Source organism: Mustela lutreola, chromosome 8 (assembly GCF_030435805.1).
Source record: "Mustela lutreola isolate mMusLut2 chromosome 8, mMusLut2.pri, whole genome shotgun sequence".
Classification (NCBI taxonomy): Eukaryota; Metazoa; Chordata; class Mammalia; order Carnivora; family Mustelidae; genus Mustela; species Mustela lutreola.
Genome location: NC_081297.1, coordinates 62,587,181 through 62,656,693, shown reverse-complemented (window position 1 = coordinate 62,656,693; position 69,513 = coordinate 62,587,181). Strand labels below are relative to the sequence as shown.

Here is a 69,513-nt window from a genome sequence, read left to right as displayed (position 1 = left end):
CCTCAGTCCCATCCAGCCATGACATTCTCTTGCTCACCTTTTTGAGGGTCACAAAATCATTCTCAGCAGCTGTGCGCTTGTTGATTTCATCCTCATACCTGTAGGGACCCGGGGACAAAGCTGTTAGATTAGTTCTACTTTGTTTACTTTTTTCTTTTCCTTTTCCTACTGGACTCATCCCAAATCCTCCACTCCCTGAGTATGAAATACTCCCTCACTCTCCAAATGGAAACTGTGATGTCCCAAATAACGATGCATTTCTATAAATTAACTCCCAAACGTGTGAAGAAAACATGAACTCTAAAGCCCTCAATGTCTTCCTCACAAAGAATTGGCACACACAAATTATCACCGCAAACGCAAGGGGGATATGAGTGGCCTCCTAGAGGAAAGAGCGGATGGCTACTATCGCTATTTACTCAGCATTTACTCGGCCACCTACTTCTTCTTAAAATCCTCAACAAGATCCTGCATGTTGTTCAGCTCTGAATCTTGGGATGTTCGTTCTGCAGAGAGCGTATCCACGTATTTCTTCAGCTTGGCAATGTACGCTTGAAAGATGGGCTCCAGGTTGGTGGTGCGGGTGCTCACATCCAGCTGCTGCAGCAGCTCCCACTTGGTCTGCAGCACCTGGTTCTGCTGCTCCAGGAACCGCACCTGCAGGGACCAGAGGAAGAGTGCAGGAGCTCTGGAATGCCCCTCCCACCAGCAGGCCTCATTTGCCAGAGACAGCCCTGACCCTGCTTCAGGACATAAGGAAGTTTACGTGACTTGGTGCTCACAAGATGGATGCTGGATCCAGCCCGAACTCCCTATCTCCGCAGACTCCTAATGTTACATCTGGTACTTTCCAATGCAGAGAACTCCTTTTCCTAGTACACCGCCCACTATCTTATTTGCAGCTGCTCCCAAGACTCCAGGCCATTTCCCTCTCCCATTCTGGTTGAATTCCCGGCAAGTCCCAGAAAGTCTTGGGCAAACCAAAAATAGGCATCCACTGGCACTGCTCCTGAAGGTGCTAAGTGTGAGAGCACCACAGGGCAGGGCTCCTCGGGCTGATTTTTAAGAGCCTCATAAATTTCTTAGGCAAGTCCATCTGCCTTGAAACAGGATAAGATCCTGGAATGCTCAAAAGTGACACCCACAAAGATGCTACAGGTCACAAAACTGAGAATGCTTCTCTTGAAGGCAGGAATTTCATTCGTCCCCAAGCAGGTTCAGCTTTCCAGAACTTAAGAGAGTGATAACTTCCAGGGAAGGAAAGACTATCTCAGAAGATGTCTTGCCAACTTCTTCCAATACCTGCTGCCACTTGGCCTGACTCCTCAGTCCATTACTTGTCTAGATCAGTTTTCCCATGATTTTCAGTATTTTCCAACAATCTTACTTATTTAGGCTGAAACAATAAAGCCAAAGGCATCCATAATTCCTAACTGCAGACTATTTCAGAAGACACAGCTCAGGAAGACAGCATCTTTCCCATTTGGGAGATAAGCCATGCTAGCTGGACTACATCAAGGGCTCCTAAAAGAAATGAATCTCTGCTGTTTACTTTCCAGTGAGCAGTGGAAGTAGGGCATCCTGAGCATCAGACCGAGCCAGCTTCTCATGACTCACCTTGTCAATGAAAGAAGCAAATTTGTTGTTGAGCGTTTTGATCTGTTCCCGCTCCTGAGACTTGACATTCTGGATCTCTGGGTCAATTTTCACATTGAGAGGCTGCAGGAGGCTCTGGTTGATGGAGACTTCGTGGATGCCTCCACCAGGGAATCCTCCAGGCCCAACACCACCAGGACCCCCAAAACCTCCAAAGCCACCACCTCCAAAGCGTCCTCCGCCAAAGCCGCCTCCACCGAAGCCACTGCCTCCGCCAAAGCCGCCTCCACCGAAGCCGCTGCCACCACCGAAGCCGCTGCCGCCTCCGAAGCCGCCTCCACCGAAGCCAATGCCGCCTCCAAAGCCACCTCCTCTGCCACCAAATCCACCACCGGAGCCAAAGCTTCCACCTCCTCCAGCCACACTAATGGAGATGCTCTTGGTGCCTCCAAGGCCAACAAGACTCCGACTGCCAAAGCTGCCGCCATAGCCCCCTCCGCCACCACCATGGCGGCTCAAGCAGGAGAAGCTAGAGGCCGATCTCCGGCTCCCACCGGAGACAACAGCTGAACCGCTGCTAAAACCCCGGAATCCTCCTCCTCCTCCTCCTCTTCGAGATTTGCACGAGATCTGACAGCTCATGATGCCTCTGCCCAGCGAGGAAAATTGAGGTTTCCGAGATGAGTTAAGGCTGGAGACTATGCTCTGCTGTCGGGAGACTGTCAGGGTCCCCTTTTATACCTGCCGACTAGGTGTTGGTGTGCATGGGTGTGGACACACTTTATGCATGGGTTTGGTCTGCCTGGAAGCTACGCCTGGTTAGTGATTATCAAGAATAGCCATTAAAAATCTACTAATCAGCTCCATCCCAAAACTTGCTTTGACTGCAAACTTCTCCTGTTTATCTGGGCATCTGTCATGCAATTCGATTTTTGTGAAATCATCAAAAGAGGAGATCAGGACGTGGGTTTCTCAATCTGAAAAATAGACCTTCTGCAGAATGCTGTTCCCTGCTCTGGACCAACCCAAAGGAGGGCAACTACCACCGGGCCTGTGCCGGCTTGCCACCCGATGAGGCTGATGAAAGAGGTGACAGGTTTATTAACTTCATGGGGCCCCTCAGTAGCAGCTTCAGAGTCCTTGCTTCTCTCCCTCTGCTCCAGGAAGAATGTCTACAAGTGCTTTCGTGGAGTACAAATGTCACGTGGGCAAGTATTCATACTCTTACAGAAAGAAGTTGGCTAGGATGCTTCAGAAGGGTTATCATTTTTCAAAGTATCTTAAGTCCTTCCACCCTACTACACCAGGAGCCAGTCACTAAAAAGAGGAGAATTTTCTTTCTTGCAACAAAAGTCTTTCCAGCTATCAACTCTGTCATTTTTCGATTTGAAAACCCAGAGGATGAGGGACTTAGGAAAAACTTCTCTATTCCCAGGTCTGTCTGACTCTGGGTACTCAAAAGAGGTTGCCATCAAAGGCTTTCCATAACTCTGAGGTCCAAGGGTATATTGATGTAACTAGTCACTAATCGTGGATTATCGGGTGATTCTGCTGAACATCCAGGAAGTCTGACTTCTCAAGATTACCAGGGATGGATGAGTATCAGAAAACACATTGAGTCTCCAAATGCAGAGAGCTTCCACACCTAAACTCAATCACAGTCCTTCCTTTGCCTGTGTAGCCAGGCACATGCGTCCTGGACTGGAACTTAAAGGTCAGATGGTCTAACTGTGAATTGCAGTTAGTGATTTCCTGGCTTTGTGACTTTAAATTCAATGTTGAGGCTCTGTACTCTTAGCTATAAAATGGGAAACTCACACCAAGTTTTCTGAAAACCATGACATGATACAAATGTTAGGTATCACTATTATTTTGGGTGAAACAAACTATCTCCTCCTTTCTGGTGCTAAGGGCATGCATTCCATGTAGGCCCGTGAGTTACAAAACCAGAATTTCTCAGGGCCCAGGAGAAAGAGAGCATAACATAATATAACATAACATAACATAAAAAACTTAAATTTTGGGGGTGGGCGGTTGGGTGAGCCTGATGATGGGTATTATGGAGGGCACGTATTACATAGAACACTGGGTGTCGTTCATAAACAATGCATTCTGGAACACTGAAAAGAAATTTTTTAAAAATAAATTTTTTTTTAAAAAGAGCATACTGCATGATACTTTATTAAAGATACATACATCACAAGACCAAAAAAACCATAAATTTTGAGTTTAAGTCTCAATTTCACTGTATCTTAGTTAAATGACCATGGATCATTCAAAATGCTCTTTGAGCCTGAATTTCCTCATTTCCAAAAGCGAATGAGAAGAAGAATATGGCTAGTGCAAAAACAGAACAGAGCCTATATGCATGTGCTAAATGCAGCTCCTAGTTAGTAGCAGAAACTCGGAAAGTGTCATTTTCCTTCCCATATCCCCTCCCCTCAATCTCCAATCCTGTGTCTTAGCAACAAGGCCAGAGCAGGAATGAGGGTGAAGAACAGGGAGCTACCGGTTCCTGTTACTTGCTTTGCAGTAAGAGAACGCTGAACGAAGCAAGCCCATATGCCACTTTGGTTTTTTACCCCAATCTGGCTTATATAATCATAATCATGCCAATAAATCCTGAGGCTGAAAGATTTGGAAAGAACCTCAATCCAAAGTCAAATGTGTCCTTATCTGTGGCTATCTGAACAACGCCCTAATTGTCCATTACTCCACCATGACTGTGCCCAGGCCATGCCAGCCTCAGGATTGTCTTAGTCCCTCTGTGAAGGAAAGGAATGGACATTTATCGAGCATCTATTATGCCCCAGGCTTGTGCCAGGCAGACAATCTGCATGTGTTCCTGCTCTGTGATTCTGCTTTTACTCCGAGTCTCCCTTCCCATTCTCTCTACTGGATACCTTCCCTTTCTAGACCTATTTCCAGTTTTTGAAAGTCAAGTTGAGAAAGGAGAGTCCTCCTCTTCCCTTGACTTTGATGTCATATACCATTTTACTTCCATACTTTTCATACCTTTTACATAATGTCCATGTGCGTAAATATTAGACAGCATTTTATTTCCATTATTTCTAAACTTCACCTTTTATATCACCTCAGTGTGCTCATCCAAATAACATGTCCCACATTCTCTCTAAGGCAGTGCAATGGAAGTGAAGACTCAGTTCTGGCTGTGACTTAGCAGCTGACTTCAACTGTGATCCTCAACGCCTTCACCTATAAAATGGGAACATTTGCTCTGGATCCTGACTATAACACAAGGATGTTGACCTGTTAGTATAATGAGCTTTAAGCTTTGCTATCTCTGATAACAGAAGAGGGATCATCCTGCAGGACAAAATCCTTCTTTCAACATGCTGCTGGCAAGCATAGACCCCTAAATGCTTCCCCTCATAAGTTTTCAAAAGCCTCTAACCTGGCCAGTGGAACAGAAAGGCAAGCCGCCAGTGTGAAGGGAACCATTCAGCCAGTAAGAAATACACATGTATGCTGAGGGCAGACTCTCCTAGCAGGACTGAATGCCCCTCCCGCCCCTGCCACCTCCACCCTCCACACACTCCCTTGGACCTCTCTCACAGCCTGCCATGTCCTCCTTATGCGGCAAGGAGCCACATCCCTGGACGTGAGCTAAGGTCACATTCATCTTTATCCCAAACCTCCAACCACTCAGCACAGAGCAGGTGCTCAGAGAATAAGTCTAGGATCCAATAATCATGCTTAGGGTTTGGGATTGGGAATTAGCAGCCTTCCCTGACACTGGAATGTGATGCGACCAATGCTTGAGTCTTCACCTGTTCCTCAAGGATTCCACCTGGACCTTGTCTCAGGCTTCTGACTCAGCCCGGTCAGGGAGGGGCTCCCCTCCACAGACCAGCAAGGTGAGTCTCTCCTTCCAAGGACTCAAGTATCACTGAACCAAGCTGCTGAAACCAAGTGGTTAGATTTCAAACACAAAACATAAAAAACAAACCCTCCTCTTCCAGCCCCAGGTGCTGATTTCAGGGTGCTCTAAGGACTAACAGCCAGGCAGAACCCAATAGTTTCAAAATGTTCAGAAAGCACACAAGCTGGAAATAAGGCATCCACAGGCCAGCTTACAGCAGAGATCTGTAAAGGCAGCAGATGTCCTATCCCATCCTCACACTGGTTGCTAAGTGGGGAGTACTCCACCAGAGGGTCTAGATGATGTTCCAAAGCCTGGTGGCTCTGGGACCAAAGGTATTTAGGACAGGAGGCTTAGAGGCTCCTAGCGGGAGCCACCCACTCAGTATCTCCTCGGGGACAAGTCATTGTCAATGATTATCTTAACTCTGCTCGCTCATTTCCCTAGTCCCAGGGTCATCCATTCAGCCTTAACTGCTCCTTTCCTATCTGATGTGTCCTTTTTGGTTGTTGTTGTTTTTTAATTTGACTCTTTTTTTTTTTTTTTTTTTTTTTTTTTTTTGGCCATGAACCCCATGACTGTTGATTTGAAGGTTTGAAGGTGTCCCAGTCAAACTGATTGTAAGAAGCCAGGCTTGTAGACAGCCAGGCTCCCACACCATGAAATGCCCAACACTCTACATTGTGGACCCATTTTGGAAAGCAACAGAAACAGAAAGGATAAGGGCAGGGACACTGCCCAGGACACAGCAGGGCCTCACAGCATGCTGCTTGAACTCCAGCACTCCAACAATCACGAAATGAAACTTCCAGCCTAGTGCCTGGCACACAGTGGACACTCAACAATGTCACTTCCTTTCCCACTGCTGTGGCCATAGAGGTCACATGTAATTCTCATTTTCTATTTGGGAACTTCCTAATTCCCAGGAGACCTGCACCAGACAGTGGGAAGTTACCCCCTCCCTGCTCCATTCTCCACGGGGTCAGAGCCTGGGGCAGGGCACACGGTCAGTGCCCAGGGCAGTGCACGGGGGTCGGTGCCCAGCTGCATGAACTCAGTGCTGTTGTGGCCACCTACACCTTATGGGGGCCAATGTCTGGATGCTTCCAAGCTGTCTGGTTAGTGATACCACTCTGGCACTTCTGCCTGTGTGTTCTCACCTGCAACACGTCTTCAATCACAACACAGAGAGCGGGAAAATGGGTCTTCATGGAAAGTTCTTGCTGTTCCCAGCCCCACCTCCCGTTTGGGACTGTTTCCCAGGCCACGTTTTCCTCCCACGCTGGCACCAATGTTCTTACTCTTGCCAGTTAACCATATAGCCACCCCAGTATGGAAGGACAGACAGCCATCAGATAGTCCATCCCGCCCTGGTTGTGATTTCAGGAATGTGGGGGCGTCACAGATACACCACTCAGGCCTTCCTCACAGTCCAGAGTCCTCCAGGCTTCCCCAGACTTAATGCTGTCTCCCTCTTCCCTACCCTTCACTCTCTGGGTGCCTTCCCGCTAATCTAGTATTACCCTGCTGCCATCCGCCCTCAGCGCCTCTACCTAGACATCTGCCAGTTCTTCAGCAGTGCCCTTGCACGGAGCTGTCAGCCCACACCTGTCCTCCCACCTCCAGCCCCCGCCTCACCCCTCCCCATTATTAAAGCTGCCCCCTCCCGCATGTGACCCCTTTTATTTCTTTCAAGGCTTCCCATGTTGGCCTGGCAGGAGGAGGCAGGTGAAGAAATCCTCCTCCTCAAAAAATGAGAGAGAGAAATGCATGAAAACAAAGGGAATTGTGGAAGACCAAACAAATCACCTCTTATTTCAAGAGATTCCTGCTCCTCAGTGTAGCAACAAAACTCTTCAAGACGCCTCAAACCTATGGCTCTGGGATGCCTCATTTGGAAGGAATGGCCAAAGGGCTTGCTTCTGGATGACCTTCTTGACACAGGAATTTTTAGTAAGGAAAAAAAAAAAAAGATAACTGTTCAAAATTCTTAGGCCACCTTTTTTTTTTTCCACAGCAGAAACCATGGGTCTTCCAAACTCTTCTTTAAGAACCTTTTGGGTTAAAGCCTCTGCCTTCAGCTCAGGTCATGATCTCAGGGTCCTGGGATCAAGCCCCACATGGGGCTCTCTGCTCAGCGGGGAGCCTGCCTCCTCCTCTCTCTCTATGCCTGCCTCTCTGCCTACTTGTGATCTCTGTCTGTCAAATAAATAAATAAAAATCTTTAAAAAAAAAAAAAAAGAACTTTTAAAACTTAAGAAAAGCAAGTGAAATCATTGCTAATTCAACTGTAAATGTCTAATAGGATGAATAAAGCCATTCTTTTATTTTAAGACTTTTACTTATTTATTTTTTTGAGAGAGAGAGCGAGCATGAAAAGGAGTGGCAGAGGGTAAGATAGGAAAGGGAGAAGCAGACTCTGCTGATCAGGGAGCCCGATACAGGGTTTGGACCCAGGATCCCAGGATCACGACCTGAACTGAAGGCAGACGCTTAACCAACCGAACCACCCAGGCGCCCTAATATAACCATTCTTTCTAGATGTGTTACACTCGTGATGCGAGCTATAGTTGTATGAGCCATGGGTGCTCTTCAAAGCCGGTCAGGTAGTCAAAGCAGTATATTTGTTTCTATTTAGCAGTACTTTTATGAGGGAAGCTTTGTGACAAACTGGAAAGAGCCTGTTGGGTTGTACATGTTAAGTTCCTCTGCCTAAAAGTGACTGTGACCATGGCATCTGACCCCTCTTGCCAGGCTTCCCCTTTCTCACCTGCAGACTGAGTGGTGGAAACCAAGAGGACTGGGAAGAACGTTGGAAGTGGAGCCAGAGGATCTGCATTCTCTTTGCAGTCCTGTGACCGACTGACTCTAGAACCTAGAGGCAGCCCTTGACTCTCTGAGCCTTGATCTTCTCATCTGCAAAATAGAGACATTGAAAAACAGACCTGGAAGGATCCTTTCAGTTCAGAAGTCAGCCCGTGCTTCAAATGGACATGGAGAGGTAAAGCCCTGTGAGTTGAGGCAAAACTCTGGGAGAACCTGGAGAACAAAATGTGCAGACCCAGACCTTTCATTGATCTTCTCACTGAAAATAGGGCAATGGCAGGAGGGGAGGAGGAGAGGGAAGCTGGAGAGGAAGGAGAAGGTCAAACAGGTATGGCTTCAGCTGGTGAAGGAGAGCTTTGTCAGCAGGCAGGAGCAGAGCTGCCCCTGTAGGCTTGGGGAGTTGGGATCTGAGAGATGCGATTTCATTCTGTCTTGAGCATCACCCCTTCCCAGAAGCTCCTCCAGAGTTTATATCTCTGTTTTTCAAAGATGCCTAAAAATAGAGTTGCTAACAAATATTTGTGTCTTTGAAGTAGCATTTCACCACCTCCAAATGCCAAGCACAGCAGCTAAAGCCTAGGTCTGCTGCTTCTCCTTCCATTCCCTGTCCTGGGCATCAGAATTCACCAACAGCCCCGGGAGCAGCAGAGAATTTAGCCTCTCCTTCCAGGACCCCCCATTAGCTAGTCACAAATAAGAGAAGTCCATCTGTCTGAGATTTGGAGCCCTTGGAATGTGAAAGCTCCAGGGTCTCTCTCCTCCCTTGGGTGGAAATACCTTTGCCGTTTCCAGCATTTGTCTAACTGCCGACTGGGTTTGCAGGCTTCAGTGTTGTATCTCTTCCACACACAGCAAAAGCCAGAAATGGGAATGTCACAGGACCTGTCAACAAAGATGCCAGGGGGCAGAGGTGGCAGAGGAGAATCTATATGGACCCCACCTTCCCCACCAGGCCCCCAAATCAGCATTTCAGCTGCCCCCTAGACACCAGAGGGTAATACACTGACTGTTTCCCAGGCCCCGTCTTGCAGGGAAGCTCTCAGACAGCCATGCCCTCTGGTCAAGTCCTGTCCTCCAATGACCCATTACTCTGTTCATGGGTTTGGCTCACTGTCTATACAACTGAAGTCCCCATGGGGCCAGGATAATGCCCATACTTCTCTATGTGGGCTTAGCTCCATGCTGTTCACTATTAAGCAGAAGCAATGCTCTGGCAAGAATGAAAGATGAAAATGACATTGTGGTAGGGCTGTCTAGGTGAGCCTATGACACTTCCCGTTGCCCTATGCCATGTGGGTGCTCACCAAGCACACATCCTCCCATCCGTAGACAGCAGAAAGGAGGGTAGGAGCCACCAGGCGAGGCTTCCTTGGGAGCAGGAGACACAGTAGCTGGAGGCACTGACCCTCGGAGGGGAAGGGGGTGGGGTGTCTGCCTGGTTTGGCCTCTTGGCAGGATCTCAATGTCTCCCATCTGCACTTTGTTTGGGAGATGCTTTCTCATTCCTCACTCTATTCCCCAGGGTATAGTACCAGACAAGGAAACTGAGGCATGGAAGGGTTTGCTGTAAGGACACAGGCTTTGTGCTCAGAACACATGCTGTTGTTCATCACAGGGATTCCCAGTGTCACTCCAGACACCAGAGGGCCAATAGTCTGGAATGAACATCCTCCGGGCTCCTCTCCACCCATCCCACTTCCCCAAGGAAAGGCTGCTCTGAATCCCTCTTTGCTGGAAAGCTTTTCAGATTGACCCCAGGAGTGCCCCCCCACCCCACAGCACTGCACTCCCATGCCCTGTTGCACCTGTGCCTTGTTCCCCTCACTTATTTATGGCACCCTTTCTCAAGTGGTAGCCTCTCTCAGCACAGACTCCCAAGCTGGGTTCTTAAGCATGGGTCTGTGGTGCTATCCATACAGAGACCATGACGGGGGTCTGGGCAGTTCTTACAAAGCTGTGTTCTTACAAGATGCTTGTATGGGGCTGTGCCGTTTCACTGAGGAGACAGGGTAAAGCTCTTCCTGAGTCTCTGCAGGGCCCATGACCCAAATATGTTGACACACCACTGTCCTCAATTGATCTAACTTCCTGTGTTTCTGTGCCAGGCCTTGACTCCCAGAACTGGACTCGGCACCATGTTGTCTCAAATGTGCTGACTAACTCGTCTCTCTCAGGCCACTGCTTCACAGTGGCACAGGGGAGGCGAGAGAAGAGGACTTTTCCAGGCTTTCTGTCCACACTCAAGGGGGTTGAGACAGTGGGCAGGGAGCAAGGAGGAGGATCGGATGTGCATGTGGGCCGAGGAGGTTGGGGGGGAGAGAAGGTGTATGATAGATCATCAGACAGAGATACAGATTTAGGGGGAGGAGTCAAGATGGCGGAGAAGATCATCAGACAGAGTGCGAGAAAGAGGAGTGGTCTCCTCCCTCCTCCCAGAGAATGGGTGAGTCACCAGCTAGAAGGAACAGGACAAATATTAGCCTCCTTCTCCTCCCTTCTCAAGAGTGTGAATTCAGCTCACAACCCCTGTGGTGTGTTACTGCAGGAGACAGCAGGGAAGGGCCAAGGGTCTCGCTGAGAACAAGTTTCAGAGGCCCCTCGAGCTGCTGTCTTTGGGCACAGAGGTGCTGACAGAGCAGTGCTCCGGAGGCAGTGCTCCGGGGCGAGTGGGAAATAGGAGTAAATGAAGCACACAGGTGGGGAAGTTGCCACCTATGCTGTATCGGGGCCACCAACCCCCCCCAGAAGAATGGGTCTCAGCACTTGTGGGGAGGCTGGGAATTAGAGAGTGTCCTGAGGCCTGGAGGGCCATCTGGGGGCAGACAGGGGGGTGGCCGTGACTTCATGGGTGAGTCCCCCTGGGAGGAATGGCAGGGCAGCAAAAAAACAGGCACTGAGGAGCCTGTCCTGCTGCTAATCTCAATGCTGTTGAAAGAAGTGCCTGGCTGTCTACACAGTATTTTAATAGCTCCCACACCCTTGGGGTTTGATGTCTTACTCACCAGCTGTCCTCCTCCCGTATTTTCCACTTCTCTGCTTCCCTAGAGCAGCAGCTGGGAGATTGAGTTGAGCATGACCCCCAGGATACCCTGAACCTTCCTAACCCTTGCTCCTGAAGAAAGTTCCCTCAGCCCCAGTCCCCAAACAGACCCCAGCTTGGGTCCGGTGTCCTGGCTCTCCTAGGAGCAAACTGCTTCCCAGACAGCAACCTGGAGAACCTCACAGTCCCGCACTCAGGCTACTTAGATGGCCCTGGAAAAGCAGGCTTTCACTTTGCCTTAAAGTTCAGACAACCACCTGCCAGTGGGGAGCAGTCTCCATCAGCTTCTCCCAAGAGCCAGGGACAGGAATAATGCTAGGCAGTGAAGGGGAGGGATTTAAGTTATACTACTGCTGAGGCTGGGAGGTGTCCTCACTGGGGTTTTAGCAACAGCACTTGGCTCTCTGCTTGACACTGGGGAAAGCAGCCTCCTCTGTGCCCAGGCAGACCAGGGGCCCTTCAAAGAGCATAGGGAACAATGCTCCTTTTCAACCATTGTGAGGCTCCTGGTAGGGAAACAGCATGAGAGGGAACTCCTGAGACTGGGTCCAAGGTCAAGCTGCCCTGTTCTAACTGGGTCATAGAAACTTGGGCTTCCAAAATGGGGCCTTTGGGAGCCCCTCCTATCCCTTCGGTCTTCTCCTCTCTCTCTGACTCCATGGAAAAAGTGACCATGGTCTCCGAACAAAAAAAGATTCTGAGCAGGGTGCCTGGGTGGCTCAGTAAGTTAAGCGTCTGTCTTCAGCTTGGATCATGATCCTGGGGTCCTGGGATGGAGCACCATGTTGGGCTCCCTGCTCAGTGGGGAGTCTGCTTTTCTCCCTCCCTGTCTCCCCCTGCTTGTGCTCTCTGTCAAATAAATAAAAACCCTAAAAAAAAAAAAAAAAAAAAAAAGGAAGGAAGAAAGAAAGAGAGAGAGAGAGAGGAAGGAAGGAAGGAAAGAGGGAGGGAAAAGAAAGGATTCTGAGGGACTCTGTGTTCAGGGGGAGAAAAGCCATGGTGATAAGTGACCCCCATGGAGTGCTGTGTAACACATAAAGGCTACATCACACGCTGGTTATGGACATGGATATGTGTCACACACCTTCAGTGAATCCCAGCCCCACCACTTATCAGCTCTGTGACTTTAAGAGGGTTACCTTCCCTTTAGTGGCCCCTATTTCCTCATCTGTAAAGAGGGCAAGATGGTGGTCTTTACTTCAGAGAGTTGACATGAAAATAAATGGAATAATGTATGTGGCACTTAGCACAATTTCCAGCAGGAAGCACATGTTTCTGCTTTCCCATTGCCCACAGCAGTTCACAGATGTCTAGAAATGTCAACACTGTGGTGAAATAAAATAAATAAAATAAAAGTAACATCACCACCCAACCCTGCTCTCAAGACCACCACCCAGTCCCCTGCTCCTTATGCTCCTGTCCCTTCTCCAGCTGGATCCCCACTGGCAGTCAGCTCAGCCCCACTCAGGTATTAACCAGCCACTCATTGCAGAGCTAGAGGTATCAGTTCTAGGAAATGAAACCACCCCGTGGATGAGTACTTCTTTTAAAGGAAGATTCTTGAATGCTCCAAGACCCATAAGAACAAAGCCATAGGGAAGAATGAGAGACAAGACTACACCGTGGTCCCCAAGGAAGCAGCCTTCTCCAGGCACTCCAGGCTGCCCACTGGCCCCACTTCTCACTCAAGAGCTTTCTCCAGGACGAAGGACTGTAGTAGTGATGCGCCCTCCCTGTAGCAGATCAGATTGCCCTCACAGATGTCACTTCACTTTCATAATCTCCTGAAGTAAGCAGGGCAGGTACTGTTATGCCCACTTCACACGTAAGCAAACTGGGCCTCTAAGGTAGTAAGAGAGTTGCCTGCGGTCACCAGGTGAGTAATGTGGCAGACTTGGAACTTGTACCAAGTCCAAGCAGGCTCCACATCCCTCTGTGAGCCCCACGTCTGCTCACTGCACCCTCTTCTGCCTAATGCCTGCTCCCCACACAGAGACTGGAGGAGAGTTCTCTGCCCCTCTGAAAGGCTCTCCACTCTGCTCCAGTATCTGGATTAACAGCTCAGAAACAGGTTAAAAACCACCCCAACTGATACCTTCATTTGTGAGAAGAAGCAAGCTCAGTGACTTGTCAAGGTCCCGTGACAGAGGAAGAACCCACCCCACAAGCCCTGCCTCAGACCCACCTACCCCTGACAGCACGGAATTTCCAGCCAGAAAACGCCTCAGGTAAACCAGCTGTGAGGGCTCAATAGATACCACAATCAATGCTCAATTACCCACAATGAAGGAAAATAGGAAGTAAATAGGAGTTTCATCCTTTCCAGGATGTTAAATCTTTCATGGTAACACTTCCCCCAGGCTGTTAAGGCATCAAACCACCTCCTCCTTCCTATCCACACCTCTATGGATGGCCCAGGAAGAGGCTAATCGGTTGGGTCCAGGGGCAAGATCATCCAACCCTCACTCCATCAGACATTCAATAAAAACAAGCTGGTGATCGTCCTGCCACAGGATGCACTGCATTTCTCGCCCTGGTCCTGCCAGGGACAGTCCTCCCTGTGGTAGCACGTGGTAGGTCACAAGTACCAATGAGGAGGCATGAGGCTCCTACTACAGAGCCTTGCCTCAAAGGCTGATGTCCTCACCATGGAAACCTTGTTTATGCATTATCAAGCCAAGAGAGAGGATTACAGAGGAGAAGGCAACCAAAACTTGGCACTTCCCCTGGAGCCCAGAGGAGTTTCTCCAATCCCAAGCACACCCCAGCAGTGAGCACACTGTGAGTGAAGACACTCAAATGTTAACCTGCTGGTGTTGATCAGGAATGCTTTCAACAGCAAGAATGTCTCGAGCTTTCTTCAGGGACACTGAGGTAGCACACTGTCTTCTGCTTGCCTAGAATGTTCTTCCAGTTCCACCAGGTATAGAACAAAAGGGAATCAACTGTGCTGACAACAGGAAAAATGTTAAGGTTGGTAATAAAAGGGACTAATCAACTACCCTGTTGCATACAGAGCAGGAACGAGGAGAATAGAAATGCATAGGTTGTTGGTCCAGAAAGCTAAGCCAGAGACCCGCCCATCCCCACACCCCTTCTCATCTTCCAAATAACTGAGGTTAATTAAGGACACCTGGATGTACCTAGAGGAGGGGCAAGATGGCCTCACTGCAGTCCTTGCCTATGCACACCCCACCATGAACAACCCATGCCCAAGGATGGAATTCTGGCATTTTCTCAACTAAACAAACAAAAATATTCCCCAAATCACCTACCTGATCAGTTCAAACCAAGATCTCACTTTTATACTTTCTTAAATAACGAGTCGAAATATTCTGGAATTTGAATCTGAGACTTGGGGAGAAGAAGAGAGGAAGAAGAATATGGAGGATTTGGGGAAATTATGGGGGAAGGAAGAAGGAGGTCTCAAGGTTAGAAGTGGTTCCATTCATAGCTGACTCTCTCTTGAAGTACCCCTGCCTCAGGAAAGGCCAGTCTACTCATGTATCTCTAGCAGAAATTAACTTGTCATCTCATCTTTCACAGGGTGTCACTGCCAAGTGAGAGCAGGCCTCAATCTCTCCCTTCAACAATGGCTTGGTCCATCTTCAGTGAAAGTGACCGTCATGCCCACCCTTGGTCATCTTTGATCTCCTTTCAAGTCCTTCCTTTGCCTCAGTTCTTGCCCCTGAGTTCACACTAGCTTTTCAGGGAGTCCCTCAAACTTTTCCAAATGCTCAGGATTGAATACCACACTGTGGCGGTGGGGCGGGGGGGTGGGGGGGTTGGAGTTCGCTCAAATTACATGATCTTCACCTTCACTACCCCTTGAGAACGACTACCTTGCCGTAACTGATCTAGGTCCCATCAAGGTGTGTAAACGAGCCTTTACACCAGCAGAGGACACTCTATACTGCTTAGACAGAACTAACAGAGCCTATTGACAGATCGGAAACTGGGCGTGGTGATGAGGGAAGGGTGGGAATAACCCAAGGTGAACCTGGGAAGGTCATAAGTTGACTAAGACGGCTCCATTTTTCTGATAATGGGTGACGGGGAGTGCCACCTTCCCTCCAGCAGATATGGGAGGGGCAACACAGTGACACAGAGCATCCCAGAGCAGCTCGGGTATCCATCCTTCCAACAAACACCAAAACTTGCTGGTGCCACCCAAATGTCTTGTGGGCATCTTTACCCTCCCTTTCATCTGGCACAAGATGCCTGCAAACTACGACTCCAGCAACTTTATAGACCATTTCTCTGGCCTCCTGCTCTAGCCAGCCTATTAGCCATGTCCTCTTCCCAAGGGATGGGGCCAGTAGTGTCCACTTCAACCCTTTCACCTGCCTGAGTCCTGCTCATGTCTAGGCTCTTCTCAATGTGTCGCTCCACCAGGAACCTTCTGCTCACACTTGACCTCTCTTCCTGGCTGTTTCTTGGACTGCGCTCCTTCTCTCTTGGTTTCCATGACATCACACTCTCATTTCTACTATCCTCCCCAACTGTACTGATTTCTCTTTCTTTTCTGTCCTTAGGAAAATGGTCTCAGGAATTTGTTCTTGATTCTTCTCGTTCTCTTCCTTTTTCTTTTAAGGGAGTAAGTTTCTTTAATTGTAAATGAAACAAACTAATGGAAATAGTCACACAAATCAGGATCTATCTCTGAGATGGAGATATAGCTTTTCCACAACGTCTCCCACTCCATGGGTGCATCACACACACACACACACACACACAGAACAACTGAAAATATATACCTCATATTCTCCAATGGGTGTTCTAAAAATGTCCCAGTTTCCAAGTGTCCTAAAGCAACAGTAATGGCAGCAGCTCTTTCTGCCTACTGGTCCTGTCCTTGTGCTTTAATAAAACTACCTTTTAGCACCAAAAAAAAAAGAAAGAAAGAAAGCAACAGTATTGCCCTAGAAATCTTTCGGAAATATGCTGAGTCATTTTTATGCTGGTCGCTGTGATTGGGGGTGGGGTGCAGCTATTGACACTTAGTGAGCATGACCCAGATTATGCTAGACTTCCTGAACAACTTTTGAATGCCCCACCACTTATAATGGCCCAGCCCAGAACCCAGCTCCATGTCACATACACACACAAAGTGGTTTTACTCAGTTTTCTATTCTCAACAACAGAGTGTTGGAAAATGCAACAGCTGTGTAAATCAAAAGAAGACTATATTTCCTTTTCATGAGAAAGCTTACAGGAATTTTCACCTTTTAGGAAAATTGTGTTGGTCAATGACAAAGTTGCTCACAGTATTTAGATTGCGAGCACAGCAGACCTGCGTCAACCTGCGTTTATAGCTGACTGCACAAATAGAGATTCCATCTGTCGGTGCAAACATCTAATGCTTCATTATGTGTTCTAACACAGTCCTGTCTGAGAAGTTACGGAGTGAAATATAGATGATATGATTACCAGTATTTTCCCTTTTGTGTCTCCTTTATATTGCAGTTAAGGCACTGTGTTGATTTGTTTTAATTATATGTGATTGCAAGATTTACCATCTATTCTTTTCTTTTCCTGACAGTAAAAGCATATTGTTTTAATCTTTGTTATAAAACAGAGACTGATACCTTTAGAATAACTGACCTAAAGAAAGAATTTTCCTTTGCAAAGTAAACTCTTATCAATGTCCATAAAGCCCCTGTTAAAATATCCACAGACGTGTTTGATAGAGCCAAGTAGTTGAATGAGACTTCCTCATAGTCCCTCCTAGGGACCGACATTCTAATGAAGACTGTCCTGGGAGGTTATAGTTCCTAAAATTCCATGCAAAGCCATAAGCTCTGGCTCAAGATCATCTTTAGAATTTTCTCTCCCAAGGGCTAAGGCTAGTGAAGACCTTCCCCCAAGGGAGGGAGTGAAGATGGCAGAACTGAGCTAAGCTAAACTAGGAGCTGAGAGGTTGCAGGCAGAGCTGCTGGGTTCTGCTTTTTTCTCCCCCACAGGCACTAAATGATTGTCTGAGGCCTGGAATTGTAGGAGAAGAGGCACTCAGTGTGGGAGAAAGGGAGAAGGTGGGATGGTCATTCTTCTTCAGAGTTGGATGAATCTCAGAATTCTATTAGAGATATGGCCATGTTAAAGCCAAACAGTTATAAAAAGAAACTTTGGCCAGTTTAGAACTTTGGAAGAGTGACCTTCCACAGTGAACTGATGTCTGTGACACTGTGACCATTCAAGGAAGAAGAATGACCCAAAAGGAATTCCAAGGGTCGATGGAATGATTCTGTCCCTCCAGCTGAAATATTAGGAGTGAGACACATGGATCCAGACCCAGGGAAAGGAGCTGGGTGCAGGCAACTTAAGGTAAGGGCAAAAGGCTAAAACTGGCTCATAGACTGTGGCATGTGGGCGGAAGCCACAGCCAAATTCCAAAAGGTTCATCTGTTGAAGAATGTGCGGTTCTGGTGAGGGTTGGGGGAAGGCCGGGGTGGTAGTACCTCTGAGAAAAGAGAATAAATATTTAAGTATATTTTTACTCGCATGTGCATATGCACATACCTTTGGAAGGATTTACAAGAAACTACAGTAGCTCCAGACAAAGGGAACTCGGTGGTAGGGGATAGAAGAATTTTTATCATATGGTTTTACTTATAGATTTCCATCCTTCTGAATACTTCAATAAGTACCTAGCATCAAATTTGCACTGGACTTACCCAAGGATGAAATATGGGGGTCTAAGGGAAGCCTGGGTGGCTCAGTAGGTTAAGCGTCTGCCTTTGGCTCAGGTCACGATCTCAGGCTCTTGGGATCCAGTCCTTCCTTGATACTGCTTCTCCCTCTGCCTGATGCTTCCACTCTTTGTGTACCTCTTTGTGTACTCTCTTTCTGAGAAGGAAGGAAGGAAGGAAGGAAGGAAGGAAGGAAGGAAGGAAGGAAGGAAGGGAGGGAGGGAGGGAGGAAGGAAGGAAGGAAGGAAGGAAGGAAGGAAGGAAGGAGAAATATAGGAGTCTAAGATTTTGAGAGGTCATCACTAGATCTGGGGGAACTCCACTGTCTTGGCTGGAGAGCCCCTGAAGAATTACATCTAGCCTCATGGACTTTAAATTTTCTCCTTTTTAGCAAGTTCCTCCCATATCTGTTTTTCTTTCCCACTGTGTTTTCTTGGCAATTCTCCCTGTACCCCTTCTTCCTGAGTTATCTCATAGTTTAACTTTCAGATTTTGATGAAGTTCAGTTTATACTGCTAGCCCCAACAATTACATGGAAAGAGTAGAGGCACCTCAAAAAACCTAACTCATCATTTCTCCACACTAGCCTTCTTGCTACATTATGTTATTGCCCAAACCAGAAACACAGAGAATTCCTCAACTCTACCCTTTGTGTCACCCATTCCCAACCCACATACCAATCCATCACCAAGTCCTAATAATTTGAATCCTAACTACCTGTGGAATGCAGATCCACATGCTCATTTCAGGCCACCCACCCACCTCTAAGGACCTGAACTTAAGGTGTGAGATTTTGCTGTCTTTTGCCTATACCTTTGCGATCATTCCCTATCAAGTCTTCCTACTCCATTATGGTCCCTTCCAATCTGGTCTGAGTGATTCCTTTAAAACACCCATCTGACCATGCCAGTCTCCTATTAAATTCCTTCACTGGCTCCTTCTCACCTATAATAGCTGTTTCAGCCCCTAAACACTTGGGGGAAAAAAGTGTTTCCATAAGCAGATCTCTCATAGGCAGACCAGATTTCTTATAGGATATTCAGGTACAAGACAAACTGTGGTTCATGCTCAACTTTTACTCCACCAGCAAAACAACCCTTTTGTCCTCTACTATCCCAGTATATAGTAGGTTGCAATAAACCTATAGATCCAAAACCCCACCTTAGAACTTCTGACCAACAAACTAGAGTCCAGAATCCTTTGATGCCTACAAGGAAGGTCCTTTCTGAGTGGATCTAATGAATTCTTCACCCGTATTTCTTGTCACTAACTTCATGCTCCTTCAGATGATCAAACACTTCATGTAATTTCATTCTTCCATGTCATTACCCATATTATTTCTTCTGTCTGGAGTGTCCTTCTCTGCCTTGTCTGCCCAACAAACTCCTGTTTATCTACTAAAACCCTGTTGTGCATCCCTTCAGTATGTACCATTTCTAGATCTTCTATGTGTTTTTATCATCGCATGTTTTGGGTGCATTGTAACAGCACATTTGCATACAACCCATCACCCAAGCCCTCTGAGCTCTTTAACAGCAAGAGCCGTGTCTTGCTCATCATAGTATCCCTGAACTTATGAACTTGTCCCTGATACATAGTATGAGTGCAGAACTGTATGTTGCACAGAATGGAAGCCCAGATCTTTCCTCTGCTATCTCTCTAGTACTAATGCATTTTCACACATATTATTCAATTTAGTTTTTCATTATATACTGACCTACACATGGTTTTCATTTAGTCCTGTGACCTGACAGGTTTTATTAAGTCTTGCTGTAAATTGTAGGATCTGTGTTTCATGTCTGAACTTACTAAGAAAATCCAAGTCCAAACAAGGTCAACAAGGGTTTCTCTGATGTGAAATGTAACTGAGGAAAGTTATAATGTAAGAAAGAAGTGAGAAAATGCGTGCCCGAGTACTAGAACATTCTCATTGGTTCGTTCACACAGTAGTATTCTAAGCAGCAGTATTCTAGTATCTAGTGCCCCAGAATTCTTCTCTCCCATGGAGGAAAGTAAACCATCTACTTCAAGTCCACTCAAATCCCATTGTTCTAAATCAACAAGCACCAAGCCACCTATTCTGACTAACTCAGTTTCCTAAGTGTCTTGTTAACAGGATGGGGAGCTCTGGTATTTCAGTCACTGAATATATCACTAACTAGTACATGGACATTATGGTTTACACATCCATTGCTTATGTGTTTGGTTCACAAATATTAGTCCACTAGGAGGAAACTCAAATTGGGTACATTAACAAAATCAATTCAACATCCCTACCAAGCTGTCACTGGGTCACAGTGACCCTGCCAAGGCACTTATTTCCTTAGTGCCCTCAGCAGCCAGCTGTCCTCTACTTCTCTGTCACTCTCTTTTCATTCCATTTAACCACTTCTACATAACATATTCACAATTCACAAAACATTTCACATTATGTATCCTATCTTCTTGATGTCCAGAAACAAATTGTCTCATCCTCATTTAACCTACAAGACAAGGGAAGTTCAGAATGGCCAACTGATTTGTCCAAGGAGCCACACATCCAGTGAGCTGTGGATTATTTTCTTTAGCCCACCCCTTAAATACCACAGTAGCTTAAACACAGTTTCTCTGAATTGAAGACTGTTCTTTTTCACATCAGTTCAGACAGGACTGGAGACGAGAGATATAGATCACCAGGTTGTATTTACATTATACTCTTGTTGACATATACTCTCTTTATTCCCCTCAATTCTGCTTGACACTGGAGCTAGGAAGACTTTTGTTAACTGGAAGTTAATAGAATTGATCTCTAGGAAAGTTGACTTTTTCATGATCATAGAACCCCTTAGAAGCTGATGTTCATTGGTCTTTAGAGCAAGCATCTACTGAGCTATCTAGAGAGCAACAAGATATGTTATGGTAGCCAGATCAGCAGCAGCAACATTACAATCAAAATGGCACTCGCTGTGTGCTTATAACTTGTAAATGGGGTAGTAAGATCCAAACCCAAGCAAATCTGAGTCCAAATGCCCATGCTTCTGATCACTATGCCTTCCTGTTGAATTACTTCACAAGTACGAGCTATATGTGTACAACTGAACTTCTTAAATTGAACAGATCTTTAGGTAGGTATCTGAAAGAGAAGAAATTGATATCTAGCTATTCATTACCACTTTTGGTTCTTGGACTCCCTAGCCAAAGTCTGCATTCTGGCTGTAGCAGCTGTTGATCCTGTGTTATCCACACCCCTCTCATCACCAACTATTCCACATAACAATTACTCTTTCACACTATACTTTCCTTTCTTCTCAATACCAAACTCCTCCTTCCCAAACTGCCTGTTCACTGTCCTTTCCAAAAAACACTTCTCAGATTAATACCTCGGTCTCTCCATTTCTCTATGACATCTGCACACTCTGGGAAAGAGTGTGTTGTATTTAACTATCAAATGCTTAAAGATGAATGGTATCTGACCAGCGTCCCCATCTTGCCCATCATTTTCATATGTCCCAACTCCCCCATATGCCATATGGCTCTAAGGTCTTCTTTCCCTCCCACAAAGCACCACACAGGACAGAGAGTGCCATCAACAAAGGAGATTGAGACTCGTAGAGAATTTCAAAATGCAGTTTATTGCAGCAATACAAGGAAGGGGGGAGTTTAAGACCTCTCCACAAAAGACAATCAACTTGCTCACACCTTATATACAAAACCAAAGCAGCACAGAGCTTGCTCCAAGAACTAGGATACTAAGGAGTGTCCAGGGCATGTGCTCCATGTACAACAAAGAAGCTATGGTTCTAACCATCCCTCATCTGGCTGACTTAAGGAGATGCTTTGAAATGTAATGTGTGTAGTGGTCATTGCTAGACTGTTTCTTGGGTAAAGCACAAAGCAGGGTCACAGCCAGAGGGACTGAGATTGCCACTGATCTAAAAACTTATTTGGGAAGCAGAGAAGAAAGGAAAGAGCTGGGGAACTAGGGTGAACTAGGGTGTAACTAATGATAGCTCTTTTCTCCAGTGAGGTTGGGGCAACTGCCCTTGGTCTTGCCAAGCATATTTGGTAGTGATGGAGAGGGAGAGCTAACATGTTAGAGGACACCTCTTTATCTGACAGCTCTGGAATAGCTGGTGGAAACAAACTTCACGCTGGAACTGCCACTAGAGGTCTTGGTACCCCCAGAGCTGGATCCCCGGCCTCCGGAGCTCCCACCGCCAGAACCCCAGCTGCCGCCTCTGTGGCCTCCACTGCTGCTACCGGAGCCGTAGCCTCCGCCGCCGCCGCCTCCAGAACCATAGCTGCCGCCGCCACCACCTCCAGAGCCGTAACTGCTACCTCCAGAACCATAGCCGCCACCGCTGCCGCCGCCGCCGCCGGAGCCGAAGCCACCGCCTCCTCGGCTGCTACCTCCACTGATGGTGGTGTGGCTGGTGTTCACAGCTGCAAGGGGACAGTCAGTTATCGTCAGCCCCACTCCCTCTCCAGCCCAGCAAAACCTTCACATGCCCCTGAGAAAGCAGCTGGTACTTACACACGCTCACGTTCGGGGTACACTCTCCGGACATCCTGTAGGAGGAAAAAGAGCAAGTCTCCCATGATTCCTTAGCCGCACAAACCCTCTCAGCAGGGGCAGAGACTCTCCCCATTTGGGACTCCTACTACCCACTTGATCTGAAACCCAATCCAGTGCCCTCGGGATCCCAAACTGCTGCCATTTTCTCAGCGTGAACACAAACAGGAAGAAATCACCATAGAAAATAGACAAGAGTCTTGCAGAGAGTGCAAATTAACAGTGCCATTGACCTTCAGGCCAGATGACGTCTGAACCCTCCTAGATGGAGAATAAATTATTCCTTCTCAAAGCACTTCATACAGATGCTCTAGCCCTCCAAACAAGGTTGGGGTCCCAAAATGAGGCCTCATCTTTCCTCCTGAACCCAGTATCTTTCCTCTCCCCACACCCAAGACAAGCTGCAGTCCCTCGGCTGCATGCTGGATGGCAGTCAGCCTACAAGGGAAGAAGCACCATAAGAAATGGCCAAAGTGCCCAGGGTTCTGTCCTCACCTGCTTTCCTCTCCTTCCAGAAGGGTTCTGTAGGTGGCGATCTCCATATCCAAGGCCAGTTTGGTGTTCATCAGCTCTTGGTAGTCACGCAGCAGGCGGGCCATGTCCTCCTTGGCCTTCTGCAGGGCGTCCTCCAGCTCGGCCAGCTTACCCTGGGCATCTTTAAGGGCATTCTCACCACGCTGCTCGGCATCGCTGATGGACTGCTGCAGCGCAGAGATCTGAGAGAGGAGAAGCTCACATGTCACTCACTCTCTTATCACCTAATACCACCCTGGGCACCTCAGTGAGGCTGGTACTCTCAGTCCAACAGAATCACAACAGTTTTAAGTCCACTTATGGCTCTAGATAACACATCACTGCCTCTGGATAGCTAGTCACTGAGTTGACTTCCATAAAAGTCCTTAAAGGGAATACAGAGCAGCCTCTCCTGGCCCTGGCTTGAGGCTTCTCCACCCTTTCTCCCTTTTTCTAAATGTCTACCCCGAAACCTCCTGATCACCTTTCCTCTCATTCACCAAGTCTTTGCCTCATGGGCTAGATCACTCATGACCATCACATCCATTTCTCTGCTAGGTCATTTTCACAAGCTTCCCTAAAGAGAACCCAGCATGAAGCCTGAATTGTGAAGACCAGAATAATCACCAAAGGCTTGGAACGGACTATAAGATTCTACACTAGAAAAGTGTCCTCCAGTTACCTGAGCCTCCCTCCCCAATGCCATATAGATATAGCTGAAGGAGGGAACAAATACCTGCTTCTTGACACTATCAATTTCAGATCGCAGTCTCTGGGCCACCCGATTCAGCTCTGAAATCTCCATCTTTGTACTCTTCAGATTGTCCCCATGTTTGCCAGCAGTTATCTGGAGCTCTTCATACTAAAGATGGTAGATCAAGTCAATTAGATGTGGCAGCATATACCATGGCTCACACAGAGAAATATAAGAGAAGACACAGGACAGCAAGACAAGACATTTCAGGAAAACTGGCTAGACATTCGGCTCATTCACCTTGGTCTGGTACAGGGCCTCAGCCTCAGCCTTGCTCTTCTGGGCAATCTCCTCATACTGCGCTTTGACCTCAGCGATGATACTGTCCAGGTCCAGGCTGCGGTTGTTGTCCATGGACAGGATGACATTTGTTTCACTGATTTGAGTCTGCATCTGGGACAACTCCTGCAAGACACAACAGCTCAATGACTTAGAATGTTAAAACAAAACACAGCTTAGACAGAGGGAGGAGGAGTCAGGAAATGGAAGATATATCTTTGTTCTTCTGGATAGTGATGGGCACAGGTTCAGAGGCTCTACATTTGGGTAAATGTGGTCAAAAACAAAGGACTTACTGCCTGGTAGAGTGCAGTGAGGAAATCAATTTCCTGCTGCAAGTTGTCAACTTTGGCCTGAAGGTCCACCTTAGTCATATAAGCAGCATCCACATCCTAGAGGAACAATGGACATCACAAAATCATGTTTTTCCCAGGATGAGTCCCTCTCACCAGCTGTGAGGGGCTTTTCCAGTAGAACAAACATTTGGAGTCTCCTACACATCTTTCTACACTAGGCAGATCACAATCCCTAGACTGCCCCACCCCTTGGAATCACAATCACAGGACAGCTCATCTGAGCTGCTAAGAACTTGCCTCCCCACCTTCTCTGTGAAGGGCTGAGAGAACTGGAGAAGCAAAGGGCCTGGAAAAGCCTAGGTCCATGATAATGCGGGGGGGGGGGACCTCTATTCATCTATTCATCAGGCCCCCACCAGGTTCTCCACATCATGACCTCCTTCTACTTAGTAATTGGAGACCCTTTTCTATTCTTTATTTCAGATGTGAGGTCCATCCCACAGATTTGCTCACCTTCTTGATGGTCACAAATTCATTTTCTGCATTTGTCCGCTTGTTGATCTCATCCTCATACCTGCAAGGAAATCAGAGGGATTTGGATATTTGGAGAAGGTGAGATCTGAAGTTCAGCCTCCCCAACTGAGATTGGCATCACCTGTCATTGCCTCCTGTAGCCTAGGACAGCTTGGTCACCCTGTCCTTTGGAGCAACCAAACTTCTAAGCTATTTCCTACTTCTGAGAAGAGGAAGAATTCTAAAAATGCTAAATTAATTGGTCTCTAACCTAAGAAAATATATCACTGCATACTCTCTTAGCTTAAGACTCGTAGTCTTAACTTGCCACTTTCTGGAAGGATTGCTTGGTCAGTCTTCCTTACTTGTTCCGGTAATCTTCCACCAGGTCTTGCATGTTCTTCAATTCTGAATCCATCCGAGATTGGTCACTCTTCAGTTGGTCCACTCTCCTTCTAAGATTGTTGATGTAGGACTCAAAGTAGGGCTCTAAGTTGTGGGTCCGAGTGGAGGTGTCTACCTGCTGCAGCAGCTCCCATTTTGTTTGCAGCACCTGGTTCTGCTGCTCCAGGAACCGCACCTGAGAACACGAGCCCCCGTTACCAACTGGTGTAGAAATGGAGTCCGCCGGCCACTGAGAGCCATAGGCAACCACAGTGAGACCCATGCCTTGTTTGAAAAGAACTTGTTTTTTCAAGTCCTGTTTTCCTGGCCATGGCAGTGAAATAGGAAGAAAATCAAGTTCGCATCATTTTTTGGTACAACATCTAACTCGCTGTGAATTCACAGAAGCTTTAATTTCCCTGAGAAGGGTAATTACTATACTGTCACAGCTGGAACTTTTGAAAGGAGTAACTAGACAGATACCAGACAGCAAACCCCTGTATAAAATTACTGCAATTATACTTGAAATAGATACATGATATTTAAGAGATTTGCCTTTCCACTTTTTTTAGGTAGATTGCCACAAACATTGGTACGCATTCCATAAATATTCACACTTTCAGAGGGATGTTGGGGAAATCCAAAATGGAATTTGAAATCTATTGTGGATAACTTTGAGTTGACATGATTGATGATTAAGCAAAAAATAAGAAATGGTTTACATATTTTTCCAGAGGTATACTCAGAATATCAGTATTTTGAAAAACTGCTACGAATGTAACATTTTTAGAGGGCTGAGCTCCCTGACTAAAAGCAAAAGATGTTTGGTGCTACTTACTACATCCTTTCTGCTACAATATCACAGTGCACTCTATTCACCCTCAACTCCCTTTAGGAAGACTTTTCCAGAGCTCCCATTTGCCCCCTAGAAAGCTGAGTTAGCCCCATTTCTATTTCCTTCATTCACCATATGTTAAGTAAGCCCCAATTCAGCTCAAGAACTGAATGAGAAGACTTCAAGGTGATGTCATATTGACCCACAGACTTCTTTGTTCAAGAGAGAGTTTAGTCATTAGAATCATTCACAAGAATACTTCTAATGTATCTCCTAGAAGACAATTCTACGAAATCCCCAAACAGAAACTTGAGGCTAAACCCCAAGGGATCTGAAATGGACCAAGAGCAGTCTTCCCCATGCACTGAGGAGATAAACTCACCTTGTCAATGAAGGAGGCAAACTGGTTGTTGAGTGACTTGATTTGCTCCCTTTCTTGAGTCTTTACTTTTTGGATCTCGGGGTCAATCTCCACATTAAGGGGTTGCAGAAGGCTCTGGTTGATGGTGACTTCCTGTATGCCACCAGGGGGGCAAACAGGCCCAAAACTACCTCCACCAAAACCACCTCCACCAAAACCACCACCCCCAAAGCCACTACCCCCAAAGCCACCACCCCCAAAGCCACCACCCCCAAAGCCACCACCACCATAACCACTACCAAAGCCACCACTTCCAAAGCCACCACCACCAAAGCCACCACCACCATAACCACTCCCAAAGCCACCACGTCCACCTCCTCTGGCCACACTTATGGAGATACTTTTACTGCCACCAAGGTTGACAAGGCTGCGACTTCCAAAACCACCACCGCCACCACCGCCTCCACATCTTCCCCCTGAAAATCTCCCGCCACCTCCCCCACTGTGGCGCACAGAGCTGCTAGTGCTCCTGCGTTGGAAGCTGACCACTCCGGCAGAGCCAGAGCTAAAGCCCCCTCCGCTCCGGAACCCGGACCTAGAACTGAAGTGTCGACTCATGCTGCCTTGGAGAGAGTTGGAGCAAAGTCGGGAAAGGAAAGGAGCTCACACTCCTCTACCCCAAGCACAGAGACTGTCCCTTATATACCGGGAGCACATCTGGGCTTGGTCCTCGAGTCAGCGGGACGCAGAGCCTGTCAAGGGTTTGGCTTGCCTGCAGCCATACAAGATTTTTACGAGCCTCAACAATACGATAAACACTACACACCTAGCTCCCAGGATAGCTCTCAAAATTGCTGTGCGTGCAAGATCAATCGTGTGGTAATCATTTTATCAGACAAAATCTCCCTTTAAGTGCTGTGACCTTGGGAAAACAGGACCCTGCATCTGCCACCTGGTGCTTCTTGGTAGGATTTCATAACCTCCTGTCACAGAGATATGTATATTCCTGTTCTTGCCTTTGCCCTTGTAAGCTGCGAAGTGCACTGTCCCCTCAAGCCTGGCAGGTGCAACTCCTCACGCTCAAATCGGCAGAGGAACTCTCTGGCCCATATCTATGATGACTCTCTAGAGCCCAGAGCTCACCAAGTCATATGTCTGAACCCCAAATAAGAGCTTTAATAAGTGAAAAACTCAAACAACTTATTTCTATTACATGGGCTTTAGTATTATAGGAAGAGACACTAGCAGAGAACAGGATGGATGGGCAGGTGTTCTAGAAGGGCCAGACGGAAAGACATGCTCTTTCTGAGTTTGCCAGTTGTTCTTTTTCCTCAGACACAAGCTGGGGCAGGAGACAGAGACACCAGCAAAGGAAATTGGTGCAAACAGAGGGCACAAAGATGCCCATGGAAAAGCTTAGAGAGCTGGGAGGTAACCAGTAGAACCTATTCCATACATTTTGTAAAGCCAAGGGGTAGAGGTGAGGCTTCACAGGGGCTTAGGGAACAACAATGGGTGATGTGGAGAGATGACTGTAGACTTGGAAGAGAGGACAACGATGTGCGTCTGGAAAGCCTGATCCGAGAAGTGAACGCTGTTTCTGGACAATTGTAATGGCCATAGTAACAGGCACGATACTAGCTAAGATGTGTGAAAAAACAAGCACAGTACCAGACCCTGTTCTACAGCTTTTACATGTATTCACCTATTTCATTTTTACAACTCTGAGACAGATGCTATTATGCTGCCCGGTTTTAACATGGGGAAACTGAGGCACTGAAGCTCAAGTTTACAAAGGCAGTAAAAGGGCATGGAGGGGACTTGAACTGAGGATGTTGAGTGACAGTGTGCAGAATCTTCTAACCAGCAGTGTTGTATGACACCACGCGATGATTTTGGGGTGTGCTGGCTGCTGCATGTAAAGCCAGATGACACAGCCAGCTCCCCACCTCAGAGAGCTTCAAAGGCAAGAGGCCCGTTCCATCCCTTCAAATCCTTAGTCCCAGGCATATGCAAGCACTTGCAAAGCACCTCAACTCACTCACAGAAGGGGAGATCACAGGCACAGAGTTCAGTGGGGAGGTTTCACTTCTATCCAAGTGCAAGAGTGTCCAACTGCATACTCCCAGAGGAGTACCCCTTGATCAATCTTAATGAACAGAAGTGAGTGGGGTTGAGACGGGGAACGACCTGAACCCCACATAGACTTCCATTCTGCGAGTCTTTAGAAGTCCAGCCTACTGCCCACCCTTGCACATGAACACAGAACTGAAGAGTCGGTGAGAAGCCAGCGTTAAGTCCAGCCGGCTCTGCGCAACTCTGAGTGGTAAATCACAGGCCTGTGCAGAAGGTCCTCACTGTGGAATATAAACCTGGGGAGAAGGGGGGGGGGGGGTCCTGCGAAGACCCTCCAGCCAGGGCCCTGTGTTCCTAAAGCAACACAGCTACATGTCAGTCCTCCCCAGCCCGTACCTCACTGCTGAGTCTTGTCCCTCCTCTTTTCCCAGTTTTTGCGCACACCGGTCTCCAGAAGGTGCCCTTCACTTCTCCACTGATCCCCCTCTGCGCCCCATCTTTGTGACTCTGTAGTCTGGGACTCGGTCCTAACACTAACATCCGTGGGCTGCTAAACCAGCCATGTGTCTGAAGAATGAGTAATTCAGATCCTGTTCCCAACTAGGAGTAATGGGACCTGGGACGGTCTTGGCATGGTAATGACTGTTGCCTAACCATCTCCTGACAGGCAATCAAAATTCTTTTTGTTAAGCATACTCCCCTGGGAGACACGTCGCCCTGCACATTGATTCCTTCCAGCAGTTTGGAGGGGTGTGCGCCTGGATATGCAAGCGTGTGTGTGAGTGAGTGTGTGTGTGTGTGTGTGTGTGTGTACATGTGTGTGTTTATTCTCTCAACTTTGCCAGCCAACAACAGATCTCTCAGGGGCCCGTGCTCCCATCCCCAAACTGAGAAACTGACACTGGAAGAAAAGAGGTGGACAGGCATTTGCTAGACAATTGACAGAGCTGCAAAACTGACTGTAGGGGGTACCGTGAGGAGGGAAAGTTGGAGGGAAAAGAAGAAATGAGAAGGCATAAACATCACCATCAGCGGACACTTGTGCACTTCACCTGACCGAGGAAATACACCAACACCACCCCACGGGAGCGGCGAGAATGAAGCAGTCAAACTGTTTGGACCCATTTTACAAAGTGGAGAACCGAGGTGCAGGGAGGTGAGGGGACTTGCTTAGACACTCCAGCCCAGAAAACACACATCTGGGACTAGAACCCTGGTTCCCTGGTTTCAGTTCAAGTGTTCTTCTAAACCTGAGAAGGGGCACAAGGACGGGCAAGTGGAACGGCGTCCAGCAATCACAGCATGTTCCCATCTTCAGGGACTCAAAGACCACACCATCTAAGCCACCAATCAAACAAGGTTCCTTGCCCTCCCTTTGCCCTGAGAAGGCAGACTCAAAGAGGTCAAAAAATGTGTCTAAGTCGTGTAGTTCGTTCCTGGGAATTGTCCAGTTTCTGAATTAAACTTCTATTCTGTTCCCACCACTCACTTTTTTGGGACCCCAGCAGGACTGGAAGCCGCCATGTCACCAGCCGGTCCAGCTCGTCCTTCCCTGCCATGTCCCCAGGACTGTGGTGAACATGTGGAGATATTAAAAAGTAGACATGGGAGAAAGGTGTGAGCCACTCACCCTTCTTCTGGCTTTCTTGCAGGCCCTACATTTAAAGAGAGCATGAAAAAGGAGAGAGGCACCCATACCCACAGACACCGACTACATGCTAGGAGCCATAGCTCATCTAAAGATCACCCAAGGTCCTCACAGTGGTCACTAAGATTAGCTTCATTTTAAAGAAAAGGCAGCTTAGGTCCATGGAGGCTTAAAGACATGCACCCAAGCTGACAAGCCAAGCCTGTCAAAGTGTGAGAACATGCCTGCCACCATCCCAAAGATCTCCTCATGTCATGCCCCCCCCACAGCCTACAGCTTTCTTGCCACCCCCTCGCAGAGCCTCACACCTTGACCTTTCCACTCCTGTGCTTTGTCCAAACCAATCAACTCTCTTCCCTCTTCCTTTGCTCCTCTCCATCTGTCAAACCCACTCACACTCTTCTCCCCCCAGTGGGCCATGCAGCCTGTCAGTGACCCACTTCAAACTTCTACTCGTAGGCAAGCTCTGGGGCACCCACAATCTCAATTGCTGAGCATTTGGACCTGAATCAGAATTTGTCCATCAGGCCTTGAGAGCAAATGTCTCCATCTCCCCTGCTCTGCCAGGCAGTGGACAAAGCCCACTGTTCCAGGAGTTTTCCTTGATTAAAAGCACTCGGCTTCTCCATTGGTTTCTTTTTCTCAGCTCAGTTGCTGCCAGATTCAAGTGCATAGTCACATGTGTATGTATGTGTGTTTGCTAGTCCCTCCATTGTTCTGGAAGGCTTTGAAAGCAAAACTAAGTCCTCTGGGTTTTTGGGTGCCCTCCTCACACCCCCACTTGCTCCAGCCTCCCACGCAATCCCCTCACTTGAAAGGTACCCCATCCATGCTGGATATCAGAGTGCCAGAGCACCTCCAATCTCGAGGACACACACACACCCTGGAACTGATCACTGGGATGAAGCTGCCACAGGTAGGCTGTGGCCATGGGCAGGGCCAGGGGTGGTGATGTTTTGATAGCTTTTTGCAGGGACTAAGAAAAAAGTTGAAGAAAGACATGCAATGACAAGTCACCCAGCCCCACGGGACTCCACCAGGGACGTAAGAGAAGGAAATTTCAGGGGAGTGGGGAAAGCTGAAGGCTGGGGGGCATGAAGGAGAGCCACAGACAATGGGGAGGCGGGGTGAGATGTGGAAAGCTGGCAGCCAGCAGAGGAGGGGCCGAGGCTTTTTAGGCAGGAAGGAGAGGTGCTCAACTGGGGCAGCCTGCTCAGGACAGACAGCAGGGAAGGAGGCCCCCAGTGGCTTGCTAGCAGTGCTGGAGCAGAATAAAGACCAGGAAGGAGGAAGCCAAGATGGGCACATAGGAGAGGAGAGGTGGAGGTTGTCTGAGCCAAGGAGTTAGCCAGAGACCTGCTCCTGACTGCACATCTCTAGCTGTGTGACTCTGGGTAGGTCCCTTGCCCTCTCTGAGCCTGAGTTTCCTCATCTAAAAGAGGGACTGCATCTACCTTAGAGGGAAACCGAAGTGTAGGAGATGCTAGATAGAGAGAGCAGGAAGGATTCTCTCTCACTATTGCATTTGGAAGGCTCCAGAGATGATATAACTATCAGGAAAAGCTTTGAAACAAGCCCCTGTTTCACTGGAAACTCAAAAGACCCAGAAAGGCAGCTTATGTTCTTGCGATGAAGTCATCTTGTGGGTAAAAGCCTTGGGGGAGGAGGCTGTTAAGTCTATAACAGGGAAGCTAGGGGCCCAACACACACAGGATGGAATGCTGAGTGCACCTGCACCCGAAGGGGGCTAGGCAGCTGGGAATTACTGTCACTGTGGAATATTTGCTCTGTAGGGTGGGGACAAATCCCATGGCTGAGCATGCCCGAACAGGTATGGAAGCCAGAACACACCCTGGGAGCCCCCAGAAGCCTTTCCAGCCCGGCACTGGGACATTCAGAACCAGTCTTCCATGCTCAAGTACCTCCCAGCATCCCAAGTTCCCAGCTCAGTCTTCAACAGAGTGTTGACCAACCTGAAGACACAGTTTCCTGGACTGATTGGAAAGCTGATAAAACCAGGGCAGCAGGTCCAACCAAATGATGGGAGTTACACCGAGCTTGAAGAGGGCCTATTGGAGCACATGGCTCATAATTGGAAGATGCATTCTGGGCCAAAGGTCCAGCAATGGAGGGAGAAGCAACGTTCTTCACAGGCTTCCTGATATCGAGGACTCTCTCAGCCCAGAAACGTACACCTTGTCCAAGGTCAGACAGAGTTAGAATTTTATTGAGCCAATGCTTGCTCCTCCTGTCATTGGTTCCTAGACTATAATCTATGTAGATGAGAAGCTGGTGGAATTAAATTTAGATTCTCAGAGTGCCCTGCCCTGTTCCAGACTCTCAGCGTGAGAAGCAGCTGGCAAACTCTCCCTGGGAGTGGCCTCCTGCCCTCTTCTGTGTTCCCTCTGGCCCGCCCCTCTGGTTCTTAGTGGTTAGGCTTGCTTGACTCTCCCTCTGAGTATCAGCGCTGTGGGAATAGCACTACCCAGGAGCAGGGATGGAATGCTTCCTGGTCCCTGGAAGGACCACAGGTGTTCCCCCCAGGCCTCCCCCAGGGCCCATGAGAATCATAGAGATACCACATGTGGATGCATTTTGTACATGGTTAGAGGGCTATGGAATGGCTGCTTGTTGTCACTGGGGTGAGCTACAGTGAGAGGTATTTGCTCCTAATGGGATCTCATTGCCTCTAACAAGAGTATTGTTTATACCAGGAAGCCTCCTCTGGCATCTTTTAGTGCTAGCCCCCTTGCTCAGGCCCAGAACATGACACTGAGGCTTTCCTTGGAGTCTCCTTGGACTTCCTTGGCTAACTCCTCTCTCCTTGCCCTACATTTCTCATGCCCTGACCCTATGGAATCTCTGTTCAAATATTCTAGGATTCAGGCACATGGTTCCCTCCATCTGTCCCATAGTTCTCCATCATTGAGAAGGTCAAAGTTTCTGAAGAGAAAGAGCAGGGCCATGTGTTTTGGAACAATCCCAGTTACTGCCCAGAAGGAGAAAGGTGGGTGAGATGACCTCTGATCCACCTTGCTGTGTGTTTTGATCCAGAGCCAGCTTGGATTCCTTAAGCACATCATATGCACATGCATGTTCCCAGGGAGCATCAATCCACACCCTGGACTAGGTCTGGTAGTGTCAGAAGACTTGGGTTCATTTCACAATCCCCAGGGCCTCTCCATGACTTGATCCTTCCTTGGCATCTGAGCTTAATTTTCCCCAATGTGAAATTCCTTTTTTTTTTTTTTTTCAGGATCCACCACATGAACTCTTAGGGCAGCAGAGGGATGAATGGCCACTGCACACATCTTCCCACATGTCCTTCAGTCCCTCCCTCAACCTCCTGCCAGTTAGTTAGTCAACCTCTGCTGGAAATGTGCCAATTCCTCATGCCTCTCCCATCTCAGGATCAATAAAAGTTGCTTCTTATCCTGGGCCAAATCTGCTGCAGTTCCTACCTATCCATCTGGGTCATCAGCTGGGGTCAACCCTTCTTTGCAGGGAAGCTCATCATATCTTTGCAATTAACTGTCACATCTCTTCCCAAAGACATCCAGGGCCTTCCACCATCCCCCTTTGGCCAGGGTTTTGGTCACCCACTGCCACCACAATGGCCACTGGCATCTGAATGGACTCCTCTTAAGTAATGTCCTCAGAGTGATCAGACTACAGAAGAGCTAAAGTGGATTCGGAACACTACAATCTTCCTGATCCCCACACCCATCCCCAGTGGCCACCAACAGCTGTTGGTTCATGTGCTGTCACTGTTGGCGGCTGAACACTCTACATCAAATCATGTTTACGCCCACTGCTGTTTTCTCTCTTCCCATCCCTGTCCCATGGGGTTTTTTTTACTTCAAATGTGGCATGGCTTCTCTCTAAGTCCTCTCTCCTTCCCTTCAGACAGCTCGTCTGCCCATCTCTCCTTTCCCTGCCTATTCCCCCACAGGGCCATGGCCAAGGTGCGACGAGGAGAAACCTCTCAGAGAGCAGGTAGGGGTGTGCGTGGGAACACACTGTCTTATCAGTATGGGCTGCAGCCATATTTGAATGAATCCCATATCCAAACTGCCATCTGTACTCCTTCAGGGAAGGAGAAAGTAGGTCACGTCTTTTATGTGACTTCTTTACACAGACTCAAAATATCACATAGGATAAAGTGGTAGCTTAATTTGCTCCATTCTTGAATATTGGCATCTGTGTTTTCCCCAAAGGCATGGATTCCAGAAACCCTGCCCAGGACCCCCACTGGGTAAATGGGTTCAGTCTTTTATCTTCTGAACTCATGTCTCCTGGAAAGCCACTCTCTCTCATTCACACACATTCACTCTCTCTTACCTTTGAGTCTCTAGAACACTAATCCCCTGTCTGAAGGGCCCTTCCCTCAGTCTCTGCCCACACCTACTTCTGCTCTGTTCCCCAGTCCCATTCCACATTCTAGCCTAGGAGAGCCAAGTTCAGGGGTCAACTTCTCTTCCCCAGCATTGGCACCTATGGCAGGTCCCACCACTCCTGCAATGAAGGGTCTGCCTGTGACCACAGGACAGACCTTGCTTCCACCTTCAGACTAAAAGGTCCACAGGGACACATTGCTCTGATTTCTCCTCTTTCTGAACTCTCCCCTTTTCCATACCCTAACGTTTAGATTGTGAGTACCTGAAGATTCAGAAACATGTTTAGTCAATACTGCACTCCCAGGGCTAAGGCCACTGCCTGGCACACAGCAGGAGCTGAATAAATGTGTAAGTGACTTTGGAATGAACAGCCACTTTAAACACTAGTAAGATTATGTCTGCGAGGTCTTTTAAGATCATGTGTTACTCATTTAATAAAAAATAATAAAAATAATAATTTCCAGATATGAATAATTGCCGAGGCCTGCAGAAACTTAAGAAGAAATCACCTATCTCTGACTCAACAGTAGTTTGAGGTCACAGAAAATTTTATTGTAGAAACACCAAAAATGTCAAGCCCTTCAAGGTACAACCTTCAACCAGGAAATGATGAAGGGACCCCCACTGAGCCCGTCTGAGGTCCCAACAGAATCACGGACTTGGAGGCTGCTTTAGGACTCAGCAAGGAAGCGAAGGTGACTCCAGATCTCAGAAGCAACACTGCCCTCCCCCTCCCCCTCTCCAGGCCCGCTCATTGGCTGATAGTTTCCCCTTCCTGTCCCCTCCAGCGCATTGCAAACACCTGTGAAGGCCTGAAGGAAAGGGTCAAATTCTCCCGAAGTGCCCAGTCACAGAGAAGAGGAAAACAGAGGGGCTTTGAGACCCCAGGAAAGGACACCAGGCCAGCAGCTTCCAGACTGGTCAGGATAGAACCCTCCTGAGACCCATGCTTGATCCTCCAACTCCTCAGGGCCTGGCACATGGACACAACAGTGCTAGGCTGCATGTGCCCAGCCTCCTGGACAATTCTCAGGAAGGCCATTATGGAGCAGAATTCAGGAAGGGCCAGACTGACAGAGAATGGAACTGGCAGGAGGGGTAGGACAGAGCAGAGCTCCACTGCTTGCCCACTGACTCCTCTATTCACCAGTAATTAGTCCTCCCAGGGGACAAGGACACATGCCCTCTGAAATGCTCCCACCTTGGGTTGTTAACCCAGAGAACAATGCTTAAGACAGAGATGCAGAATCAGGACCAGACACGACTTTGTGGTGTCTGATGAGGACAGCAAATCCATACTCTCCACCGACGTGAAAGCATGAGGCTAACAGACCAACGGACAAGAATGCGTCCGTGGCACAGAGGTTCGCCTTGCCAAGCGACTGGCCCAAAGTCCTCATTCTGCAGGTCCCCTAAGGGATGGATTACTGTTCACAGGGCATCTCAGGTACAGGAAAGATGCAGGAAACCTGATATCCTTGACATTAACTCTCCATCATCCGCTTGGTGGAGAGTCTACAGGCTGTCTTTCTCCAGTGCTAAACTGGGGCCCTGGGTGTCCCCAGGGGCAGGAGCAGGGCCAGCTGAGTGGAGTCTGAGCCGAGAGCCGTCTGGCTGTGATTCTGACCGCCAACCAGCGCCCTCCAAAGCCAGATCTGCAGTTTGGGGTTATCCACCTGCTTCCCCCTCTAGCGTGGAATGTGTTAGCAAAGCTGCTGAGACCCAGGAGAGAAAGGTAAGTGAGAAGGGTTCAGGAAGGGCGCGGGGGAGGGGACAGGATAGCGCCTTGCCGGCGGGGGTGTGTGTGAGCCTCCCTCTACTCCAGGATCCGCTTGTGGGAGGTGTTGGTGGAGGTCTGGATGATCTGCACGCGGGAGGAGCCGCCGCTGCCTCTGCCCGCGTACTTGCTGCTGCTCCGGCTGCTTGCTCCGTAGCTCCTGCCGCCGCCGCCGCCACCCGCGTAACCACCTCCGCTGCCCCCTCGGGAGCCCCCGCCGTAGCTGCCTCCGCTCCCACGGGAGCCGCCGCCGGAGCCCCCATAGCCGCCGCCACCGTAGCCTCCAGAGCCACGGCTGCCGCCGCCCCCTCCGCCCCCGCCGCTGACGGTCGTCTGGCTGCTCTGCACAGCTGTAGGGAGAGGGTATCCCCAGCATGGGTCAGAAGGGCTGGCCAGGGCACCAGCCTGGACCTCCCCCCTGCACCTCTCTGCACCCTCCTTCCGGCAGCCTCCTGCATCCTTAGTGGCTGGCCGCATCTGACTTGCAAAAAGTTACCTCGGATGAAAGGCTTTCCCTTTTCAAAGTATTCTTCATAGGAGAAAGCACTGGGTATTTTAGGGAACTAATGAATGGTTGAATACTACATCAAAAATCAATGATGTACTATATGTTGGCTAATTGAACATGATCATAATAATAATAAAAAAAGACAAAGCACGTCAGGACCTGCTTTCATTATCCATACACCCCGACAAGTTCTAAGCTGCTACTGATTATTAGGTCTCGTGAACACTAAAATACATTAAAAACTAAAATCGTAACAATTTGGTTCAGGGAATTTTTCCAGGCTTTGCAATTTGTTGGCTCACTGTTTTTTTTCACCGTGCAGGACTGGAAACTAGAATGCTGAGCGTGGTCCTTGGCTGGTCAGCCATCCGGGGCCCTCCCTTTGCCCTGCCCCGCCCCAAACAGCCCACCCCCTGGGCCCTGTGACTTACAGATGCTCACATGGCTCTGCAGCTCCCCGGACATCCTGTAAAACCAAAGCACACACATCAGCCAGACCAGCAAAGCCCAGGGGAATGCAGGTGACAGCCTGGAAACATCCGGAGCAGAGACATTCCCCTGAAGTGAAAACTGTCCCCGAGCTTTAGGGAAAGGTGGGTGCACAGGCTAGGGAGTCAGGGAGTGTGGGGCTAGAGAGGGTTTTAAGCAGTTTCTGGAAGCCATTTAGCACTGGCTGCATGGCTTAGGCTGGGGTATAGGGGCATTCTGCTGGGAGGCAGGGGACTGAAGACAATGACATATCTTCTGCTTCTGATTTTAATGCTTCTACTCAGCCAGATCTACTCATCTTCCCAGAAAGCAAGGACTGTTTTCTCTCCAAATAGTCAGTTTCACCACCCCATGGGGGCAGCCTGCACGCTGGCCCCAGAAGCAGGGCCCACCTGCTCTCCTCGCCCTCCAGCAGCTTGCGGTAGGTGGCGATCTCCACATCCAGGGACAGCTTGGCCCCTAGAAGCGCCTGGTAGTCACGCAGTAGCCGCGCCAACTCCTCCTTGGACTGCTGCAGGGCGTCCTCCAGGTCCCCAAGCTTCTGCCGTGCATCCTGAAGGGCCTGCTCTCCTCTCTCCTCTGCATCCGAAATGGCCACATGCATCTGCTCAAGCTGCCCAGGGGACGGTCGCAGAGAAGAACGGAATGGGAGGTGAGTTTCAGGAGCCCCATCTGACAGGGCCCTGTGGGGGGTGGCGTGTCCGGACAGCCCACCCTGAGCATCTTTCTCACCTGCTTCTTGACATTGCCGATCTCTGCCTGTAGCCTCTGGATGGTGCGGTTGAGCTCAGCGATCTCCATCTTGCTGTTCTTCAGCTCGTCTCCGTGTCTTCCCGCCGAGATCTGGAGCTCCTGGTACTGAGAACAAAGACGGCATCATGGTCAGCCTGCTGCACTGCAGGAGGCCCTCCTTGAGGGAGTGAGTCTACCTTCTCAGGCCCCACCCGAATCTGCTCTCCTGGGACAGTTCCCAGCTATGCCCCATCCCCAGAACCGTGATACCCTGATAACACACTCACTCTTGTGCCAAATGTCCCTCATCTGAGCCATGACACCCCCCCTACACACACACACACACACACACACACACACACACACACACACACACATACAGTCTTGTTCAAGCCGCCCTCTTTCTCACCAGTCTCTGGCCAGACCCAAATCCTAGACAAAGCTGCTCCTAGATGCCCTTTTCCACTTACTTGTTCCCTCATCTAGGCCTTACTGCTGGCCTTTACCAACACCGGGACCTCTTCCCTTTTTCCAGCACACCACATTCCTTCCTAGCCTTTTCCAGGATGGTTTCCCTAGCAGGCAAGACCTGATTTCCTCAGAGGCCTTCAGCATGCCCCTTGTTTATTCCCATTCTCCTCTCTATGTCATTTCTGTATCTATGTGGCCCCATCAGTAAGCTCCCACAGGGCTCAGGAGGAGGTAAGGTGGCAGGGAGTGGGGAGAGTTGCTGGTTCAAGGGAAGCTCTGCATTCTGATGCTTTCCCTGTTGACCATCTACCTCCCTGGTCTGACACTGAAATCCACCCTGCTCGGAATGCCTGCCTATAGGGCAGGGGGACAGAGGCCCTCTAGGATTGGTGTTGAGAAAGATCTCAAGTGCCAGGAGTTCAGAATGAAGGAACCAGCCTTTGATCCTTAACTACAGTTTTCACCCTCCAAAAAGGTCTGAGTCCACTGATAATAAATAAGTAATCAGAAATGTGCCCGAAAACTTAGCCACAGAGATGTTTATGCCATAAATGAGGGTATATTCTTACCATGGACACCATGCTGCTATTAAAATGATGTATAATATTTAATGTCACAGAACAGCATTCACAAATAATAAGTGAAAGACAAAAGTACAAAACTACAGTTTAGAAGATATCATAATGGAAAAAAGCAAGAATAAAAAACATCATAAGTGGTTTAGGGAATGGGTTTGTAGACAGGACACCTAAGTTTAAGTCCTGCTTCTGTCCGTTACCTGCCATAAGACCCTATAGAAACTAGGGAAGGTCATACTCCACTATCTTCAAAATAAGGGTAGCCAAATCTTTACCTTGCAGGCTTGTCATAAAGAGCAAATGAGATTAGATAGGTTATATATACACATATATATGTGTGTGTATATATATATAATGTATAGAGATACATATATGTATGTGTGTATATATATATATATAACTTCCAAAATAAGAGGAAGATGGTAGAAATTCTGAGGCTATGTCTGGTTTGGGGTACCAAGTCTGGGTAGAAAATCAGCAGTGCTCACCTTGGTCTGGTACAGCGCCTCAGCTTCATCCTTGCTCTTCTGTGCAATTAGCTCATACTGGGTCCTCACTGCATCAATGATGCTATCCAGGTCCAGGAAGCGGTTATTGTCCATAGACAAGATGACATTGGTGTCACTGATATGGGTTTGCATCTGGGACAGCTCCTGCAAGGCATGGAACCCAGGATGAATCTTTCCACTTTCCTCCTGGGGCCTCAGTTTCCCTCTCCTGTCCCCTCAAGTCTCTTTGGGGAAAACAGAAGTCTGGGCCAGATGGGAGTCTTGGGGAAAGATCTTTGAATAGGTGTTCACCCCAAGAGGTACCTTAACTAAAGGTAAAGGCCCCCAGACCTAGTCTCTAGGGAGAAGAAAGGAGCATGAATCCAGAGCCCTTGTAGGCACCCCCTGCACAAAATGCCTCTCCTGTACCCTCTCTCCCTGCCTTAGTTGGCTTGGCTGCCATTTTTGGTTGGGCTCTCTGACAGGCAGACTTGTTCCTTAAGAAATACATGCAGCCATTCCCTCACTTTTGAGCCTGGGCTCTACTGCCAACTAGCTAGTGACTAGCTGAGGGACTGAACTAGTGACTGAGTCTCTGAGTGCCTCAGCCCTCTTATCAACAGAATGAAGACCGAGACATGGCAAAGCTCCTCGCACGACATCTGGCCCAAGGTAGACATGGCAACAGTTAAGGTCAGGGGTAGGAGCATATTATCCCTCACCACTGCAGGCTTCATCCTCATTCCCTTTAGGATCCACATTGTCCTCTCCTACAGAATTCCCCAATAGCCCTATTGGCTTCCCAGCACTGATGAAGATTTCTGGTCGGCTTTCTTCCTGTATGTGCTGGGTATTAACCTCATGTCTAGGTAGAAAAAAGGGCTATTCCATCTTCTCCCTCAGGACCCTCCCTGCCTCCCATCTCCAGCACCTGCACCCAGGAATCTGAGCACTGGGGATTGGGAGATTGACTCCAGTCCCACAGAGCTGAGGTGACTAGGGAGAGAAGTTCCTAGTGGGTCATGTTGGGTTTCAGGCCTCCACCTCCAATAGCCCTTTGTGACATGTGAGGAAAGAGAAGAGTTTCTCATGAGGACTGAACTTACCATATCAAATAAATACTTCAGGAAACTGATCTCTCCAAAGAGGACATTCACCTTGGACTCCAGGTCTACCTTGCTCATGTAAGCAACATCCACATCCTGATCAGCAAACAGAAATAGTCTGACTTTATTGTCCAAGTGTTGCCTGGACGCTCACAGGGTGACCCAGGCAAGTGGCTAAACCTCTCTTGGTTTATTTCCTTGACTGCAAATTTCCTCACCTCACTCAGGTGAGGGACCTGCAAAATCTCTGGCTCTCCTGGCCAGAAGGAAATGTGACACTAAGCCCTTCATCCCAGTCATTCACACACAGCGCCTCAGGTCCCTCCCCAGGTCTCAAGGCTGCACATGACTGACAGGTGTCAATTGATTGAACTTTGCCTTCAGGACTGTAGAGATAAAAGTACTCCAGGAAGTCTCAAGATTGATATCAACATCACTTTCAGACTTAACCCCTTCAGTGCAGGGGCCTTCATTCAGGCCACACCCTCAACAAGCTGCCCCCAGTGGTCACCATTCCCCTCTTGGTCACATAGTATCCCACAGTAGTTCCTCACTCTGCTCAGCCCCCTGGGCCCACTGTCCCCCTGGGATCACCCCCATCCTTCACCTTCTTCAGGACGACAAAGTCATTTTCAGTGTTGGCCCTCCGGTTGATCTCTTCCTCGTATCTGTAGGGGGGAGTAAGAGACACAGATAGGCTGCTGAGGCTGACCTTGGCTCCTTGAGATTTTTCCTCACATCAGGCAGCTTGGAATATTCAAACTTTTAGTGCTAGACTTTCACTATCCCCTGCCACTCTCACAGACAAGCAGCTGAAACCAGTTCTGGGCCTTCCAGGTCAGTACAGAGGACAACAATCCAAAGTGGAAAATGCAGAGCCACATAGAACCACCCTGAAATGTCCTTCTTTCTTTTGATGTTTTACCTTTGTAAATTTGTTGCACTCACTCATTTTTTGCAGTTGAGAACATAAATAGCCACTTTTGCTAAATTGTTTTAAAGAGAAAAAAATGTCACCTACCATGTTGCCCCCCAACACCTTCAGTGTGAATTTCATCTTGCCCTTTTGGAGCCACAACCTCTTGACTTTCTGATTGGCATGTCAGGGTGGCGTCAAGAGTAACACCCTGCACTGTCACATGGGGAGAGAGAAGCCATTCGGTTGCCTACAGGATGCAGGAGCAGCTGATCTGGCATTAGACAAGTCCTGCCATCCCTACAATTCTGACTAATAAAAACTAGTGCTTAGTATGTGCAGACACAGCCTAGGAACTCATCAAGCATAATGTCATCTAAACAGGTGGTTCTCAAAGTGTGGTCCCCAGTCCACCAGCATCACGTGGAAGCATACCAGAAATGCAAACCCTCTGGTGCTTTTCCAGGCCTACTCAACCAACCTGCTGCACACTGAAGCCTGAGAACCCAGATCTGCCTGTCAGAGCAACCCAATAGGGAGGGTGCTTACCATCCCTACTTTACTAAGATAAAAACTAAAGGCTTAGAAAGACAGAGTTGCAAGCAGTCAGAAAGTGGCAAAACCCACTAGACCTTGGCTCATCTGGGCCCAGCACCCTGAGGATAGTCTGCCCTTCCCACCCAATACAACTGAGAACTATCCTACCCGAGCTGCCATAGGCAAGATGGTGCCCTCTGTGGTTGTACAGTACAGAGCTAGGTAGGGACCCTGGTCCCCCCTGACATAGTAACACGAAAGCAGAACATCTTGCCCCTGAATCAGTTCTTGGCCCATTTACCCTTCCTGGGGTCTCACTTGTTCTTGTAGTCCTCCACGACATCCTGCATGTTCCTAACTTCACTGTTCTGGCGCATCTGCTCGGTGTTGAGGAAATCCACCTGCCTCCGCAGCTCACTGATGTAGTTCTCCAAGATGGGCTCCAGGTTGTTGGTCCGAGTAGAGGTGTTTACCTGCTGCAGCAGCTCCCACTTCGTTTGCAGCACCTGATTCTGCTGCTCCAGGAATCGCACCTAACAGCAAGAGACTTCCAAGTTCATCCTGGGCTGTGGGTCCAAGAAGCACCCCCACGGGTAGCAAGTCTGGCAACCAGACAGCATATCTGACCTCAGAGAATCAAGATGGTCCCCCTTGGGATCAGAGAGCTTCCCTTTCTGTGGGATCAGGACACACAGAACACAATGTGGTTTCTGATGGTTGATCAAGGGCTATAAGGTCAACTTGCCTAAAATTAACTCTGAGTTACTAAGCTAACTCTGGGGGCACCTGGCACCTGGGTGGCTCAGTCATTAAACGTCTGCCTTCAGCTCAGGTCATGATCCCAGGGTCCTGGGATGGAGCCCTGTATTGGGCTCCCTACTCGGCGGGAAGCCTGCTTCTCCCACTCCCACTCACCTCTGCTTGTGTTCCCTCTCTCGCTGTGTCTCTCCCTATCAAATAAATAAACAAAATCTTAAAAAAAAAAAAACTAAGCTAACTCTGATTTTGATGGTCAACCACCTCCAGTGGAGTGCCTTCTTTTCTTCAGCTACAGCCACGTATACCACAGAGCTGTCACTCCCACACACCACACCCCCAGCGTAAAGAAATGCAGCGTAAAGAATGCAGAGCGTCTGAAACATTAATATCCAAGGCTCATTTCTCTTTGAAATGTTGTCTGTGATTGAGAAGAGGAGACAATAAGAGGGAGGAAACAATTTGACTAAGAATATGATACTGATTTCTGACCAAAACAGCCTGGGTGCCCCCATCCTGCGGGGTCCACCATGTCCATTTCCTACCAGTGTATGTTTCAGAAGGTCACCTCACATAAATGCTAACTCAGAATTTTAAAAACAAGTTGCCCCACTTCTTTTATAACGTTTTATCTACTCGTTTGGGAGACAGAGAGCATGACGGGGGCGGGGGAGACAAAGGGAGTGGGTACGCAGACTTCCCGCAGAGCAGGAAGCCTGAAGTGGGACTCAGTTCCTTGACCCTGAGATGATGACCTGAACCGAAGTCAGATGCTTAACCAACTGAGCCACCCAGGTGCCCCATTCCCACTTTTTAGAAATGTTATATAATGCATAAGCATGCCCTAAAGTAAGGACTTTGGGGTTATCTAGTGTTTGGGAAATACTCATGTTGCGATTCCCTTCATTAACATTCACTGACATGGAAAATGGAGAGTGGACATCATCCTATATTCTCACTACCTCTTCTTCCAAAACTGGGCACAGAGGTCAGGTACAGGGTCCAGAGAGCTGACTGGCTGTGCAGACCAAGTGCATGGATTGTGCTCCGCAAGATTGTGATCAACCTTCACCTTACCCCCACAGGTGGCCCTTAGATGGAGCCTCCCTTCCCACGCCTTAGGTGAAGATAGGGGATGCCTCTATACTTCCCTCGGGTGCAGAAACACACACACACGTGTACACACACACAAACATTCCAGAATCCTCCTGGGAGTTGTGTATGAGGACAAACCCACTGCTTGGTGTGGTCAGGACAGAACCCTGAAGACACTCCCCTACAATGCCACCCAGCCCTTAGGACTGCCCTTCCAAGGGGCCAGCCTTGTTAACTCCCTTTGAATTTTTACTCTAGGCTGGGAGACAGTGAACACTATTCCCCATGGCTCATATTTTTAGCTTCATTAAAGCAAGAGTTAAGGCAAGCAGATCTCACAGGTTGTCTCAGCTTGAACGCCCTCCCAACCCCCGCCATGGGAAATTCCTGCCACCTGGCCTAGTTTTGTTCTAGCAGCATTGCGAGGAGGTAGACAAATCAAACAGACATGGGGTCTCAGCCCTGTGCTCAGTATTGCAGGAACTGAAGGAAAAAATTTCATGGACCCACAAGGAATCTCCACATCAAACAATGAGGGGCAGGTTAGCCAGAGGACCTTCTCCCTGTGCACATACACGATAACTCAGAGCACATCAGCAAAGGAACCCATGGTTTCGTCAGGCCACCCAAACTGCAAAGGCAGAGACTGGGTGCAAAGAGTGCCAGGCAATTTTAGTAGGATTTAATAGCTAGAAAAATCACTGAAAGCCATTGTGTTTTTTCCCAGGCCCCCCAAAACATACCTGGGCTATGTCCCATCTGTACAGATGAAACTAGCATCATGCTGAGCTCACCTTCATTCTGGAAAAAGCATACCCCTCTTGACTTGTCATGCTCCTCTCCCTCCTGTTTATTACAGTCCAGCCCCAGCGACCTCCTGCTGCCTCCAGCAACTCTTTGCCTGGCTAAGCATTTACCCTCTTGATCTCAACTAAAGTGGCATTCTCCTGGTGTCTCACCTTTATAGCCCTCAGTCCCTTCCCCGGAGCATCTAGTGTGACTTGCCGTCACTTAGTGCTGTTTGAACATAACCCTCCTTGGCTGGGGGAGCCTCAGGAAGGCAGGCCCATGTTGGCTTTGATCTCCTGTGAACACAAGGTGCTCAGACCCATAGACACACAATGCCCAACACAGAGAAGACAGTTCATAAGTATTGTGGACTAGTGAAATGCTAAGGGCTTTGGAATTGCCTCCAAGTGTAGACAACTGTCCCTCTGAATAGACTAGAAACTCCTAGAAAGCAGAGACTTTGTCTGTTTTGTTTATAATTGAATCTCCAACACCCAGAATAGGCTGGCATATGATAATTACTCAATAAATACATGTTGAATGACAAGTCTAGTCAGCCCTTCAGGTGTCAGGCTTGGACACTCAGAGAGTAGAAATAGACACAAAGGCTTTTGTAGAACCAAAGGCAAGGATAAAGGACCTCTAGAAGGAAAGGGGGGGTGTCCATCTATTCCCATGGGGATACCGGCCTGATCTTGTTCAGCTGAGCTTGAATCCTCTATGCCAGGGTGGTAATTGCCCTGGATAGTCTACACCCAGAGGCATTTGAAATATACAGTGTGTCAAATGGCCTTAGGGACAACGGAGAAAAGTAACACAGGGATAAGGATGGATAAGGATGCTGGTATGTAGGTGCTACTTCGAAAGGGAAATCAGGAAAGGTTCTGCTAAGATAGTGGCATCTGAGAAAAGATCTGAAGGAGGTGAGGGATCAAGCCAGACCACTCTCAGGAAGGAGCAGTTCAAAGCAGAGGGAATGGCAGGAGCAAAGGTCCTGAGGCAGGCATGGGGTACTAGAAGGGTCAGGAACACAATAGTGTCCTGGTAAGTAAGAAAGAAACAGGAAAGGAACATAGAGGGAGTGAAGGGTCACTGCAAGCAATGAGTTTGTACCTTGGGGAGCTAAAGTCCAGTCCTCACTCTGTTCACCAAAATTTGCAGCTTGAGAGATGTTCTACCCAGTGGTGGCAATGTTGCCTCATTCTCACAAATGCAATCTGGGAGTGAGCAGCAGCTGTGGGGCGGAGGCTAGATCACACAGGGCCTTATAGGATCTTGGCTTTTATTCCAAATGAGACAAACAGCCAATGGAGTATTCAAAAATAGAAGTGATACAATGATACAATGTTCTTAAATGGTGGCTCTTGTGTGACTCTGAGAATGGACTATATGAGGGTAAGGGTGAAAGAAGAAAGACCAGATGAGAAAGTAGAGTCAGAATCCACTGCGGTAGCCATGGGTAATCTGCAGTCAGACCACAGGTCAAGCGCTGGCCTCAACACTGAATTCCTATGGGACTGAGGGAAAGTCACTGAGCATCCAGGGGTCTTTGTGCCCCAGAGTGCTTCCCATTACATCACCAAGAACAAAGACATTTCTGGGGTGCCTACAGGGTCTACTGTGCCTCCAACTCTGGACAAAAGGAAACGCTGGAGGAAAGTCCTTATCATAGGCCTCTACCAGCCTCTACTTGCTGACCTGGGTCTGGACCAGCCCTAATATGAAGTTTAATTAAGGAACTAGAGAAAGGGGCTATGATGGCTCCATCTGGCCCATTCTTGGAACAGTGATAGAATCCTATGAAGGATATCCTATCCAATGAAGGATAGTATGCTATTCACTTTAGCCCCTAGTAATACCTCCAGAGCATTCGTCTAGACTGTGCCATGGTTCCTTGAGGCCGGGACCTGTGTTCTTGTCACTCTGTAGCACCTGACACGGTATCTGACATATAATAGATGCTTAGTAAATGTTTGTGGGATGGATGTGTGGATGGATGTGTGGATGGATGGATGGATGGATGGGTGAGTGGGTAGTTGGAAAGTAAATAATGATGAATGAGAATAAAGTCACTACACCATGTATTTTTTCTGTGGGACATTTTCACACTTCTTACCTCCTTTCAGGCCAAAAGGAAAAGACAAATCCCCTCAGCAAGTCAAATTGAGGCCTAATGAAATAAATGCTTTCTTAAGGTCTCAGAACATATACTTCTGGAAGTGACTGTCACCACCAAACTGAGATAATACAAGGTGGTAAGAGGTGGCAGGGCACAAGGCCCTCTCAATGATTTGATCAGGGGCCAGAGATCCCCCTGCCCTTGAGGTACTCACCTTGTCAATGAAGGAAGCAAACTTGTTGTTGAGGACCATAATCTGCTCCCTCTCCTGGGTCTTGACTCTCTGAATTTCAGGGTCCACCTCCAAGTGAAGTGGCTGAAGGAGGCTCTGGTTAATAGTCACCTCTTGGATGCCCCCTGGGGGACAAGAAGGACCAAAGCCCCCAAGCCCAAAATTGCTACCCCCAAAACCACCTCCTCCATAGCCACCACCTCCAAAGCCACCACCCCCAAAGCCACCACCTCCAAAACCACCTCCCCCAAAACTTCTGCCCCCTCCTCCAAATCTCCCTCCTGCACCCCCACCCTGGCAGAAACCACTAGCACTTCTTCCCACTAAGCTAATAGAGATGCTTTTACTGCCTCCCAGGTTGTAGAGGCTCCTAGAGCCAAACCCCCTGGCATGGCTCCCATACCCGCCACCACCACCACCACCACACCTGCCTCGGACCTGACACACAGACCCCACAGCCCGACTCCCACCGCCAGAGCCTGCAGAAGAGCCTGTGCTATAGAACCGCCTGCTCCTAGAGCTAAATGCTGACTGAGAGCTGAATTGGCGGCTCATGGTTACTAGAACATCCAGAGAAGCAGCCAAAAGAAAAGTCCCGGCTGGAAGGAGGCAGAGACCCAGGAGGAAAAGAGCTATGACTCCTTTGACAAGACAGCTGGCTTAGTCCCTATATATACATGCATTCGCTGGGCTGGGCACCTTCCGAATCCTGGGAGGGGAATATTTATGTTTAGTTTGCCTGCCAGCAACATCTGTTTAAAACCTCACACCTATGAGTTGCAGAAATTGTACTGTAGATAAACTTCCCCAACTTGATCATTTATCATTCATCTCTTGCCATTTAGAGATCAGAATGCAATAATCTCTCAGGACCGAGTTGCTGGAAACTCCTATACAGTTTCCCCCAAATCATTAGCTGATACCTTCCTGAGAAATGCCACCGTTGAATTGTTTGTCTTGGGGTGTGACCAGGGAGATCTGGGGCAAAGCTAGGGGTTGTCTAGCTGCCTTTGATCACAGCTGGGACAGGGGTAGAACAGGTAATACCATAGCATTACCCTGATCAGGTGAAAGTTTTGTTCTCCCCTCCCCTCCCCCTGCTTTTGCTCCCTATTGTGACTGATCACCACCATGCACATCCCAAATTTTAATCACATGAGAACAGAGTATTGTGGTCATTGAGTGCAAGTGAAAGCCAGGAGACTCTGCCCAAGACTGTTCTCATTTTGCTGGGTACATCATGTGCTGTTCTGTGTGCCTCAGGCTCCTCCTCTGCAAAGAAGATAAGCTCCTATAGCACTGAAGGTCTGTGGTTGCAGATGCATTGAGCATCTCTCAGGACTGAACATGGTCTTCTAGACCAGAAGACAAACTACCATGAAATCTCTTTTTTTATGTCCAATGTATTTTAGACCAATGCTTTTGTAAAATAAAATTTTAAAAATTTCCCTTAAGAGGAGAATTTTTTTAAAGATATACAATATATGGGCCCTAATTTTTTATTTTTAAATTCAATAGACATAAAATTGTTCTACTGTAAATGGGAAAAAATAATAAGTTTCTAAATGGTTATTCTCAAGTTCTGTATTTATCTCTTCTCAAAGTTGTAACAAAGTGCCCCTGGACCAGCACTAGTGTATGGGCCCAAATTCTGGAAAGCACTGCCAGCAAGCCTGGAATGAAGCTCTTTTATTGAGCATCAGTGTCATCCAACAAAAATGTGTGTTTCCCCTCTGAACTCAAACGGATGGTGGCTTTCAGCTGAAACTTAATAAAAATAAAGTAATAATATTAATAATAATAATAAATGTGGGAGAAATAGCCTTAAATGTCCAGAGTCTAAAAAATGGCTAAACGTTTGCTTGTCCATTTAGATACAACTATTTAAAATTATCTATCTGCAAGGAGACTGAGTAGCAGCATTGTTGAAAACGCTTATGATACAAGGTTAAATGAAGAAAGCTAAATATACACCAGTGTGTCTTCACCATGAACTCATAAAAATTAAGAATGCACAGAAGGGAGGCTTAAAAAGTAACCAAAAAGTTCATCAACTTATTGAGAATTATAGGAGGGTTTTTTCCTAATATTTTAAATGTCCTTTTCCTTTGTATTTATGCAATAAGTAAATATTTTTGCAAAAGTTGGAACTGAAACCACAGCGGCCAACAACTACAGAGGTGGGAAAGGCGGGTGGTGGGAAAAAACAAGACAGGTGTCGCGGAGCCGCAGTGAGGAGAAGGCACCTTAGGCTGGGAGGGGCTCTGTGGGTAGTTTCAAGTGTCCCCACCTTATCTGCTCAGTAACTGCTTTAGTGGACTGTCTCCAGGAGACACTGTGGGATAGACAGAAAGTGAACCTGAAATTTATAGTCACAAAAACTGGTTTCAGCTCCCAGCCCTGCTTCTACCAGCCTGTGATCTTAGGCAAGTCACTTACGCCAGAGACTCAGTTATGTAAAGGACTCAGAGAAGATATTTCTCAAGGAAACTTCTCAATGCTATAAGGCACGTGAAAAGGCATGGAACATTATAACACACTAAACAAGCATAGATATAGATAACTCTCAGATCCTGGTAAGATGACCAAGGGTCCCACTTTGCCTGGACTTTTAGTGCCTAAACCGGCATAGTGCTAGGCAAGTCAGGACAGTTGCCACCCTAGTTCTGGCATATAAGAACTAGGGCCACACAGCCCTAGTTCTGACCCTAACCACTTTGGGGAGCTCTTGGTAGGAGAGGGAATCCATGGCTCCAGTCTTGGGAGACATAAGGAGAAAACCAGCGAAAGGGAAGTGAAGCTATGGCGTGGGATGGGTCATGTAAGGGAGATATCTGAAGGCGAGGATTCTGAGTCAGGAGAGGCAGAGAGAAGCAGCAGAGAAAACAGAGGGGATATGGAGAAGGGATGGTAGGTCCCAGACAGGAAGTAGCAGCAGTGTGGGGGAAAGATCTTTGGGTTCAGCTTCAAATCCTGGCTCTACCCTTCCCGGCCCCATGGCTTAGACAAACTCTTACCTCCTTTTTTTTTTTTTTTTTCTTTTTTTTTTTTTAAGATTTTATTTATTTATTTGACAGAGAGAAATCACAAGTAGTCAGAGAGGCAGGCAGAGAGAGAGAGAGGAGGAAGCAGGCTCCCTGCTGAGCAGAGAGCCCGACACGGGACTCGATCCCAGGACCCTGAGATCATGACCTGAGCCGAAGGCAGCGGCCTAATCCACTGAGCCACCCAGGTGCCCCAAACTCTTACCTCCTTGAGCCTCACTTTCTTGGTTTATTAAAAAGGAGGATAATAAGGCCAGATTCACAGGGTGATTATAATGAGTAGCTGACATCAAACAGGGAAGAGCACATTAGAAATTCCAAAGAGTCATAAAAGGGGGGTTCCTCAGGCCGCCTTCCATGAATACCCCAGAACATGTGAGCTCACCCCACGTTCACCTGATACAGTGCTCTCTTGTGCCACTCACTTTCAACCCCTGCCATGAGGAATGCGCATCATTAACCCCTTCTCATGCGTCTCTCCTGCCAACTAAATAAATAGGAAGCTCACCAAGGATTATATTTACCCCTATGCTGAATATAGGGAATTACTAAATTATGATAAAATAAAAGAGGAAGTTCCAGACAGAGTTTAGAAAGCTTCTTTGGTCTCTGGCTGTGACCAGTTACCAACACTCAATGCCAACACCCCAGTCTATCTCTTGTCAGCTGGATGGTCCCCGTAGGCTGCTGTCACCCCCTCAAAGGCTTAGGGGTGGGGGACCCAGCAAATACTACTCCCTGAGCCTTTGCTATAGGGTGATGGTTATTCTCTACTCCCTCAAAGTAAGAGAAAATTGAGTCAAGGTGATGCATGAGAGATTTTTAATAGTCCCAAAGGAGATACTTGACCTCAAATAATATTAAATGCTGGATGAGGTTTCTGGAACAAACTGCTATCCCTAAAGGAAACCCCTCCACTGGTTGGATGACAAAGAATAGTGATTGCTAAACTCGCTACAGGTTGGGATCCCCTGGAGATCTTCAGCAACAACTGATGCCTGTACCTCCTCCAGCTCTCCTCACCCCAGACCAGGATTTTACCAGTCTGGAGTGTAGTCTAGGCTCTGGAATTTTTTAAAGGTCCCAGAGGGTCTTAATGGGCAGCCAAGTTTGGGAATCACTGGCTTGAAGGAAGAAGAACCAATGAAATGGCCTCTTGAGATTCTATTCAGGCTGAGGACAAAAGAATAATAATGAGCATCATAATAATAGTTAACCTCTTACAGAGTACTTTTTCAGTGGGCCATGCACAGTACTAGGTCTAAAACATGGAAAGTCTCAAACTAAAAATCAACATAAGGAAGTCATTCTTTTTTTTAAATTAGCATATAATATATTGGGGCGCCTGGGTGGCTCAGTGGGTTAAGCCTCTGTGTTTGGCTCAGGTCATGATCTCAGGGTCCTGGGATCAAGCCCCGCTTCGGGCTCTCTGCTTAGCAGGGAGCCTGCTCCCCCTCCACCCCCCACCACCTGCTTCCCCACCCCTACCTGCCTCTCTGCCTACTTGTGATCTCTGTCTGTCAAATAAATAAATAAAATCTTAAAAGATAAACATATAATGTATTATTTGTTTCAGGAGTTCAAGTCTGTGATTTCATCAGGCTTACACACTTCACAGCACTCACCATAGCACATACCCTCCTCAATGTCCATAACCCCACCACCCTATTCCTATCCCCCACCCTCTAGCCCCCCTAGCAACCCCCGTCAGTTTGTTTCCTGAGATTAAGAATCTCTTATGGTTTGTCTCCCTTCCGATCCCATCTTGTTTCGTTTTTTTACCTCCCTACCCCCCACGACCCTCCACCCTGCCTCTCAAATTCCTCATATCAGAGAGATCATATTGATAATTGTCTTTTTCTGATTGACTTATTTTTCTCAGCCTAATACCCTCTAGTTCCATACAAGCCTTTCTCAAGAAACAAGAGCGGTCTCAAGTACACAACCTAACCCTACACCTAAAGGAGCTGGAGAAAGGACAGAAGTCGGAAGTCGTTCTGACAATCGCACTCATTTTACAGGTGGGGAAAAGAGACTTGGAGAGATCAAGGAACTTGTTCAAGAATGCGGGAGTTGGGGGAAATTGGAAGGGGAGGTGAATCATGAGAGACTATGGACTCTGAAAAACAATCTGAGGGGTTTGAAGTGGCGGGGGTGGGTGGGAGGTTGGGGTACCAGGTGATGGGTATTATAGAGGGCACGGATTGCATGGAGCATTGGGTGTGGTGAAAAAATAATGAATACTGTTTTTCTGAAAATAAATAAATTAATTTAATTTTTTTAAAAGAATTTTCAATAAAACACTTGTAAACCAATTCCAACAGTACATTAAAAGAATCATTTTCCATTATTTAAAAAAAAAAAAAAAAGAATGCACAGATGAGAACGGTGGTGCGGAGATTTGAACCACTCCGATACCCACATGTATTGCAGAAGAGGTAAGCTCTCTGGTGAAAGAGATGTCCCCTTCCTTCCCTTCATACTCTGCCCACCTGCCACCAGCTCTCTCCTTAAAGGAAAGGGGCGAGTCAATGGAAGGCTTGAACTGGCCCTGCTGGTCTCCCAGGTACTGAAACCGAGGGCTGCCAAGAGGGTGAGGCCCAGGGCACTTATCAGGCACCGAATCACAGTCTCGGGCAGCAGCGGGAGGCAGGGTTCAAGAGGAGTTGCTGGCATGACCGGCAGGGACAGCCCCTGCAGATCTGCTCCCCATCTCAGCCTGCATCTCCCAGGTCTGGAGGTGGATATCACTGAGCAGCACCCACGTACGGCAGGGGTGTGGGGACAGAGAAAGGGAGGGTGGAAGAATTTCAGTTACCAGCCCGCCTAGGAAGGAGGGGACAGCTGCAGTACTAGTGTAGGTATGGATGCTTTTAATCTCCCTCAAATGGGAGTTTTTAGACCCCTGGGCAACAGAGGAAGGCAATGATGTGACAGGGATCAGAGAAAGCAGTGTCCTGGGACTGAATCAAAGCTCCTGGTCTTGGCCTCCACACCCTGAGACTATTATTCTCCCTACAGAAGAATGTCAAACCTGGATGGATGACAGAGACCACCAGCCCAGAGCCTTCCTTTTACAAAAGAGAATAGCTACAAAGAGAGAAAGGACTTAGTCAAGGTGACAGGGAACGTGGTTGGTGCAGAGAACTGGAGCTTGGGTGCCCTACCTCCAAAACCAAAAAGAACATGAGCCTTTGAAGAATTCCCACAGCCTCCGTGCTCCTGCAGCCTGGGGGAGATGGACATGGGGGAGCCCCACTTCCCACCTCTAATAGGCCCTGCCTAGTAGGTTTAGAAGGCGGTGCCGGGCACACAGGAACACCCCTGGGGAGTCTTTCTCCTGACTTCTGGGTTATGGTAGATGTTTTTAGTAACGACGAAGCCTTCAAGCTTCTCCTCAGGCTCCAAACCAGCCAGGACCCCCACTTCTGATATCCTTTGACGAGTATCCCAGGACCTACCCAGAAACTATTAGGCAATGTCTCTCTTTCTCCTAAAACTTAACAGGTGCTCTGGGCCCTCAAGCCCTCCCAAAGTCTCAGGCCAGCCCTGCACATTCTCATGGCCACGGTCCAGAGATAATGTTGTTCCAGGCATATTGTGCTCCTCCATCCAAAATGCTTGAAGTCATGACTATTTATACACCCGTTTATAAAGCTGGCAACTCTCTTGTCTCTGAGGCAAAAGGAGCAGCTACCCAGGTGTGGGCCCAAAGGAAAATTAGGGTTAGACCAGGATCGACTTCCAAGAGAAACTTCAAGGCCCTGGTAGGGGACTGGGATTGTCTGGCAGAGGATGTTTCTATATGCTGGGTCAAAGAGGAAAATGGGAGAGACTCAAGGTTACAGGGCTAGTTAGTGCTGCAGTGGGGACCAAAACCACAAATCCGTTGTGGGTGGGGGGCAGAATATGAGAGCTGTGGGAAACTCCCAGGTCATGTCTCACTTTGCCGGTGATGGGAGAGACACAAATGAAAGGAATTAACAGTTTGTCACCCTTACCTCCTTTAAAGAATAGGTGGGTTCCTGAAATGTTTTCCAGGGGCGCCTGGGTGGCTCAGTGGGTTAAGCCTCTGCCTTCAGCTCAGGTCATGATCTCAGGATCCTGGGATCCAGCCCCACATTGGGCTCTCTGCTCAGCGGGGAGCCTGCTTTCTCCTCTCTCTCTGCCTGCCTCTCTGCCTACTTGTGATCTCTCTCTCTCTGTGTCAAACAAATAAATAAAATCTTAAAAAAAAAAAATGTTTTCCATAAAAAGTAATGACACTTTACTGAGCTTTCACAGTGTGCCAGGAGTTAAACAGATGACATCATTCAACCCCAACAACCTCATTTTATTGCTGAGATTTAGCACGGGGCCAGGTATCAAGCAGCCTGCCTGCAGTGACACAGCTTGCAAGGAGGAGACCCAGATCACACCAGGCCGGCTTGCCTCTAAAGCCTGAGAACTTCCCGCCGCGCTGTATTACTTCCTGCTTTACGAGACAGTTTCAGGATGCTTTGGAGTTTGGCTGTTAGAGCTTGAATCTTGGCTCCACCACTTAAAAAAAAAAAAAATCTCTCTGTGCCTCAGTTTCCCCATTTGTAAAGTAGAGATAATAACGCTGCCTGCCTCTGTGAAGATTGAAGGAGTTAATTCATTAAAAACAAAAAAAAAAAGCTACTAGCAGAGTGCCAGGCAAATCACAAGAGGGCATCGGTTTTTTTTTTTTTTTTGCTTTTATAATTTTTTTATTTTTTATAAACATATATTTTTTTTTTTAATTTTAATTTTTTTATTTTTTATAAACATATATTTTTATCCCCAGGGGTACAGGTCTGTGAATCACCAGGTTTACACACTTCACAGCACTCACCAAATCACATGCCCTCCCCAATGTCCATAATCCCAACCCCTTCTCCCAAACCCCCTCCCCTCGGCAACCCTCAGTTTGTTTTGTGAGATTAAGAGTCACTTATGGTTTGTCTCCCTCCCAATCCCATCTTGTTTCATTGATTCTTCTTCTACCCACTTAAGCCTCCATGTTGCATCACCACTTCCTCATATCAGGGAGATCATATGATAGTTGTCTTTCTCTGCTTGACTTATTTCGCTAAGCATGATACGCTCTAGTTCCATCCATGTTGTTGCAAATGGCAAGATTTCATTTCTTTTGATGGCTGCATAGTATTCCATTGTGTATATATACCACATCTTCTTGATCCATTCATCTGTTGATGGACATCTAGGTTCTTTCCATAGTTTGGCTATTGTGGACATTGCTGCTATAAACATTCGGGTGCATGTGCCCCTTTGGATCACTACATTTGTATCTTTAGGGTAAATACCCAATAGTGCAATTGCTGGGTCATAGGGCAGTTCTATTTTCAACATTTTGAGGAACCTGCTGTTTTCCAGAGTGGCTGCACCAGCTTGCATTCCCACCAACAGTGTAGGAGGGTTCCCCTTTCTCCGCATCCTCGCCAGCATCTGTCATTTCCTGACTTGTTGATTTTAGCCATTCTGACTGGTGTGAGGTGATATCTCATTGTGGTTTTGATTTGTATTTCCCTGATGCCGAGTGATATGGAGCACTTTTTCATGTGTCTGTTCGCCATCTGGATGTCTTCTTTGCAGAAATGTCTGTTCATGTCCTCTGCCCATTTCTTGATTGGATTATTTGTTCTTTGGGTGTTGAGTTTGCTAAGTTCTTTATAGATTCTGGACACTAGTCCTTTATCTGATATGTCGTTTGCAAATATCTTCTCCCATTCTGTCAGTTGTCTTTTGATTTTGTTAACTGTTTCCTTTGCTGTGCAAAAGCTTTTGATCTTGATGAAATCCCAGTAGTTCATTTTTTCCCTTGCTTCCCTTGCCTTTTGCGTTGTTCCTAGGAAGATGTTGCTGCGGCAGAGGTCGAAGAGGTTGCTGCCCGTGTTCTCCTCAAGGATTTTGATGGATTCCTTTCGTACATTGAGGTCCTTCATCCATTTTGAGTCTATTTTTGTGCGTGGTGTAAGGAAATGGTCCAATTTCATTTTTCTGCATGTGGCTGTCCAATTTTCCCAGCACCATTTATTGAAAAGGCTGTCTTTTTTCCATTGGACATTCTTTCCTGCTTTGTCGAAGATTAGTTGACCATAGATTTGAGGGTCTATTTCTGGGCTCTCTATTCTGTTCCATTGATCTATGTGTCTGTTTTTGTGCCAGTACCATGCTGTCTTGATGATGACAGCTTTGTAATAGAGCTTGAAGTCCGGAATTGTGATGCCACCAACGTTGGCTTTCTTTTTCAATATCCCTTTGGCTATTCGAGGTCTTTTCTGGTTCCATATAAATTTTAGCATTATTTGTTCCATTTCTTTGAAAAAGATGGATGGTACTTTGATAGGAATTGCATTAAATGTGTAGATTGCTTTAGGTAGCATAGACATTTTCACAATATTTATTCTTCCAATCCAGGAGCATGGAACATTTTTCCATTTCTTTGTGTCTTCCTCAATTTCTTTCATGAGTACTTTATAGTTTTCTGAGTATAGATTCTGTGTCTCTTTGGTTAGGTTTATTCCTAGGTATCTTATGGTTTTGGATGGAGGGCATCGGTTTTAACAAAGGTTATATATATTGCTGCACAATATATGCAAATTTCAGTGAGCCAAACTGTATTTTCCATCCAGATTCCCTTAACAAATCAGAATGGCATCATGAGCCAGAAAACACGGTGCTGTGGTTTTTTTTTTTTTTTCAGCTCAGAATGAATTTATTAATGGCATACTTATCATAAGTTACCAAGGGAAAGTAGGAATGGTACAGCTTAAAATCTACACATATGTCAAGAGTTATCACTTAGTTCATTTCTAACCTGCCCTCTCTGTGCCATTTTCTGAGACAGCATTCCAGGTTGTGTAGCCCAGGCCTGACCCAGGATGATATTTTTAAATCATATGAAAGATGCGGAAAGCTTTCTTCTTTAACCATTCTGCTTAAAGGAATGTGGCGATTTCTTGTACATATGAAATGAGTCATGAGGCTAAAGGTACCTCTCTCCGAGCTACATTTACTGGCCAGGGCGGGGGTATAGCCAACAGTGGGTTTGCTTTTGAGAGGTGAGGCTACAATCCCGGTGAGGACCAGCTGCGGTGGGACAGTCCCCACCCTTCTCTCTCTCTGACTGTTCTGGCTGTTCCAGGTAAACTTTCCACTCTAGAGTCAGAATGTTCTCAGTCAAAGCTGCACTTGTGTGCTGTGTTTCTGTAGCCTGGTGAGCACCTGGCCCTCCTGCAAGTGTGTGTTTACTTAGATAAGAATGTCTGTGATCACTATAAGGTGTGTCTCCTCTTTCTGCTTATCTGACATCCTTTGTCAGTCCTTTATGCTAATGAGGACCATGATTTATAAGGAAGGTACTCCTGCACGTACTCATATGTTTGTTCACCTTTTATTTTGCTTCTCCCACCTACGCATCCCTGATTTGAGAGGGGCTCCCTGGCCCTGCACTGAGCTTCTATTCTGTCCAAGTGCCTCCAGATCCGCCTTGATGGTGTGCTGTGTCTGGTGTAGGAGTAGGGGGAGACCAGCCATGAGGCTATTCTACGTTCTTTGTCAGCTCTCATAACTCTTCATATTGGAAGGCTTCACCCCAAAATAAATCAAACATAAAATACACCCTTGGCATATGTAATTTTTTTATATAAAACATTTGAATATTTATCACTGCTTTTTGAAAATATTTGTCTACCAGCAACTCATTCGATTACAATGAGTTACAATTAACGGACAATTTCAGACCTACCTGGAATTACTGAAAAGCAAGGAAATCTAACCTAAACTTTTTTCAAATGTAATGAAATTTTTAAGAATTCAAAATCTTATTAATTAAAAAAGTTGATCTGGGGACGCCTGGCTGGCTCAGTGGGTTAAAGCCTCTGCCTTCAGCTCAGGTCATGATCTCAGGGTCCTGGGATCGAGCCCCACATCCGGCTCTCTGCTCAGCAGGGAGCCTGCTTCCCCTCCTTCTCTCTCTGCCTGCCTCTCTGCCTACTTGCGATCTCTGTCTGACAAATAAATAAATAAAATCTTTTAAAAAAGAAAAGAAAAAAAAAAAGGAGAAGAAGAAGTCGATCTGTATCCTGGCTAGTATCTGATAGCTGAAAAGCATGCCTCTCCTGCCTGAGAACTCTAGAACTTCCTCCCTAGAGTCTTCCTCCAGGCTCAGGCCAGAACTCCCTGTGTGAATAGTACTGCTCCATTAAAGCCAGTGACCCTCTAATCCAAAATGAAAATTCTACCACCGTGTCTGAAACACAATGCAGTTTATTGAAGATACAGAATAGAGAGTTCTTTTCTGGGAGTCAAAAAGGGACAAGTATCACTCTGGGAAATCAAAGCACCAGCAGGAGGTGGGGCGGGGGGGGGGGTGGACAGCTGGCTGCAAGATGGGGAAAGAGGTGCATGCAGGGGTTGGCTGAGGCTTTTCCATAAGGCAATGGGATGTGGGGCTGGAGTGGGGGCACCTGTGAGGCATAGGAGATGTATCCATCCACCTCCCGGGCCCGGCCCCTCAGCCTGGCTTTGTGCAGATCAACCTTCCCAGCAAATTCTGGACTACAATGCCAGTCGTCTGGAAAGGTGAGGCTCCAGGGCACAGGTCAGAAGATGCAGATGTTTGGGCAGGTGAAGGGGTCCGGGGACATCTTGGACCCCCATTCAGAATTTGTGGTGGGACCGCTGGCTCTGGGAGGAGCTTTGCGAGTTGCGGCTTGAGCTGTGGCTGCCGCCTCCGCTGACAGCACAAGAGCCGCCAGAACTGCCAGAACCAGAGAAGCCGCCGCCTCGCACCACAGAGCCCCCCACTGAGCCCAGGCCCCCACGGCCCCGGCCCCCACGGGTTGAAGCTCCGCCTCCCAGAGCTCCGCCTTCCAGGGCACCGGCTCCCAGGGATCCCCCGCTGCCATTGCCACCGCTGCTGCTGCTGTTGTGCACCATCTCTGCAAAGAGCATCTGGGATCAGGGAGTCTGTGGAGCGTGCTTTAGTCCCGGAGGTACCCCCTCTGCCCTCTGGGTTCCCCGAGGTCCGACCGACTGAAACTCTGCACAGGGTGGAGATGGCCAGCGGCCGGCAGAGGTAGGAGGTTGGCCCCAGAGACTCAGAGCCCCGGGGTTACTCAGGCCACCACCAGAAATCTCTTCCAGCCTGCAGCTAGGTTGCTCTCTCATGGGCTCTGGCCCCGGATTGGAGAAGCATTATTCCCAGCCATCCAACCCCTTCCCAGAGAAAACCCTGGGTCCTCACCGATGGACACGGAACTCTGGCACTCTCCAGACATCCTGTAGGAAGACCAAACCCCAGTGTCAGTGACCTGTGCAGCACCTCCCTTCCCCAGATGCACCTTACCTAGGTCAACAATTGATGCTAACAGTAAGAAATAGGATGGTAGTTACTTGAAAAATCATGGCATGCGTTCCTTTTTTCTATTGGGTCAAGTTGAACTTCAGTTCTTGCCCTTTCCACTAACATTCCATAGAGTCACAGCTGAGGAGCACTCCCTGGCCCAGGCCTCCTCTTCCCACTCCTCAGGATCCTCTTTATTCAGTGAATATTATTTGAATCCACATAGGCTAGGGTCCTTACCTAAGGGCTAGGCTACAGGAACCTACTCTACGGAAACCTACAATTAAGGCAATAATAAAGAAATTGCCTAGAAATAATCTTTCTGCCTATGACTGTTGTTTGCAGACATGTATTCTACAACCAAAACATAAGACAAGAAGGAGGGAAAAGCCCATGCAACATAAGACTCTGGGGTCTCACTATTGCATGGGGACATAGCTCTCCTGGAGGTCTGGTAGCATCTTGCAGCCCTGAAGAGGAGGAGGCTGGGCCTGCCAAGGGCTTGGCGCCACCTCTAGCGATGAGCACACGCAGCCACAGGGTACCTGGCAGCAGGCTCAGGCAGCAAAACCACCAGGTCCCTCGGCCTCTTGGGAACCAGAGGGACTCCCACTAACCTGCACTCCTCGCCCTCCAGGAGGGTCCGGTAGGTAGCGATCTCCACGTCCAGGGCCAGCTTGACATTCATCAGCTCCTGGTACTCACGCAGCAGTCGGGCCAGGTCCTCCTTGGCCTGCTGCAGGGCGGCCTGGAGGTCCTGAAGCTTGACATTGGCATCCTTGAGGGCCAGCTCCCCACGCTGCTCTGCATCAGCGATGGCCGTCTGCAGGTTGGCATTCTGGGTACAGGGTGCCAGGAGTCCAATTTAGATTCATATACTGAGGGCCTGCACTGTGTGCTTGGTGCCTGCATATGGGTCCCCTCACGTAGGGCAGATGAGGAAGCCACAGCCCATAGAGGTAAAGCCTGGGCCTCCATCTGGGCCCTAGCCCATCAAGGAGTGAGATTAGCGACACCTGGACTCAAGAACCTAGCCCAGCTCAGAAGGAGTCAGACTCTTCCTTTACCTTCTCCCCTTTCATGGTAAGAGACAGAATCTTCTGAGGACCTCCCTCCTCCAAGTCTTCCCGAATCATCAAAGAAACTTTCTCTCAGCCCTAGCACAAGTAGCCTTCCCAGGCTACTTTCCCATTTCAGTGTTCACACAATCAGCTTCTTTTCCCAACCTCCCTAGTCCTGCCGGTGTTCAGTATTTCTGACCCCCATCAGCCACCAGACTCCAGAGGGATGACGGGACCTTTGTTCAGGACCCAGCCCAGAACTGCACCTGGTCCACCTTAGCACGTGCGAGTCTAGGACAAGATTTCACTGGAGTAAGTGCTGAGCCCTGAGTGTTACGGTGCAAGCATGAGCCCGCAATCTCAGACATACGCTCTTCCTCCTCTTCTCACCTGCTTCTTGAAACTCTCGATCTCCACCCGCAGCTTCTGGATCATCCTGTTGAGCTCCATGATCTCACTCTTGGTGCTCTTCAGATCATCCCCGTGTCTGCCGGCTGTGGTCTGCAGCTCCCCTAGCTGTGGCCAGGAAAGAGTTCCCCTTTCAGAAAGCCAGCAGAGTCCTTACGGATCCCCTAACCCAACCAGGAAAACCAAAACACAGACACGTGACTGTGCGAGGTCAGTCAGCTGGAGGAACCAGGTACTCTCCTCTGCACCCGGGGACCTGGCTTTTAGCACCGTGACTGTGTTCGTGGAACAGACACTTTGCACCCAGCCCTGTGCTTTATCTCCTTATACTTCACAACTACTTGATGAGAAAGGTATGATTATCTCCATTTTATGCATGGGAAAACTGAGACACAGATTGCTTAAGTTCCATGACTGAACTCATCTAGCTATCAAGTGAAAGTGCTGGAACTTGAATGCAAACATTTCAGATGCTAGAACCATTTTCTTCACCAGCAGTCTGTCCCTCCTTGGGCAGAAAAACCAGAAGAGGGGGTGCCTGGGTGGCTCAGTGGGTTAAAGCCTCTGCCTTTGGCTCAGGTCATGATCCCAGGGTCCTGGGATCAAGCCCCACATAGGGCTCTCTGCTCAGCAGGGGGCCTGCTTCCTCCTCTCTCTCTGCCTGTCTCTCTGCCTACTTGTGATCTCTGTCTGTCAAATAAATAAATAAATAAACCTTTAAAAAAAAAGAAGAAGAAGAAAGAAAAGCCAGAAGAGTCAACAATATATGGACCTACTTATGCCCCATTCAGATTTGGGATGGAAGGAGGGGGACAGACACAAGTTCTGGGGTCCCTTTGCTCAGTCTCCTTCTCCTTCCCCCGTCTTCTTTCCAGACACTAGCTTCAACCCCTCAGTGTGATCAAATCAGAGCACACAATGACAAGGTCCAGGAGGAGTAATGGAAGTGTCCCCAGCAATAAAGGGAATGCAGCCAGAGGGACTAACGATTTCTCCACCTTGGCACTACTAACATTTTAGGTAGGATAATTTTTTTTGTTGGGAGGTGGGGTCATGCATTGTAGGATGTTTAACAGCATCCCTGGCCTCTAGGCTATCCACTAGACTCCTCTGGCAACCCCTGATTCCCACCCACAACCAAAACTGTCTGCAGACTTTTCCATATAGCTCCTGGGAGAAAAATCTTGCCTTCCCTTCCTGTTGAGAAGCACCAAGTTACAGCAAAGTCAGAGCTCTCTGATTAGGAAGGGAGATGCAGGGACACCTAGGTGACTCAGTCAGTTAAGCATCTGCCTTCAGCTCAAGTCATTATCCCAGAGGCCTGGGACCAGATCCCGCATGGGGCTCCCTGCTCAGTGGGGAGCCTGCTTCTCCCTCTGCCTGTCACTCCTCTGCTTGTGTCCTCTGTCTCTTTCTCTTTATCAAATAAATAAATAAAATCTTTAAAAGAGGGGAGATGGATGTGGGGGACACCAGACCAGTGGGGAAGCACCCACTGGAGATATAGAAGAGAATGACTCAGAGGCAATGGCTGCCCAGGTAGCTTGATGGGGAAGTGAGAGTCCCCAGAGTTACAGGATGGTGTCGCCCACCTTGCTCTGGTACAGCGCCTCAGCCTCGGCCTTGCTTCTTTGGGCGATCGCCTCGTACTGGGCACGGACCTCAGAGATGATGCTGTCCAGGTCCAGGCAGCGGTTGTTGTCCATGGACAGCACCACGGACGTGTCACTGGTGTCTGACTGCATCTGGGACAACTCCTGCAGAGCCAGATAGACATGCTTATTCCTGAGCAGACCCACACCAGGGATCCCCAAAAGACAGGGATCCATCAGCTCAGGAGGAGTTGAGTCTGAGGACCAGGTGGGAAGGTATCACTTTTATCAGAAGCACAGATGTGACTCAAGGGCCTCCTGCTAAAGCTCTGGTGAGAGCCTTCTTCTCCAGGAGGTGGAAAGCAGGTGGGTCAGAGACTTGCAGGTGAGGAGCAGACTTACGGCATCATAGAGAGCCTTCAGGAAGTTGATCTCATCTGTCACAGTCTCCACCTTGGCCTCCAGTTCCACTTTGGTCATGTAGGCAGCATCAACATCCTGAGGGACAGCTCAGTTACTGTCCCTGCCAACGTGTGGGCTGGCCCAGTCCTGAGCCCTGACGAAGGGGCCACAAGAGCCTGCCCCCTGAGAGCTCCCACTCAGAAATGAGGCCCAGGCAGACATATCATAACAGGACTAGACCACTGTCTGTCAGGCTGGCCTGGCAAATACCCAACAGAGAGGAGCAGAAGAGGCAAAAGGCTTAGAGGGGCAAAGTGAGCGGGGCCGAGGCCACCATACTGGGCCTAGGTGTGGAGGGTTTGTGAGAAAGGCCTGAGGGAGAATCTAAATTTGCAATACTCAAAACTTCTGTTTAAATAGCTCCTGAGAATGTGTTCTTGAAAAAAACAAAAACCTATTTGTAATCAAAACTCAAGGCCTAACCAAATTCATAAACCCCATGGGCCCATGAGGAGAAGGAGCATGGCCAAAGTCTGGTAGGCCTTTTATAGCCTGCTGCATAGAATCTTCAGGCCCTACTCCTGCCTGCCCTGCTCTACAGGCTCCCTCCCTAGCCCAAGCCCTCACCTACATGGCCTAAAGAAGACCCTTCGCTTAGCAAGACTAAACTCTGCTTCCCCTCAACCTTTAAACCACTCTGCTTTTGGAGCTTTGGGCTGGGAGGGAAGGGAAGAGATCCTTCACCTTCTTCAAGAGTACGAAGTCATTCTCCACAGCTGTACGTTTGTTGATCTCCTCTTCATACCTGTGAGATAAGAGTCCCCTTTGGATCTGCCTTCTCTGGCATGCCCCCATGGTCCCCGAGCAATTCTCAGAAGTAACATGGACTCAGGACCTCTGCCAGTTTAGCTCAAGACATGCGTCGGTGCAATGCAAAGCCTTCTGGATTCAGATGAGAGTTCATTCAACAGACTTTACTGAGCATCAACTATGTGCCAGGTACCATGTAGTAATGGTGATGGTAATTACTGGACACTACAGTAGGAGCCTCATCCTACTGGGGTCCTATTTTGATTAATCCCAGAAGGCTTCCTGGAGAACTTGGGAGGTTTTTTTTAAACCATTTATATAAGCAAAGGGAGATGACTGAGCTGCTAGGAGCTTTCAGGGGGAGATGTGTGGTGAAAACTCTGTGTATAGCAAGTATAGTAGCCCCATGGTCTCCCAGTAGATATTTTCTGAATTAATGAAAACCAAGAATGGGTTGCTAAGAATGTGCCAGGTCCTGCTTCATGAATTATGCTTGTATTAACTCATCCCATCTTCATTACAACAAATAGGGTCAATACTTCTACTATTTCCATTTTACAGTGAGGAAACTGCAACACAGAGAAGCTGAGGTACTTGCCCAAGCTCACAGAGTTCATTAGTGGCAGAATGGAGCTTGACCAAGGCACAGCAAGTTGCTACTCACTGAGAGGTTTATTGACAGGGGAAATAAAATTCCTATTTGAAGGGGAACTTGAAGAGAATCTAGCCCAGGGAGGACAGACAATGCTTTCTGAGTCTGTTAGGTTCATAAATGAGTTTCAGGGTGTGTTGGAACTCCCCAAATTATATGTCTGTGCCCTTTCATTAAAGTCTCCAAAGGACTTCGGCCTCAAGCAAGCCATGAGCCTCTCTTTTACAGACTGGGCTATTGAGAGTCAAAGAGGATGGGGTAATTCTTCCAAGCTTGCAGCCAACTGGAACAGAGCTAAACTGGAGAATAGGCCTCCTGCCATCTGCCCCTCCCACCCTCCAGCTCCATCCCCCACCCCCCGCCACCATACCCTGGGACTGAGCAGCACATACCTCTTCTTGAAGTCTTCCACCATCTCCTCCATGCCCCTCAGCTCACCCTGCAGCTTGTCCTTCTCCAAGTGCAGCCCATCCAGGAAGGCCTTGAGGCTGCTGATGTAGTTCTCAAAAAAAGGCTCTAGGCTGTTGTTGTTGGTATTAGAACCAGAGCCCTGCTCCTGTAGGAGGCTCCACTTGGTCTCCAGGACCTTGTTCTGCTGCTCCAGGAAGCGCACCTGCAGCCCAATGAGAAGAGCATTGAGGAGCTGTCTGGAGCCAGCTCCAGTCATGCAGGCTCATGACTTCCCCAAACCAAGCCCCAGGGGTCTCCTTGTCTCTCCAGCAGGGCTGCATTTTGAATGCTGCCATAGCTTAGTGCTAAACCCATGTGGACAGCCCTTTGGTGTGATGTGAGAGCCCGACTGAGCAGATACAAGGAAACTGAAGCCCAGAGATGACAATGGTCACACAGGTCAGTGACAAAACAGAACTGAGGTTTCATGATACATATATTTGATGATCTTCCTGCTATATCATTCATTCATTCATTCATTCATTCCTCCCTCCATCATTCATTCCTCAACCATTAAGTATTCAACAAAGAGCAGGAGATTCCAACATCCTAGAGCGGCCATAGTCCTCATGAGGAGGTTTGCAGTACAGGTGGGTACACTGCACAAAGGTGGGAAAGAACAAAAGCCATAGGGAAGTGGATTTCAGGCAGCCCTTGCCCCAGGAACAGGGTCCAAATGCACCTAGATTCAGCCCCCTCTGCCAAGCCTGGTTAAATACAAGGCTCAGCTGCATTTAAACTGCACCATTAGCTAAAGGTGTCTCAAACTTTCATTTGCTGCAAAACATTTCTGCACACAAGTTCAAGGCCAACTGCATAAACATGTGGAATAAATGCCAGTCAATTGGCCATTCAACAAACATTTGCAGAGCTCTTGCCAGGCCTCATGCTGGACACTCAGGACCCCAAGACTCAGGAATCCCCCCTGAAGGGTGATGAGAGCTGATGCTGAGAGCTGCTCTTGGGCCCAGCATTGAAGGAGCAGCATTGTCACATTGCCTTCCACATTTCTGTGAGTTCTTTATCAGGACACCCATGTATCTGCTGGCAATTAGCAGGCCACTTGACTTTGAAGAGTTTCACCTCTGCAAAGGTCTGGTATTCCAATGTTAAGATGCTTTTCCTCTTTTGGTTTTGCCCAGGACAGGTGTAGGGTGAGGGGACCCCAAAGGGTCCCTATGAATCCTCTCTCTTTAAGGCCTAATATTGTCCCAGGATCACAAAGAGATTTCGCCACATCATACTCAACAGTATGGATGAAATCCTCAGTTAGCAGCCACCCAATGCCCTCTGGTGACCATAACAATTAGCATTGTGGCCCTTGCATGGACTATCCAAAGCACAGAAATCCCTAGAAAACATCTCCCCAGCCTTGCTTGCACATGTACACAAGTACACAAATGCCAAATGACCTCAATATCCACAACTCCCCACACCAAAGTCTTCCCATGAGAACCACCAAGGAGGAGGTATCTGTTACCCCTACCCATCCCACCTCCCAAAACCTCTCTGCATCCCTCTTCTTAGGCTGATGGCAGATGAACTCCTCTTTCAGACAAATCCAGCTTGGGAAGAGTCGGCCTCTCTTTCAAAGGGAAATAGCTCATAACTCCTCTGGCATAGAGAGGAAATTCTGAGCTTGGGTTTCAGAAGGCAATAGTGAGGAGATATCCATGATGGCAATGAACAATCCCAGCAGTGCCTCTGACAAACCACAGTGATGGGCCACATGGAGAGGGCGGTAACTCCAGCCAATATTTCCATCATCTGCAGTAACATCACTTGCTGAAATGCCACAGAGGACGCAAGGTGTAGGATAAACCCACAAGTTCTTCCTCAGATTCACAATGAGAAGAAGAAAAAGAGACCATCCCAGTTAAGCCAGGCTTCCTCACTGTCCAGCTGTCCCAAGATGGGCTCACCTTGTCAATGAAGGAGGCAAACTTGTTGTTGAGGGTCTTAATCTGCTCTCGCTCCTGGGTCTTTACTTGTCCAATCTGGGGGTCGATCTCCACATTGAGGGGCTGCAGGAGGCTCTGGTTGACAGTCACTTCCTGGATTCCTCCGGGGAAGCCACCAGGACCAAAGCCACCAGGCCCACCAAAGCCACCAGGCCCACCAAAACCACCTGCTCCACCAAAGCCACCAGCTCCACCAAAGCCACCAGCTCCACCAAAGCCACCAGCTCCTCCACCAAAGCCACCAGCCCTTCCACCAAAGCCCCCACCCATCCCTCTTCCACCACCTCCAAAACCACTGCCTCTATGGGTCCCCCTAAACTCTCCAGCCCGGGAGCTGCCTCCAGCCACGCTGATGGAAATCTTCTTGTTGCCTCCAAGGTTGTAGAGACTCCTGCTGCCAAAACCTCCTCGCATCATAGCACAGGCAGCAGACCCACCACCGCCCCTGCCTGAATGGGATGTTGAGGAGGACCTGGTGGAGTTAACCCGGCTCTGGCCCGACACTACAGCTGACTGGCCACTGAAGCCCTGGCGGTGGCCCCCGCTGGAAGATCTGCAATATTGTTGGCTGTGGCTGGCCTGGCGATTCATGGTGGACAGCAAGGTATTCCAAAGGAAGGACAGATGGAAAGGCTAGAGGAAACTCAGACACCTTCTGAAGTTCTGGGCTGGGGATGGCCCTTATATAGGGCCAGGGAGCTTGGTTGGCTTTGGGTGCCAGCCAACTAATTGAGGTATTATCAGCTTTGGTTTGCCTGGCAGCAAGAAGTTGAGTCCAAAATTCGTAACACACCTTGGTAATCACCCCAAATTTCCAGATTGCTTTATTTTCCCAGGGTTACTCACCTGAAATAAGCTCAAGTTGGGAGAGGGGCCATCCTGCAGGGCTGGACACAATCCCTAATCCCCAAGAGACTTAGAGTCTCCCCCCACCCTCACTCCCTGGGAGTGACAGGTCAGCATTTCTCCACCTGACCCATGTCCCCGAGGCCACTCTGCCAGCCCATCCAGCCTCAGAAGATTACAGGGATGGTGCAGAGTCCCAGCAAAGAAGTGGGTGAAGAGCAGGAAGAAGGGATGGGCTGGGAGGGGAAAGACCGAGGAGGTGGAAGGAGATGCAGAAGTCAGGTAAGGGACAGCAGATGCCTCTTGGGTTCTTGCTGTCCAGGGAGGAGAAAGCCTGCATGTGAAACACACATGGAGTCAGTTCTTAGCCATGAGGGTTTTGGAGGGAGAGCTGGAGTGGGGTAGGAGAGAAGGGTCAGTCTGAGAAGGGTAGGCATGTGCAGTGGACCAGAAGGAAGTACTGACCATGGCCAAGACCCATGAGAGGGAGGGGGAAGGTGGGGAGAGGGGTCCAAGGAGAGGGGAAAGCTGGACGAAGGCCAGACCAGCCAGGAAGAGAGGTCTAGACCACTGGTCCAAGCCCAAGAAACCACCAGCCTTTCCTCTTCCAGGCTCACATTAAGAAAACAAATGCAGGATTCCCAAGGCCTTTCCTCTTTGGCTCACCTGAAAGACACCACCTTCCCAATCTAGAAAGGTTGGGGTTCTCCCCAGGAAATTTTAAGAAGAATGGAAGCTAAAAATTCACCTCTTTTCTGCAGCTGGGCAGTAGCCTCTGAGCTTGACTCAGTAAAGCAAGTGAAGGCTCTTTTCCATCACAAGTTTTCTGAAGTATCTATTTATCATGGTGATGTACACTACAGGGCTGGTTACATTCAACACATCATGATCAAGGAGTAGATTTTTTGTCCTAAAATTCTCTACATTGCTCTTTCTTCCATACAAGAGATAAAAGTTTCAGATATCTTCGAAACACTACGTCAGTATCTCCCAGTGGACTGTAGCACACTTGTCCTCATCTCTAATTCTTTTCCTAGTACACACTGCCTAAAATCTAGAAATTTTACAGAAACCCCATTGAATCTGCCAATTTCTCTTTTATTATTACCATTAAAGTTATTTTTTTAAAAAGGAGAAGACAAATACTTTCTATTCCTCAGGTTGTTGAGAGGATCATGTATGAGAAAAGCTCTCTGTAAATTGTGTGCGGTGTGAAGGTAGGTCCCTTTTATAACACTTGTCTCCTACTTCCTTTCAACAGCAAAGACCAGTCTTGATGACTCTGCTCCTGGCAGCAAAACCCAAGGCACTCTCTGGAAAATGAGTCTCCGCAGAGAACATCCACCTTTACAATGAGCCTCCCCTCTCCCATCACATCTGGCCTCCATGCTCAGACACACGCTCCTCCCAGAACCCTCTCTCATCTATCTCAGCCTTTCCCCCCATTCACCCACTCCACTTCTGGCCACTGGGCTCCTACACTTGGCACCAGGAGTGCAAGAAAACTGCTCCCTTACAAGCTCACTGGGGAGATGGCCGTTTTTTTTTTTTTTTTAAGATTTTATTTATTTATTTGACAGACAGAGATCACAAGTAGGCAGAGAGGCAGGCAGAGAGAGAGAGAGAGAGGGAAGCAGGCTTCCTGCGGAGCAGAGAGCCCGATGCGGGGCTCGATCCCAGGA

The 69,513-nt window shown here is 48.2% G+C and overlaps 4 protein-coding genes and 1 long non-coding RNA gene across 6 annotated transcripts in view; 1 reads left to right on the top strand and 4 right to left on the bottom strand.

The window, feature by feature from the left end:
• KRT2 (keratin 2) overlaps positions 1–2,238 on the bottom strand; it is a 7,561-nt gene extending 5,323 nt beyond the window's left edge. The window contains exons 1-4 of the mRNA XM_059183573.1: positions 1,965–2,238; positions 1,618–1,931; positions 443–657; positions 38–98 (exon numbers count right to left, since the gene is read on the bottom strand). Of these exons, the coding sequence (XP_059039556.1) occupies positions 38–98; positions 443–657; positions 1,618–1,931; positions 1,965–2,238 (864 nt within the window). The remainder of the gene's footprint in view (positions 1–37; positions 99–442; positions 658–1,617; positions 1,932–1,964) is intronic.
• Positions 2,239–21,656: 19,418 nt separating this feature from the next.
• Positions 21,657–27,173, bottom strand: KRT1 (keratin 1). Its single transcript, XM_059185260.1, has 9 exons — positions 26,543–27,173; positions 25,307–25,521; positions 24,942–25,002; positions 24,429–24,524; positions 24,094–24,258; positions 23,836–23,961; positions 23,082–23,302; positions 22,548–22,582; positions 21,657–22,456 (listed from the first exon to the last, which is right to left on the bottom strand). Exons 1-9 carry the CDS (start codon positions 27,137–27,139, stop codon positions 22,122–22,124), a joined length of 1,851 nt encoding a protein of 616 aa, XP_059041243.1. The 5' UTR covers positions 27,140–27,173; the 3' UTR covers positions 21,657–22,121.
• An 8,013-nt stretch (positions 27,174–35,186) lies between these two features.
• On the bottom strand, positions 35,187–47,856 carry KRT77 (keratin 77). 2 transcript variants are annotated; one of them, XM_059185259.1, is made up of 10 exons: positions 47,523–47,855; positions 47,218–47,465; positions 42,563–42,777; positions 41,399–41,459; positions 40,792–40,887; positions 39,686–39,850; positions 38,149–38,274; positions 37,809–38,029; positions 37,359–37,393; positions 35,187–36,769 (listed from the first exon to the last, which is right to left on the bottom strand). In XM_059185259.1, the coding sequence occupies exons 1-10, from the start codon at positions 47,788–47,790 to the stop codon at positions 36,459–36,461; spliced, it is 1,746 nt and encodes a 581-aa protein (XP_059041242.1). In that variant the 5' UTR covers positions 47,791–47,855; the 3' UTR covers positions 35,187–36,458. The 2 variants fall into 2 exon arrangements, with proteins under 2 accessions (XP_059041242.1, XP_059041241.1); XM_059185258.1 differs by having other exon boundaries at positions 47,218–47,856.
• On the top strand, positions 37,919–42,655 carry LOC131838718 (uncharacterized). Its single transcript, XR_009356680.1, has 3 exons — positions 37,919–38,068; positions 38,182–38,335; positions 42,575–42,655. It is a non-coding gene; the product is annotated as an uncharacterized LOC131838718 (long non-coding RNA).
• Positions 47,857–58,964: 11,108 nt separating the features above from the next.
• On the bottom strand, positions 58,965–67,399 carry LOC131839760 (keratin, type II cytoskeletal 3-like). Its single transcript, XM_059187488.1, has 10 exons — positions 67,270–67,399; positions 66,947–67,152; positions 64,967–65,187; positions 63,857–63,917; positions 63,113–63,208; positions 62,711–62,875; positions 61,101–61,226; positions 60,267–60,487; positions 59,551–59,585; positions 58,965–59,245 (listed from the first exon to the last, which is right to left on the bottom strand). Exons 1-10 carry the CDS (start codon positions 67,397–67,399, stop codon positions 58,965–58,967), a joined length of 1,542 nt encoding a protein of 513 aa, XP_059043471.1.
• Positions 67,400–69,513: the final 2,114 nt, after the last annotated feature.

Bases quoted from the DNA above. Each gene is read 5' to 3' on its own strand.
- LOC131839760 (XM_059187488.1), bottom strand. From the start codon at position 67,399: ATGCGAGGAGGTTTTGGCAGCAGGAGTCTCTACAACCTTGGAGGCAAC. The intron at 65,188-66,946 runs GTGAGCCCATCT...ATTGGGCTGCAG, and splicing joins TTGCCTCCTTCATTGACAAG to GTGCGCTTCCTGGAGCAGCA. The intron at 62,876-63,112 runs GTAAGTCTGCTC...CTGGCTCTGCAG, and splicing joins TGAAGGCTCTCTATGATGCC to GAGTTGTCCCAGATGCAGTC.
- KRT1 (XM_059185260.1), bottom strand. From the start codon at position 27,139: ATGAGTCGACACTTCAGTTCTAGGTCCGGGTTCCGGAGCGGAGGGGGC. The intron at 25,003-25,306 runs GTAAGGAAGACT...ATTTCCTTGCAG, and splicing joins GTGGAAGATTACCGGAACAA to GTATGAGGATGAGATCAACA. The intron at 23,962-24,093 runs GTGAATGAGCCG...TACCATCTTTAG, and splicing joins AGGCCCTGTACCAGACCAAG to TATGAAGAGCTCCAGATAAC.
- KRT77 (XM_059185258.1), bottom strand. From the start codon at position 47,790: ATGAGCCGCCAATTCAGCTCTCAGTCAGCATTTAGCTCTAGGAGCAGG. The intron at 38,275-39,685 runs GTGAGCACTGCT...CTTTGTTCTCAG, and splicing joins AGGCGCTGTACCAGACCAAG to TACCAGGAGCTCCAGATCTC. The intron at 36,770-37,358 runs GTAAGTCACAGG...CTCTCCCTACAG, and splicing joins GCAGAGCCATGTGAGCATCT to CTGTGCAGAGCAGCCAGACG.